The sequence below is a fragment of the Dermacentor variabilis genome, unplaced genomic scaffold, assembly GCF_050947875.1.
Source record: "Dermacentor variabilis isolate Ectoservices unplaced genomic scaffold, ASM5094787v1 scaffold_14, whole genome shotgun sequence".
NCBI lineage: Eukaryota > Metazoa > Arthropoda > Arachnida > Ixodida > Ixodidae > Dermacentor > Dermacentor variabilis.
The window spans coordinates 10,826,880-10,887,827 of NW_027460302.1; the positions used below are offsets into that span (position 1 = coordinate 10,826,880).

The 60,948-nt window shown below is 43.8% G+C and overlaps 3 long non-coding RNA genes across 5 annotated transcripts; all 3 read left to right on the forward strand.

Moving 5' to 3' along the window:
• The first annotated feature begins 1,852 nt into the window (after nt 1–1,852).
• On the forward strand, nt 1,853–19,738 carry LOC142567656 (uncharacterized). 2 transcript variants are annotated; one of them, XR_012825202.1, is made up of 4 exons: nt 1,853–2,081; nt 3,011–3,146; nt 3,635–3,751; nt 19,169–19,738. It is a non-coding gene; the product is annotated as an uncharacterized LOC142567656 (long non-coding RNA). The 2 variants fall into 2 exon arrangements; XR_012825201.1 differs by lacking the exon at nt 19,169–19,738 and adding an exon at nt 15,326–16,471 and having other exon boundaries at nt 1,854–2,081.
• A 10,517-nt stretch (nt 19,739–30,255) lies between these two features.
• Nucleotides 30,256–31,237, forward strand: LOC142567733 (uncharacterized). The gene is made up of 2 exons (XR_012825231.1): nt 30,256–30,344; nt 31,111–31,237. It is a non-coding gene; the product is annotated as an uncharacterized LOC142567733 (long non-coding RNA).
• An 8,559-nt stretch (nt 31,238–39,796) lies between these two features.
• Nucleotides 39,797–58,200, forward strand: LOC142567840 (uncharacterized). Of its 2 annotated transcripts, none has more exons than XR_012825257.1 (4): nt 39,797–40,018; nt 40,949–41,084; nt 41,568–41,684; nt 57,091–58,200. It is a non-coding gene; the product is annotated as an uncharacterized LOC142567840 (long non-coding RNA). The 2 variants fall into 2 exon arrangements; XR_012825256.1 differs by lacking the exon at nt 57,091–58,200 and adding an exon at nt 53,248–54,393.
• Nucleotides 58,201–60,948: the final 2,748 nt, after the last annotated feature.

Consider the following 60,948-nt stretch of genomic DNA (forward strand, 5'->3'; position numbering starts at 1 on the left):
GAACACATATACATCCCCATCAAAGCTGGTGTCGGCACTTTTGATGCAATGATTTTCACTTGTGGACATATTCTCGGATGAACACTTATGGCCATACTACTGCCTTTGCATGACGCATTCCTCGACCAGCCAATAGGCACTGGATAGCACCATGATATTGTCGAAAGCTATCATCAGAGAATGAATCCTTTGTTCAGAGTAGATCTGCCTAAGATTTTATTGCAATATAGGAGTCAGGTACCATCAAGGTTTCATAATAAAATGCTATATGTTTGTTTGTGCACGCAATAAAATAATCTGGCAATGTGATTATAGCACATTGGAAACACTTCAAACAAGGACGAGTTGGCAAAGTTTACTGCAGGCAGTTTGATCAGTGACAAATTATGCATGCACTTTGTCACATCCTAATAATATTGCTTTGCATCAGAGATATCAGTCAGAGATAGTAATGGGCGAACTTGAACCTGCATATTTTCCAAATAGCCAAGTGCGTCAACCACAATACTGTCAAATACAAATCTTCTAAGAGCATCTTAGTGCCTGTTTATGTCAAATTGTAGAAGGTAGGCATGAGACTGGCCATGCATGCCCACATATAAAAATAAAAAGCACAACCACAAAACAGTGTGATAGGTTGGTGAACATATAGCCAAAATAGCAGTCAAAATTTATCGCACTTTGTCACAAGTAAATAAAAAAATATGGTAATAACAATAACAATCCCTAAAAATGTCATGTGATCAATTGTGGTCATGATCACAGTTACTGCTGTGAAAAATTATTTGCACTAAGTGTTTCACAACTTGCTAAGAGAGCTTGACCTAGTAAAAAATCCTCATATGTGCACAGCAGTGGCAAAAAACGAGATGAGCGTCGCAACTTGGTGACCATTATCTGCCTACATACTACACAAAACTGAATTTGAATTTAAAGGAGAAATGACAAAGCAGTTCGTGTGCCAATGATGGTTAAGCGCACTGCAATGCCTTGCCATGTGTTGAAAGCTGACCTCCAAGCAACCAAAATGTAAGTGACCCTACACTGAAGCAGGGCCTTTAAATGACGAACGTGTATCACATCCTGGCGTTCGCGGACGCAGTCACCAAATGAAAAACACCTTTGCAAATCGCAATAACGACGAATGTCACGCGCGCGCACACAGACAGAATGCGAGCAGTTTCCGAAAGCACTCACGAAAGACTGTACGGACGTTCCTACGCATTCGACGCATATCAGAAGCGCGCGCGTGCGCGCACACGCGCACACACACACGCACAAAAGGCGAGCAGTTTCCGAAAGCACTCGCCAAAGACGGTACGGATGTTTTTACAAGAAAGCAAATTCCGCCGGCGTGGCGCCATTTCCCGAAGCACAAACAACACCACTCATTAACAGTACACATCCGTAGAACGGCGCACAACAAGCCTGAACAAAGTGTACACCACTCGACGCCAAATCTGTCGTCGATTACGCCGCTGAGAAACACGAACACCTTCTAACATTCACAAACCAAACCACGATGTGCTGCGAACTTCAAACAGATTTTACGGCCCTGTCCGGTTGATAGGGCTGCTCCACAGGCTCTCCTCGCTGTTGAAAGCAATGTCAGCAAAGTTGTTGAAAAAGGTCGCCTAAAACACGCAAGAACATTGAAATAATACGCCTGTACTACCCACGCTACCCATGCGAACACGGTTACCGGAACCACAGAAGGCGAAGTAAACAAAAGACGTCATTTCCCCTCATTTAGGACCGAGACTTATAGACCTGAACATCGCCCCCGAGGGCTCCGTGGTCGCTGCGCATGCGTTTGCTGAGAGAAGGTGAGAAAGGAGGACAAGTTGACTTTACCGGATTTGACGTCACATTATTGTTTGTTTTTGCTTTTATGAAATAACTACTCTCGAACTCAGACGGCATGGCTTGCGTCTCGTTCGCGCGCGTACGTATGGATGTGGTCCGCTTTTAGTTTTTAGCGAATGCTTAGAAGCTTCAAGTTGCGGACACAGCGGTGGGTCAGGGTTTGATGACATTTGTTGCCCAGCTGCTGGTGCTACCGCGACGTACTTGGAGCAACGGTAAGTGTTGTGCGATTACCCGTTCTCTTGGTGACACGTAAAAAACCGGTTGCGCATTCGAGCTGTGGTCGATGTGATCTCGAAATTCGAAGGAACACGAAACGGTTGTCGCAGGTCCCGCAGTGATCGCAGTATAATTTATTCGTTCGTGCCTTCAACACTGCAGTTCCTACGCGTTGCACCGATGTAAAAAAATGAAAAAAAAAACAGCGACATCTTCCACGCGCCAGAAATGCATGCACTCAACTAGCGTGGATGTCGTCCTATGATGTTTATCGCGTTCTTAAGTCTATTTTTCTCCATCTCTATAGGTTGACTACGCTATGCCCTTCTTATTTACCCATGCAGCGCATTGCTGCATTTAATTACCTTTCTCACTGCTGACCGCGGTATGGGCGTCAGAGGCTTATCATTCGTTGCAGTGAGATAACGAAAGCGTATTTCCTTCACTTAAAGCTTCTTAGTAGCTCCTTTGCGAGCCGTGGAGTTAAATCATACAATGCGTACGTTGTGAGCGAGCTGGTAAACGAAACCACTTTACTGCTGCTGCTACTATCACTTTTCGGGAACTTTCAAAATTAAACATATATATATTAGTATGAATCGGCTCACCAAGCTTTATATGCACGTCCGTTGCTTTCGTTCATAGATCATGTGCGTAGCTTTGCAACCGTGACCGATATTGTAGAAACAGCAAGGAGACAGATGACACAAGTAATGTGTCTGCTTTAATTGTTGTATGTGCTGTTTATAGAATATCAACCAACTCCGCGTAGTCGTGCTGTTTACGGCTAAAACGTGTTTTTTCTTGTTACATGAGGAGCATTTGCTTCTAATTGTGGCAGTAACGTTGTGCATTGTCCTCGGCCCAGATCGCTGACTGTATGCAAGCTTGTCTAATTTGTTTCACTTTGCTGCTGTCTTTACAGCTTCTGCTTATTTCCTCTGCCTGCACCTTATATTTGTTGTGTTTATCGAGACCTGGCCTGTCTCTGCCTTGTTGAAGACAAATGGACACAAGCACTGGTTGCTGTTGGTTTGTTTGGTTTGCTCAGTCTGAGCGTGGTATGTATATCCATTTGCTAAAAGGGTATGCAGCTGCGTCTAATGCAGGTACTGCTCATCTAAAGGTAGATTTAATAAGTAGTGGTTTGAGTGAGAATTAGTTGGTTTGAGTGATGTATGACACCAGAGAGTTATTGTTCTAGAAAGGAGACAAAGCTAGTCCACAAATTTAAGATATGGAGATGCTTAACCATTTAAGTGTTCTAAGTTGCCATGAAGTGTTACACACATTTAAAATTTCAGTTGCAAGAGACATAGTAGAAGAAGAATCCAGAGGATTTGCTGCCAGATGTCTTGAGACAATAAATTGTAGAGAAAGCATTATAGTGTGAGCTGCCAATGATTGTCATCAGCTCTAACCCATTTTTCTATGTAGTCACTGTTGCTTCATTGTCTGTTGCCATCACATGCTTGTTATAAACAAAAAATTGAGCTGCATGATTCTACTGATTTTTCTCGCTCATAAGATACAAATGTTTTGATTTCAGGTGCCTTGGGGCCTCATGGTAGAAAACGAGTGTTTATTAGCGAGTTGTCAGCTTCTAAGATCATGTGCTTTGATATGTTGGTGTTTTAAAGGATACTACACGTCTGCCATCATAACTGTGAGTACTGCTGCCTAGCACTCCCACGGCTATGCTTAGTACATATGTGCAGCTATCCAAGAAATTTGACATTGGGACAACTGCCGTTGAAGCTCACTTGGTAGAGCATTGCAAGCACAAGGCAGAAAACGTGGGTTCAGCTTCGTTGTCTCTTATGCAAAGCATTATCATGAGCTGTCTCCTGGCTTCTTCATACATCCAGTCAGATAGGCTCAATAATAGTAATGTGCCTGATGGTGGGTTGTTAATCTGGGTCCTTAGTGCAGCAGCCCAATTCTTTACCCATTAGGCTAAAGATGCGCATGCATAGCGCGCCAGATTAATCTCATTGGTTCTCTTGTAGCAGCTAATTTTTTCAGATGTTATGTGACACAGAGTTTGGGATTCACCCGTTTCAGCTCAGATGCAATAAAGCAGGTGTTGTGTCTATTTCGGTGAGAAGTGTGTGCAATTGTTTTGGTTTCTCTGTGTTGACGTAGTGTGCTTTGTATTTCATGTGGTGTTAGGCATTACCTCAATTGCAGCTTCAATGCTGTGCCCATAAAAGCAGTTGTAGGTAGGTGCTCAGGAGTAATGGGAAGCTCATTCTTCCTCATTCTCTCTTGCATACAGCAGGTAGCGAGTCCAGTTTAGTGCCATGCACCTGTTTGGTGCATTTCCTTGTTCTTATTCTGCTGATGTGTTGTACATAGGGGGAAAGTCAATCCTCTACATCATGGTTGTCAGTGCTGCTGAATACAGTGCAGTCTCAGTCTCGCTGCCTTGAAATGTCATAAGAGGTGACATCTGGGGGTAAAGTAGCATCTTGCTGTACCTTGTCATCGGGCATAGCCAAGGTTGTGGTTGCGCAACCCAAGGATCCTGGAACTTTCTGTGGGACCAATGGCACCGATGTTGAAAAGTGGGTGGCTATGTACGAACGTGGGAGTGGAATCAACAGATGGGACCCCACGCGTGTGCTAGTTAACCTGTTGTTCTACCTAAGAGGCACGGCAAACACGGCACGCCAAGTGTTTGTAACAAAAATCGCGGATGCAGCATGCACAGATTGCGTCTGAAGGGATTCCGTTTATTTTCCAACAGAGTGCTCTACTTGATTTTGTTGTTAATACTCGCGGGGGACGTTGAACTAAATCCGGGGCCTACTAACGCACCGGAGATGGAACTGCTGCAATGTTTGCGCAGTGGGCAGGAAACTTTAATTTCAAAGTTAAACGGCATCGAAGCCAGGTTCGAAAGGAATGAGAACATGCTGATGGAAGTGAAAAATAATCTCAGCCAAACTCAGAACCAGATAAAGGACATCAGTGTGATTGCTACAGAACAGGCAGCTATAATACGGCATCTCATGCAACAGGTAAAAGATTTGCAGAAGAAAACAAACGACCTAGAGAACAGAAGTCGCCGGAAAAATCTTGTTTTCTATGGGGTTGAAGATAAACCCTCAGAATCATGGGATGAATCCGAAGCTATGGTAAAGAACATTTGTAAAATGAGCCTTGGAATTGAGCTCGGGTCTCTGGAAAGGGCACACCGCTTAGGACGCTATAAAGAAAATAGAAAAAGACCGATTATTGTCAAATTTTCCTTGTACAAAGACCGCCAGGCAGTGCTTCTTAATGCTAAAAAATTTAAGGAATCGCAGTACAGCGTCGGCGAAGATTACTCAACTGAAACAAGAAGTATTAGGAAGAAGTTATGGGAATACGCTAAGGCAAAAAGAGAGGATAAGAACAATAAAGTAAAACTGAATTTTGACAAACTGATTATCAACGGCAGGGCTTTCAGGTGGGATGAAGACAAAGAAGAGGTCGTTCCATTGCGTAGGCAGTGACAGACCAGAAAAAAGCAGAACTACCGATGTCGACGACTCGTTGCTGTCGTCGTGAACTGCCGAAGCGTCGTTAATAAAACAGCCGAACTTTCTGGGTTGATAGAAAGTGTTGACGCTGACATAGTCCTTGGCACCGAATCTTGGTTAAAGCCTTCAATTGCTGATAGTGAGGTGTTTCCAGAAAACTACGTCGTCTATCGCAAAGATAGGCCCACTGCAGGTGGGGGCGTCTTTTTGCTTGTTCATTCATCACTACAGTCTTCAGCAATTGATTATAAGTGCAATGCACTGGAGTCTGTATGGTGCAAGATAGTCCTATCAGATAATTTCACGTTCATTGTTGGTGTGGTTTATCGCTCGCCCAACTCAGATATCAGCACAGTGCAAACATTATATGACATTCTCACAGAGGCGTCAGCTCAGACGATACTTCTTGGGGGGGATTTTAATCTGCCTGGGTTATCTTGGTGCAATGATACGTGTATAAGTTCTGGCGGGCGCCTGAACTTTGCGATGAAAAATATTGTAGACACGTTTGGTCTGACGCAGTACGTCACCGATCCTACTCGCAATGGCGCTGTGTTAGACTTGCTGTTTTGTAACTCGCCGGATTTCATAAGAAATGTGAATGTCATTCCGGGAATTAGCGACCATCTGGCTGTTGTTGCCGTTATCCATAAAGAAAAGAACCGTGCGAAGTTATCCACGACTAGGAGGGTCTACTTTTATGAGAAGGGTGACTACGATGCAATTTCTGAGAAACTTCGTAATTTCTTTTCTGTTTTCGAGTGCTTATCTGAGGAGCGTAATGTGCACGATATGTGGGACAATTTTAAAGATATGTTACTCGAGCTGGTAAGTGTACATATCCCCAATGTTGATTCTTCACGGCTTAAAAAGCGCAAACAGCCATGGGTGACAACACATATACTAAAGCTTATCAAGAAAAGGATGAGGGCATTTAACGCATTCAAGAAAAGCAAATCAGCTGCTCATTTTACAAAACTACATACGATTACCCGCGAATATAATCTAAAAATAGGAAAAGCTAAAGATGACTACTTCAACGAGCTGAGCAACAAAATGAAATCAAACCCTAAAATGTTTTGGAAGCACTTAAAACAGTGTGGATCAGATTCCTTCGGAATACAGGAGTTAAATTATAACGGTAGGATAATTATGGAAGACGAAGATAAAGCTGCCTGCCTAAACAACTTCTTTCATTCGGTATTCTTACCCAACCACACCTGTCATATTCATCAACCTACAACTAATATTTCGCCTATGCTTCCTGTTGAGCTTAGTATTAATGGAATTGAAAAACTATTGAAAGATATTGATGAGAGTAAATCTAGTGGTCCGGATGGTATTTCTCCACGTGTACTCAAACGTTGCGCGGGGCCGATTTCTATGTACCTTTATTTAATTTTTGAAAAATCTTTATCGACAGGTATTTTACCCCATGACTGGAAAATTGCACACGTTGTTCCGATACATAAAGGTGGTTCCAAGAAAGACGTTGGTAACTACAGGCCAATATCACTTACGTCTATCCCGTGTAAAATACTTGAACATATATTATACAAACAAATACTAAATCATCTAAATAAGCATAAGGTACTAATTAACGAGCAGCATGGATTTCGTAGGGGACTATCTTGCACAACACAACTAGTTGAGTTTTATCATGACATAATATCCAGCGTAGATGCAGGAGGACAGGTAGACGGTGTGTTCCTGGATTTTCGGAAAGCCTTCGACACGGTATCACATTCACTCTTATTGTTTAAACTTAATACCCTACACATTGATGCAACTGTTTTTAAATGGATTGAATGTTACCTTTCACAAAGAAGGCAATGTGTAATACTGAATGGAAAATGCTCCAAATATGCAAATGTTACGTCAGGAGTCCCACAGGGCTCCGTTCTGGGTCCGTTATTATTTTTGGTGTACATTAATGATATCTCTGCCGGAATTTCATCTTCTATACGGTTGTTTGCGGATGACTGTGTAGTGTACAAAAAAATTTCCCATCACAATGATACAATTGAACTTCAGAACGACCTAACAATCATTCATGATTGGTGTACTAAATGGAAAATGACTTTGAACATAACAAAGTGTGTACATCTCTCATTTACTAAAAAGAAGAAACCAATTCAGTCACAGTATCATCTGAACAACGTACTATTGAAGCAAGGCAGTACGTATAAGTATTTAGGTGTGCTACTGTCGTCTGAATGTTCGTGGAAACCACAGGTAGAAAGTATCATAGCCAAAGCTGGTAAAGCTTTGAATTTCATTCAGAGAAACCTGCGATGTTCACATGCGAATTTAAAACGTATGGCATATACAACTTGTGTTCGACCACTCTTAGAATATGGCTGTGTTGTGTGGGACCCCCACGAGGTAACCTTCATTGCCGCTCTGGAAAAAATACAAAACCGTGCTGCCAGGTTCGTCTTGGGGCGGTACGGAAGAAAGGAGAGCTGCACTGCAATGAAGGCTGAGCTAGGATGGGAATCGCTTTCTGCCCGCCGCAATAAACTGAGATTAAAATTTCTATATTCAATTTACTACAATAAAACAGGAATTAATAGGGAAATTTACTTACACAAACCTCATTACATTTCAAAACGAACTGATCATAGTTGCAAAATCCTCGAGTACCCTGCCAAGACGAACATGTATGCCAACTCATTTTTTGTTCGAACAATTAAGCAGTGGAATAGGCTGACTGAAAAGCAAGTGCATTGTGTGAACGAAGATGTATTTTATTCCATGTTGTAACCCCCCTGCTGCAACGCCTTCGGGCGCTGCGGGGTAATTGATGAATAAAGAATAAATAAAGAATAAAGAATGTGTGGTATGAAAACCACGAAGAGGAGCTAACCAGCTGGGACCAATGCAAAGAGAAGTTGACAGAGTTGTTTGGCAAACCAGCCGGCCGTAAAATTGACGCAAAACAGGAACAGGCCTCCTGTGCCCAATCCCCCACGGAGTCCTATCTCTTGTACATCCAAGACATGCTGGCACTTTGTCGTAAAGCAAACCCGATCGCGACATGACAGAAGCTGAGAAGGTCGGGCATGTGCTTAAGGGTTGCTGACGACGCCTTTAATCTGCTCATGTGCAAAAGCTGCTCTACAGTTGATGTTATCATTAAAGAGTGCCGACAATTCCAGCACGCCAAAAGCCGATGCGTCTTGCAACCATTCGCCAGACTTCCCACTACTGCTGCAACGCCAACGTGTGAAGATCAACCCACACAGCAGCCTGCGTCGCCATCGGAGGATGTGGTGCGAATCGTTGACGTGAACTGGATGCGATGGCGCCTGCATTTCTGTTCGCCTATCCCTGATGCTACAACATTTTCAGTCCCCTTCTTACAAGCCATCATTCACCAGGAACTTGAAAACATTGGCTTACGTTCTGTCTGTGCTGTTGCCAATCCCAGAGCTAACAAACGCCCTTCTACTATTTTTGTTCCACCCCGACGCTTCTCTCCGTGTTATCGCAACCCGACTGAGTAGAGAACTGCGGACGACCAGCCGATATGTTTCACCTGCTGGCACATTGGTCATGTCGCCAATACTTTCACAACTCGTGGCCCTTAACACTTCGCATGCCAACCAACCTGAGCCGTTTTGATGAAAATGCCCGCAATGTTATGCCCACCGCCGAATCTAACAGCGCCAACTCTTCTAGGAACATGTGGTACAGTCGCTCACCATCGCCGCACGGACACCAGTCTCGTTCACCCGCAAATACGTCGCCCATCTTCGCGTTCGCCACAGCCACGTCGCCTTTCGTCCCCTGTGGCGTTTTGCCGCATCTGTTCGTAAAACTAAGAAATGCAGCCCTCAGAGGTGGTGCTGCATTGCCTAATGCTGCGGCAAATCCCCTGTCTATGCACACAAGGAGAAGTGTAATTGGCATTAAAATAGACAGCATAGCTGTCCAAGCACTCATCGACAGTGGAGGCCACATACCTGTGATGAGTGCTAGCCTGCGTAGTCGTTTAAAGAAGGTCCTCACCCAGCAGCTGCCCGAGTGCTTCATATGGCTGACGGTGGAATGCTCGTTCTTGGAATGTGTACTGCAAGTATAGCTGGCCGCCCTACTTCTGTTCTCTTTACTGTGAGCAACATCTTTCCTCACAACGTTATCCTAGGATTTGACTTTTTATCCACTCATTCTGCTCTCCTCGACTGCACGGCCGGCGTTCTTCAGTTAGAACTGCCTCAACTCGCCGGTGCTCCGAGCACCGCCCCACCACACTTGTGCTCGCTTTGTGATGTGCATCTGTCACCCGAAGCAGTTACTTACGTCACTTTGACCGCCCAGCCACAGGTTCCTGATGGTGAATATGTGATTCGCCCCATCATCGATGTGCTTTGAACTGGTCACGGTTACTAATAATGACATTGTTTTACCTCTTCTGAATTTCAGCCTGTGCCCTCAAGTGATTCCGGCCAGCATGTTCTTGGACAGCGTTTCTAGTGGTTCTGAATTTGATATTGAGAGTCTGAATTCTGAGAGTGGTTTATTAGTGCCAATCGTAGCGCCCAGCTCTAGTTCCTTAACGGACGACTTTGCGAAAATGACTGCACTTAACCTCACCTCTGCACAGGCCAGGGACATACGTCTCCTGCTTGAATCGTACAGTGGAATCTTTGATTTCGGCAACAGGCCTTTAGGATGAACATCTGTTGTTCACTATCATATAAACACTGGAGACACAAATCCTATTTGTCAGCGTCCGTATCCTGCATCGCATGCTGAACGTCGAGCCATCCAATCAGAGGCGGGCAAAACGCTCCGCAAAGGGGTCATCGAGCCATCAGCCAGCCCTACGCCTGTCGTCCGTGTGAAAAAAGAAAGATGGTGCCTGGCACATTTTCGTCGATTATTGCCACTTAAATGAGATCACGCGAAAAGACGTCTACCCACTACCATGCATCGATGACGCCTTGGACCGCTTGCACAGAGCTAAATACTTATCATCCATCGATCTTTGATCCAGCTACTGGCAGATTTCAGTTGATGAAATGGTTGGAGAAGACAGCCTTCATCACACCGGATGGCTTATATCATTTCAAAGTCATGCCCTTTTGCCTATGCAATGCTCGTGCGACATTTTAACTTGTGATGGACTCTCTTCTGCGATGCTACAAATGGACCACCTGTCTTTGTTACCTTGACGAAGCTGTTTTTTCTCCCATGTTGGGCAGCTGCCTTACCCGACTCACTGCCATTATTGCGGTCTTCTGAAAAGCTGGCCTCCAACTCCACGAAGTGTCAATTTGGGCGCCATCAGATTACCGTGTTGGGGCACCTCATTGACGCATCCGGTGTCCAACCAGATTCGGAAAAAGTTTGTGCCATACGCAGTTTCCCTGTGCCACATTCTGCTTCTTCGGCCTGTGTTCTTTTATCGTTTCATCAAAAACCTTGCCAACATTGCTCGGCCTTTGACAGATCAAAAAGAACACGCCATTCTCATGGGGCCCAAAGCAGGCTCATGCGTTTGCCGCTCTCATCAGGTTTCTGACCACCCTTCCCATACTTGCCCACTTTGATCCATCTGCACCGACCAAAGTCCACACTGGCGCAAGCGGCCATGGCATCGGCGTTGTTCTCGATTAACAACAGAATGGTACGGAGTGCGTGGTAGCTTACGCCAGCCGCCTGCTGTCACCTGCCGAGAGAAATTACCCCATCACCGAGTGGGAGTGCTTCGCTTTAGTTTGGGCTGTCGTCAAGTTCCGGCCATATTTGTACGGCCGTACATTTTCGGTCGTTACAGACCACCACGCACTCTGCCGGCTGTCTTCCCTCCGGGACCTGACAGGACGGCTTGGTGGCTGGGCTTCGTGGCTCCATGAATTTTCATTTATTGGCAATTACAAGACTGGATGCCTCCACAAGGACACTAACTGCCTCTCGTCACCCCGTGGATCCACTTGATCCTTCTGTGCATGATCTGGTGACCTGCGTGATGGCTTTCACTGACATGACTGACATGCGCACCGAACAACAACGCGACGAGTCCTCACAGTCCATCATTGCCGGAGTGCAATCACTCTGACAGCACTGACGGCACATGCCGCATGTTCTTGCCGCGCAACGGCATCCTCTACCACCGCAATATGAATGCTGATGGCCCTGAGTTGCTCCTTGGCCGCCCTCGTCATCTGCAATCTGTTGCTTTTGAACAACTTCACGATGCACCGACGGTGGGACACCTTGTAGTTTTGCATACATATGATCATGTACAACGCCGGTTCTTCTGGCCAGGTCTCTACTGCTTTGTGCACTGTTATGTCGCAACTTGCGAATTGTGTCAGTGCCGGAAGAAACCTCCCCTACCACCTGTCGGATGACTCCATCCAGTTGAAGTTCCCTGTGAACCGTTCTCTCGCTTAGGCCTTGACTTACCTGGCACTTTTCCGACGAAGACTAGAGCTAACAAGTCGATTGCCATCGCTACTGATTACATGACACGCTATGCGATACCAAAGGCGTTGCCGACTAGTTGTGCAACAGACGTCGTCGATATTCTCCTCCACGACGTCATTGTCCACCATGGTGCACCTCGACAGTTATTACAGACCGCAGCTGCTCATTCTTGTCTCTAGTTGTCGACGACCTCGTCCGCTCTTGTGCCACTGAGCATAAGCTGTCCACCGCCTACCACCCACAAACAAACGGTCTTATGGAATGTCTCAACCGAACAATCACAGAGATGCTGTCGATGTAGGTCTCCAACGATCACCGTGACTGGGACACCACGCTGGCCTACGTGCCGTTTGTGTATAACTTGTCCCGACGTGACACTGCAGGATATTCACCCTTTTATCTTTTGTATGGTTGCAACCCCACTTTGCTTTTTGACATCATAATCCCTTCTGTGCCACGTGTTGCAACTGACCATGCTCATGAAGTCATCGATCGCGCTCACAGGGCATGTCAAGTCACCCGATCTCGTTTATTAGCACTGCAGCATATACCAAAAGAGTTATGACTGATGCCATCGCGATGTTAAGTTCGCACCAGGTGCTTGGATGCTCCTTTGGTCACCATGTCGTCGGGTTGGCCTCTCCCAGAAGCTTCTGTCTCACTACACAGGGCCTTATGAAGTCCTAAGTCAAGTTAACGACATAAATTATGAGATTTCGCCACTTCAGTTTGATGCATCCTCAAGTCTGACGCCTGTTGACGTCGTGCATGTTTTGCGGCTGAAGCCATACTTCGTTCACGATTCTTTGCCTACCGTGAGCCGAGACGGCGCTTCACCACCTGGGGGTCCTGTTACGGAAGGATGAAAAAAGAGAGGAAGAAGACCGCAGCACGCTCCCTGCTGCATGCTGTTGGTGGTCAGCCATCTTAACTACTCTGCCTCATCTTGTATATTGACACGTGTACTTCTTTATCTTTATTGGGCGACCACTTCTCGCCGCCTAACAAATGTTATCCCACAGCACAGGACGCGCCTGCATGTAAAAGAAGTTTCTGGAATGTTATCGATGGTTCCGTCCACTGTCTTTCACCGCAACTTGTGTTATCTGATTGCATGTGTGCGCGACGCGAATAATGTGGAACATTGTGGAAGGCACGCAGGTCCCAGTGAATGCTCCGGAACATTCGACGACAGATGTATAAAAGCCGACGCGCTTGACCCGCTCATCAGATTTTCGACGACCGCCGATCGTGTTCGCTGCTACCATCCTTCTTTGAGTGTAGCCTCTTTTGAGGGCACAAGTTCGCCCAATAAAACGCTTGTTTCGTCAATCATAGTTTTGCTGCCTTCTCAACCGTCACTACCACGTGACAATATATATTGTAAATACAGTCTTTCTATACTCCCAACATCCCCGTAACAGTATGCTTTGCCTCTGGCATGTTCATGATCTCCGATGGTATATAAAACTGTGATGCAGACTAAGCTTCACAAAGAATTATGTTCCGTATCTTCCTTACAGGCTGCTGTGTTTCAGCTAAATCTGCTTTTCCTGTGTCCAGTGGTCTTGTCGCTCAATTAGTGCTTGCCTATTTCTGTTACACTGCAACCTCTCTTCTCCTCTCTCCTCTTGTCCTCCTGTCCTTTTACACTGCTGCAAACTTTTAGATTTCAATACTCGAATGATTAATACAAAGATTGATGCTACCATATTATATGTGACGGCAATAATTTAGGTGGACCTGAAACTAAATGAAAAAAAAGAAAAACAAGCATGTGTGAGTAGGAATAACTTCCTTGTGACAAAACTGGCTCCATGCTAAACTTTGCCTCAAGGAAATTGGTCTTAAAAGTCTCAAACCCATTTGCGCATACTGCATAAGCCAAGTTTTCCACTTGTCAAAACTGCAGCCGCCACAAAGTGTTAGGAAAGAGGCAAAGAAACCATGCCTTTGCATTCGTACTCTCCTCACAAAGCTTGTGTCATAATATATATGCAATCACTCACCATACACAAACACATTGGTCAACACTGAAATGTTTGGAAGAACCCGAACCAACACTATGTAGCCATTTACCTGCAGTATGCCTCCTGTAACATGAATCCCCACTGTGCTTGGAATCTACATAATCTTTAATTTCTCAGGCATTTGGTGGTAGAGGCCAATGCATTAGACAGAAATCCTGCTACACTGCAGCAATGTTCAGAATGTAGTATGAGGTACTCTGTCTGGCTGGAAGTTGAAGATTGAAATTATATTAGTCGTTAAAATATAGTAGCCAGTATTGAAACTACACATGCACTCAAGGCTGAGCCACATTATGAGAACACGGAAGAGCAGAAACACACTTGAGCTGCATTGTGTAGCTTTACCAACAAGCCCAGCTGTACACTGAAGTAAGGCATGTTTTGGGATAGTCTGTTCGTAGCTTCAGCAAAATTTTAAACTCTGCGAGGAAGACAGGACATGAACAAAAACATAGATGCATGCACAAAGTGTAGACTTCCGACTGGCTTTGTTTGGTGAAGGCAGAGAGTTTATAAGGTTCTTCAAAATGGCAAAACAAAGAACATTCGCAAAGAAATTGTGCACGAGGCAGTGACAAAAAATAGCAAGGCCACCTGTGCATAAGAGCGCAGTAGAGTCCCAATGTGCCCATCTAAGAATTCTATTTCTTTCCTTGATAGAGATCAAGAGGGTGAGCTAACTTAGTTGTCACACCTTTTAGCGATGTGGAATGCCTTGATGACTTCTCTTTCTGTTCTTCAGTTTGCCTTCGAAAGGAATTTATTCTGTTCCTCATAAGGCAGGCAGCTTTTGCTGTCGCAGCTCCTGCACTGCAAGAGGAGATTCTCAAGGAAAGAATTAAAGTCTTAGATGGGCACATTAAGACTCTCCTGCACTCTTAATGCAGACATGGCCTTGATATTTTTTGTCAATACCTCGTGCACAAATTATTTGCAATTGCTCCTTGTTTTGCTATATTGAAGTACCTTATATATTCTTTGCTTTCACAAAATAAAACCAGTTGGAAGCCTGTGCTTTGTGTGTGTCTATGTTTCAGTTCACGTCCTGTCTTCCTCGCGCAGCTTAAAATTTTGCCTAAACAGTTGTATAGCTTGTGTATACGATGAGTAATTAATATTATGATGACTGCAGCAGAGCAATGGTCTAGTGGCATAGTGTCGACATAGTATAGAGATGGTACTAAGTTAAAAATTTGGAAATGCCATAAATTGTGCAATCAACTCTTATCCCTCGGTTTCCTACAGCTGCAGAGCACTTGACCACTGCAGCAGTCAGGCATGCTGTATATTGGGCAGTGCCAGGAATTGCGAGATCGAGACAGGCTGCCACTAGAAGTTCCTTGGGCCAGGTGATAACTCAAATGCATCCAAATATTTCTATATTTCACTATATAAACCTTTGTAGAATGAGGAACTTTTCAAGGGTGAAGTTGTTTAACGGAAAACTATTACTAAATAGTGACCAGTTCCTTTTGTTTTGTAAGCCAGATTGCATGTATTTGACATTGCTTACTGACTCTTAATTATTCTCGCTGTCCAATACAAGCATATGCACTCACATATGTTTTCAAACAAAACTATTGTGTGGAGCCATGTTTGTGGTGGAATAAAATTGGTCCCAATACAGAGCTTTGTGGCACACCAGATCTTACTAGCGATCGCAGAGAAGAAAGTTAATTAGTAGTTACAAATTGGTACCGGTTAGTTAAGAATTTACTAATCCAATTCGTAGTCCTGTCAATTCGAAGTTTACTGTCGTTTGTGTATCGGACCAAGCCGATGTCCCCTGGCCTGGGCGGTCCCTGGCGCTTCACCTAGTGGTGGCCTTTGAAAATAGCAGCGTGGCACGAGTGGTTGCATCAGGATCTAGGCTCATGAAGATAGACAGCAACGTGCACAGGGCAAGGAGTTCGGCGGCCTGGTACTCGTCACATTTGTGGAGAACACTATAGTTTTCGCGAGTCCTAGCCCCTACGTAGGGTACCAGTCTGTGCACTGCATGTTTGTGTGTGTTGTGCAGGATTGCTCGTTGGCAGCACGTGCTCATGCAGCAGCTGACGGGCCTTCGATGTGTTTCGCCCTGGTAGTGCGGTCTTTGTGGTTCTAGAGCTGCACTGGCATTGCCCAAGAACAGGATATATTGGCATGGTGCAGAATTGCAGAGTGGGGGCGCTCCATTCTATTACCACTTCATTCCTTCAGAGTTGTGGTTTATGTGATTCCAGTCCTTTTGTTGGAGTTCTGACAGTTGAACCATTCCCACTCCTTGAGTGGTCGAACTAATCTACTCCAAACCTCCAATTACAGTAAATAAAACGCTTTCTGTATAATTACTTACTACATGCGCCCTGATGCGATAGCGTAGAGGTAGAGCATCTGCCTCACGTGCAAAAGGACTGTGGTTCAAATCCTGGTGCCATGCAATTTTCCACTGGTGGATAAAAAAAATCCACATGTTGATACAGCTGTATAAACAGGCCTGGTGGCCTGACCCCGGTGACCAGAACCGGTAATGCACTCCCTCACCAGAGCAGGATTGCCCATCTTTGTGCAGTACTTGGCCACAACCTTTTATATGAATAGAACAATAGTCCCCAGCAGCTACAAAGCAACTGACCATTGCAGCGGTCAGACCTGTGATGCAGCAGAGCGTGCTAAGGGTCTCTGGATCTGGACAGGCCGCCATTGGAATCTGAACCTGGCAATGTTTACTGCTAGAACGTTTTCTAGTGAGGAGAGTCTAACAGTGCTATTGGAGGAATTAGCGGGCATTAAATGGGATATAATAGAGCTCAGTGAGGTTGGGAGGACAAATGAAGCATATACAGTGCTAAAAAGCGGGTACATGCTGTGCCACCAGGGCTTAGCGGAGAGACGAGGACTAGGAGTCGGATTCCTGTTTAATAAGGATATAGCTGGTAACATACAGGAATTGTATAGCATTAACGAGCGGGTGGCAGGTCTTGCTGTGAAACTTAATAAGAGGTACAAATTGAAGGTCATACAGGTCTACGCCCCTGCATCTAGTCATGATAACCAGGAAGTCGAAAGCTTCTATGAAGACATGGAATTGGCGATAGGTGAAGTCAAAACGAAATACACTATACTGATGGGCGACTTCAATGCCAGGGTAGGCAAGAAGCAGGCTGGAGAAAAGTCAGTGGGGGAATATGGCAAAGGTTCTAGGAATAGTAGGGGAGAGTTATTAGTAGAGTTTGCAGAATGGAATAATTTGTGGACAATGAATACCTTCTTCCGCAAGCGGGATGACTGAAAGTGGACGTGAAGGAGCCCTAATGGCGAGACTAAAAATGAAATAGACCTCATACCCTGTGCTAACCCTGGCATCATACAAGATGTGTACGTGCTCAGCGAGGTGCACTGCAGTGACCATAGGATGGTAAGATCTCGAATTAGCCTAGACTTGAGGAGGAAATGGAAAAAACTGGTACATAAGAAGCCGATCAATGAGTTAGCGGTAAGAGGGAAAATAGAGGAATTTCGGATCAAGCTACAGAAGAGGTATAGGGCTTTAACTCGGGAAGAGAACCTTAGTGTTGAAGCAATGAACGAAAATCTTATGGGCATCATTAAGGAGTGTGCAGTAGAAGTCGGTTGTAACTTCGTAAGACAGGATACCAGTAAGCTATCGCAGGAGACGAAAGATCTAATTTTAATGCCACCCCTTATACATAGCTTTCATTGATTACAAGAAAGTGTTTGATTCAGTCAAAACCTCAGCAGTCATGCAGGCATTATGGAATTGGGGTGTAGACGAGCCATATGTAAAAATACTAAAAGATATCTACAGCGGCTCTACAGCCACCGTAGTCCTCCATAAAGAAAGCAACAAAATCCCAATAAAGAAAGGCGTCAGGCAGGGAGATACAATCTCTCCTATGCTATTCACAGCATGTTTACAGGAGGTATTTAGAGACCTGGATTGGGAAGAATTGGGGATAAGAGTTAATGGAGAATACCTTAGTTACTTGCGATTCGCTGATGATATTGCCTTGCTTAGTAACTCAGGGGACCAATTGCAATGCATGCTCACTGACCTGGAGAGGCAAAGCAGAATGGTAGGTCTGAAAATTAATCTGCAGAAAACGAGTAATTTTTAACAGTCTCGGAAGAGAACAGCAGTTTACAATAGGTAGCGAGGCACTGGAAGTGGTAAGGGAATACATCTACTTAGGGCAGGCAGTGACCGCGAGTCCGGATCATGAGACCGAAATAATCAGAAGGATAAGAATGGGCTGGGGTGCGTTTGGCAGGCATTCTCAGATCATGAACAGCAGGTTGCCATTATCCCTGAAGAGAAAAGTGTATAACTGGTGTGTCTTACCAGTACTCACCTATGGGGCAGAAACCTGGAGGCTTACAAAAAGGGTTCTACTTAAACTGAGGACGACACATCGAGCTATGGAAAGAAGAATGATGGGTGTAACGTTAGGGGATAAGATGAGAGCAGATTGGGGTGAGGGAACAAATGCGAGTTAATGATATCTTACTTGAAATCACGAAAAATGGGCATGGGCAGGGCATGTAATGAGGAGGGAAGATAACCGATGGTCATTAAGGGTTATGGACTGGATTGCAAGAGAGGGGAAGCGTAGCAGGGGCGGAAGAAAGTTAGGTGGGCGGATGAGATTAAGAAGTTTGCAGGGACAGCATGGCCACAATTAGCGCATGACCGGGGTAGTTGCTGTTTATTCAAGCATTTTGCAAATGTGGCTCGCTTTTAAGCACCCCTTCTTATATCTAAAAAAACAGAAATGAACATCCAGTATTCTTTTTTAACTTTCACTAAGCTTATCGTATAGCTCAGTGTTAACATACAGGTTAAAATACAGTATTTACAGGTGAGGTTACAGAAAGCAGTAATAATTGGCAGTAAACACTGCTTGGATGGTGAAAAACATGGGAATCAGGTCATTTTATTTTTGACAATTTTTTTTTGGCATAGGAGGCTAAGCAAATGGTGATGTAGCAACACTGTAAAGACTGAATAAGATGGATGTGTAATGCGTTGATGACTTCTCTTTCTGTTTTTTATTTTGCCTTCGAAAGGAATTTATTCTGTTCCAGATAAAGGAGGCAGCTTTTGCATCTGCAACAGAACATCAGTGGATGTTGTGTGAAGCACTTTTTCCATGCTTTTTCACTACCTGAGCAAGGTAACTTTCTTGGTGCTTCATCACACAATTTATACAATCAACTTCCATTAATTCTACCCTCACGAGACTGACGGGTCGAATTAAGATGCAAGAACCTGCTGAAGCACCGTTGATTCATTTGGCAATATGTGCTTGAGTAACACGCCTCTGAAACGAATGTGCATCAAATTTCTATTTGTCCACAGTATAAAACTAAAGTAGAAATGACTTAACTCCACACCAAAGTAGAAACCTACGCGTACCTCATTTTTTAGAATGGCAGCCGATTTTCTAAAGCCAGCTTCGCTGTAATACATCCATGATATGTGGTAAAGCATATGAATGCTACAACCACGGTTTTAGTTTCGCAATCGATTGCACAGCTAGGCAATTTATTCTCAATGTCCTTCGAAAACAAAAAGTGTTCGTTAGAATCAGGCAAGTACCACAACCGGACATTGTCAGCTACCGTTACTGCTTGAAAATCTTTCTCGGGTGGGTCAAAAATAGGCATTTTAGAGAGATGACATTTGTTTAATGCATTCACTGTCCCCTAAGCTCTACTGAGACATGCGCTGCCACTAAAAGGGGTCATTATTGGGGTCTGGTCAAGTTCGCATTATTCGGCGAATGCCAGTTTTAGGATCGAAATGACGAATGTTTAATCCCATAGAAATGCATGGGCGTTGGCCAGGTTCGAATTAACTGAAAAAATTAAATTAACCGGAGTCAGATTATTGGAAGTTTACTATACACCTTTTTCTGTTCTCCAAGATTTAATATGTAGTTTTCTTCTATCAGTGTGGCAATGGTGCTAAATTTAGCATTTGTTTGAATCATTGTTCCAAGGACGCGCAAGCTACAAAGTAGGGGCACACTTTGAGACTTGAAACATTTCCACATATAAAGGCAGGGCATGTTAACATCTGTACAATTAATATAAGTTGGCTGTATTGTCTGCATAGCATGTGGTTGCTTTTTGGAATCTGGTCTTTTTATAAAACAAAGTTGCATTTGTTTCAAATAAATTGCTGAACCATTGCTTGTGTGTTTTCCTGTGCTCTTTGTGCTGATTGCACTTTCGAAAATGCAGTGAGCAACTGCAGACTGAAATGCACAAGGCTTCACTTTATCATGCCAGGAAGCATTTTGGCTTGACAAAGGAGCCTTAACCCCTTCCATGCACACACTTTTTTTGTATAAACACATCAAATGAAAGACAGTGACCTCTTGTCATGTATTTTAAAGCCTGGCAGTGTTAAAGACAGAGTGAAGTTGTACAAATACAATTTACTGTTAAGTATTGCTGCTAAAACCTCATGCTTGTGTATAGTATATGCATGCAGTGCTGGCTATGCCGTGGTAGAGCCGGGAAACAGCTTTCACCACACTGCTTGCTATAGCATTGCTGTGTTCTGCAACCTGAGGTCAAAACTATAAATCTCTAGAAGTTCAGCAGCACAATTGACAGCTATTTCCGTATGTTCGATGCACTCCTGGCCAGGGACTTTTCGTCCTGTAGGCAAAATAGATGGCTGCCTCGGACGCTGTTTTGGAAAGAGCGCAGCGTACCTCGAAAGCTTGCTCGCAATGCTTCACCAGCAGGTTTTGCCAGCGAGAGTGGGGGGGGGGGGGCACAATAATTTGACTTTACATGGTGCGGCACAATACCTTAAAATGCTGCTGCTTCTGGCTTCTATTTACTATGACATGCTGGTGCACCTCAACATGGAGCAACCCCATTTTACTAAAATTCTGAATTCTACCGACATCGTGTGGTGTGGCTATCTATGATCACTGTATAAAACCGGGGCAAACAGCATGTCTAAAAAGTACAAAAGCTGGTATAACTGTAATGAATGACCTTCAGTCATCCGAAATGTGCAAAATCGCAAGAATTGGTCAAACTCAAACACTGCAGAGTTTAAGTAGTCCTGGCACAATTTTTTTCTTATGCGTGTGTAGCTGTCATTCAGTTAACTACACTACAAAACGTCGAATTCCTTCTATGCGCAACAAATATATCCTTAACGCCAACATTTAAACATGTGCCAAAGGCAGTGTGGCCCCATAATCTGGTGACAACATTGCATGGTAGGTCACAAACAAATGATGCATGCTGCAGTTGTTCATGAGTAAGCCATGCCATTATTAGGTCATTGAAAACTGAGCATGTTAGGACCACTATGCAGCACAACATTGGTCTTTCCTTTCTGTCTTGGTGCACACCGGGGAGTGGGTGCATGTTAAACACCTCAGGCGATTAAAGTTAAGCCGGAGTCCGCAACTATGGCATGCCTCATAATCGTATCGTGGTTGTGACTTATATAACACTAGAATTAAATTAATTTTAATTTAGATGTTTGAGAAGAGTCATAAGAAAATTTATTTAGTGAAGCAAGTTTTAGCACACATTAAGAATCGCTCAAAGCACATGCTGCTTTCAGTGGCATGGTGTGGTCATAAAAGCTGCCATTTGGAACAACCAGATTAATATAAAAAAATTCAGTCCAAAAGTTTAATGTCAGTGCTCCTTTACATGTAAGCATGAGGGACACATCTTTAAAGGCATCATCTAAATCCTGTGTAAGTATTTATTGGTGAATATCAAATGGCCCTACATCTAAGGAAGTTATAGGGTGTTATGATAACAGGAAGCCACAAGATTTTTGTTGTGCACTCTTCCTATAGAGACAATATAGGGCAGCAACAAAATAGTTGGGCTTAGTGAAGAATTCATTCAAGATCCTTGCCAATTTGGCAGGTTCACTATGATTAGAGATGATGAAGGCCAAGCACATTGAAATGCATGCCCAAACCTCATTAGCATTGCATCACTTATTTCAAATAACTTTCATTTTGTCATTTTGCCAGATTAAAAGTTCTCAAAAACCTGCTTGACTGGTTTCAAGAACTTTTCTAGAACAGTTTGGTTCCATACGAATGCAGCATTGTCAGTCTTTAGTGAACTAGACCCATCCTTACTGATATGCAATTAGGTAGATCAAAGCAGATGCTGTCAAAGTGCATGTGCAAGAGTGTTTGGAGTGGGCATTCCTGGGTTATCTTGCCAAGAAGGGAGTTTTGAGCTTAATGCACACAGCAGCTATAGCATATGAAAACCAGCACTTTACTCATTTTTTAGATACCGCAGGGCTTGCGCTAATGCTGGTCATAGTCTACTATAATTTCTACCATATATTGCCCTTGTCATGACAAGTTATTTTTATTGTCCTACAATATATTCCCTCTGTGTACAATCAACATCTCTGCCAAGGACAACAGAAACAGTATGATTGGAAACTGCAGAATTCTCCATCTGCGGAGGCGGCTGGCTGACTGCCGTATTAGATGCTTTGTGAGCTGGCATTGATGTGTAAATCTCAACTCATCTGCAAGCATACAAAATAGGCTTTGGGATACTTTTACCACAAGAAGAGAGACTAGAATGACTGTTGCCTGTGACATATGGCACATACCCATGACGAGGGATCGGCTAGGATTCCCCATGAATACAACATCAAATAGCTTTATATTCCCACTAACTTGATAGTACATAATACTGATATGTAACAAAAATAAACAACAAAGTAACTGAAAAGCGAACAGGTCTACTACGATTGAGCCACAAGGGGAAAGATGGAAACATTTGTGTTAATTGTATGAAAAAAATGTGCCTAAGATGTCATCTTCCCAGCAGTAACAATATGATCATGCACAAACTAGCATTGCTCTTCAGGCACACCCCAGGCTGCTCACACCATTTTCTACAAGATTTGAAGCCCAACAGGCAAAAGGAGTGAATACCTTCAGCATAAAAGAAGAAAGTTATTCTACTCCATATCCTCACATGAAACGCAGCAATATTGTTACAAGCCATTTTCACACATTGAAGGCATCAGCAATGTGATGAAGACAATTGAAGCACTCATGTTCTTATTTCCATTGCAATACAAACCTACACTTGGTCACATGAAGGTGCATATATATGTGCCAAATTCAACCGTGTACTGTTATGAGGCACATGGAACAGACATTCCAAGGAAGTTAAATATTTGTAATGCAGTTACTTAATTTGTCCAGTCAGAAGGGCAATGCGCTAAATACAAAAAGAACTCGCTACAGGCCCACTATGCAATGCTTTTGCCAAACTATCCGAAACTTCAATGTGTGCAAGTCCACAATGACCAGGAAAAGAAGTAAACAAATTTCTTGAAGATGGAATGAAAAAGAAATGTTGCGACAATTGAGAAATGAGTTCTTTGCTTTCTAGTGGCACACGGATAGACAGTCGGTGGGCACAATTTGAACTTGAACTCATGGCAGTGTTGCAGGGGCAAATACCACTCATACTTCCGAGAAGCGTCGGTTACAACGCTGAGTTGGAAGGGAAACTTTACAAATACTTCTTCGGAAGTTCAAGCATCTGACCAGTAAGTAGTTGAGCATGACTAGGGGAAATATGATCAATTTCACAAATAGCACCATTCCAAAAGAACTGGCACACTGCATTGATTTCTCAGGTGACAACTATTTTTCGAAAAGCCTCTGCGCGCGTTAATACAACCTGAGGCAGCTTAAATCTAGGTCACATGGAATCGAAAAATACAGCAGCGGGTGTAACACTTAAATTTGCTATCTCGCGAACATGAGCGAAAACTTCAATTTGAAAAGGTTTGCTCGAAAGGAAAACTCACGGCCGTAACGCTACTGCCCATCGCTAGTTGTGTGAATAAGAAATAAAAAGAAACCATCTGCACGATGAATAGACACTTCGTCGACATTTGAAGCAGATCGTTAGTGGATATCAAGCAATGTGCACTGGATAAGAGCGAAACATGTAACAGATTGACTGACAGAAGTAAGGCTCATAGGATAAGGTTTCTCTATCTACACCGATAATGCAGCACGTATTGTGCAATTAAATCGCCCGTAATGCGCAGCAATTACCGCACTCGATTGAAGTCACCATCGCAGCGACGCGCTATATTTATTTCAGGACCACAAAAAACAAGGTATTCACCTAAGTACAGCGGCGGTTTACCTGTCGGCAAGCCCCTAACTCGCATATGACGAAAGCAAATGTCACGGAGTCAAAGCCCACGATTGCTCAAGTAAAACTGCGCTCGCACGAATATCGCGCACGTTATACGCTTTCGACACGCACAACAGCACGCCAAGCGCGCGCAGAACGTCTTGCAGCCGACACGACGGCAATGGCTAATCTACGTTCGAGAGTAGCTCTTTCAAAAAAGTAAAAACAAGCAACAATGTGACGTCACATCCTGCGAAAACGAGTTGTCCTCCTTTCTCACCTTCTCTCAGCTCACGCATGCGCAGTGATCACGGAGCACTCGGGGGCGATGTTCAGGTGACTTATAGTTACTTTCTCAGTTGCACGACTCTTCCTTTCGAGCAAAGCGCGACTTGTTCCTGGGACTGTGAGGGCGCTGCGGTCGAGCTCTGCACCAAGTGAGCGGTGCTGCTCTGCTGACATGTGCACGTTAGTTGCGGGTGTTTGCGCTTCTTGTGCTGTAGCCGATTTTATTTCCTCACTGCGGGTACCTTGTTACTGTCCTCGTGCACGTGGCTGGCGGTCGAGGCCTTTTGCGTCCGGTCCAAGTTTTGCGCTCACGGAGACGCCAGTACCGGCGAAGTGTGGGTCACCGAGCGTTAACATTGCGTGCGCACTTTGGTTTGTAGGCCCACTTTTTTTTCATCTCATTCCTTTCTTCGGACCTGCACCCCCAGGTATGGTGTCTGTAAAATATTATACTTCAGCTTAAACAACAGAAAGAAATAATGGCTGCTTTATTCAGCGAGCACCATGTAAATGCCGAGTGCCGCGACAAACACCCATAACCGTGCCAGGCTATAGCAGACGACGCTCGGACGCTTGGCGCGGAGATCGATGGCAGCGCTGCGGGGGCGGGAACGGCAGCGGGCTAAATGGTGCGCATAGGCTAGGAGTTGGGGCACTTAAAGAGGATCTATAAACGTTATTGCGGCGGCCGGGGCGGTCGATGTGGTACTGATCGTTTGATCATATTTACGCGGTGCTTAGAGAACATGTGCTCCTTTTTTGTATGAATTAACGATCACTAAGCCCTGGGTCCTGTGCAATGCTATTAGCTTGCTGTATGTTTCTTGCGGTGCGCCGTTGTTGATTATCGTAGTGAGGTCCACACGCGCTTTCTTTGTGCCCGGCTCATGAGAAGCTGTACTCTCGCCGCTCCCGCATCGGCTCACAGTGCACGGAAGAATGTGTTGACAGTTGTACTATCGCGTGCTGTAGTTCACCGTAATTCAACACTACGCTGGACGGACTGTTGGTGCAGTGGATGCGGCGTGAACGGACACGAAGGAGCGCTCGCCTCAGAAGGTAAGTCCGGCGCCTAGCGCATTCTTATGGTTCATGTAGTGTGTCTTGTCATGCGCAGCAGAAGACGATCAGTACAGCTACAAAAACAGTAACAGTGATTCCCTAATGTTCGTTCAATATCGTAGTGCACATTTAGCAAAACGTTTCACGAAAATTTACCCCGAGGTTGATGTTGTTAAGAGCTTCGTGTATTGTTTATTTTCTTTTTGTTATGAAGTATGCTAGCGCCGGGGCATCGCTTGGTCTGAACGGGCACAAAAATTCAAGCAGGGAATGTCACTGCTTCTGTACGTAATTTCTAAGCAAGAAATCGTATAGACAATTCTAGAAGTACGTTGATGTGTTGTGCAAATGTTTTCACATCTAACGTCAACGCGCGACGGCATCCAAATGATCTGACTTGTGAGAAGATTTTAGCTTGCATGCAAACTTTGATGCTTATAGATTGTCGCCAAGGCAACCTGTATTTCTTGTGTTTAGTGTTCTGTTTGTTTTCGTGCCTTTGACGCGTTGAATAACTGCCTGTGATGTAAGAATGAAATATTTAATTTGCCTAAGCGGATGCAACTTCTTGTAGCTGGCTGTACTACGAGAGCTTTCCACAATTTGACGCGGTGTCGTTAAATCACAAGTTTGCAGATTCAGCAGTGATTACAATAAGCTGAACATTTATTGTTTAGGGATGTCACGATTTCTAGAGACGGAGGCATCTCTGCACCACAAAGGGGACTGCGGCACTATGCAGCCTGAGCAGCACGACAAAGCATCTCATCTGCCTGCTTTGACAAGGTACGTACAAAACGGTCACAGCCATTTGTGTGTTTTAGGTTCTGTTCGTGTATTTGGTACCTGCCAACTTTCCCGCTTAGTTTCTGCTTTTCCAAGTGTGCCGTTTGTGTACAGCGTGTCAAGGTAAATAATGGTTAATAATGTATGCATAGAAAAATGTGGGCGCTGAGAGAAAGCTTCAGGAAAGTGCGTGCTGTCTTTCCAACACAGGAACCCGCCGTGGTTGCTCAGTGGCTATGGTGTTGGGCTGCTGAGCACGAGGTCGCGGGATCGAATCCCGGCCACGGCGGCCGCATTTCGATGGGGGCGAAATGCGAGAACACCCGTGTGCTTAGATTTAGGTGCACGTTAAAGAACCCCAGGTGGTCAAAATTTCCGGAGTCCTCCACTACGGCGTGCCTCATAATCAGAAAGTGGTTTTGGCACGTAAAACCCCAAATATTATTATTATTCCAACACAGGATTTCTGTCTAGAATTTTTGCAAAATATGAAGTGCAGAGGCTGGCAGGTTTGGCAAGCAATGTTCAACACTTTTGCTTTAGATTTTAATGTAACCTGTTCATTATCTGTCCCTAGTATAGCATAACGTCAAGCTTGAAGCTGATCTCTGATGTCACGTCAGTTGCAGGATGTAATAACGTGGTATCACAAACTGCTTGTTACGCATGTCAGTCAACATGGTGCAGTGGTCACAGGTGCGAGTATAGCCAAAAGCTGGGCATTCTTTGCCCGTCTGCACATGATGTGGGATAGAGCTTGAACTATGCTATAGTGGCGCCATCTCCCTCACCTTCTCTTCCTCATTATTCTGTTAACTTGCACTAAAATGCACAACTTCTAGAGGCTTAATTATGGTGTTCTCTGCTGAACTTGGCTGATGTGAATTTCTGTAGTCTGAGGTACCCTCAAAGCCATGCTGTACTTTGCATGCATTTTAATATAGTCAGTTTGAAATATGTGATTGGCTGTGGCATTCTCAGAGAAACAAGGCCTCTTGTGAATAATGCATACATGCATTATTCGCATTTTCTAATACTCTTTCAAGAAGCAGCCTGTAGGCTGCTCCCCGAAGAAGTGACCACCTTTGCTTACTCTACGTGGCAGTCTGGTCCAGTTTACTTAACCTGTGCCATCTATGCACGAGGAGGACAGAAGCGAAAAAAAGGGACCTTCGATTAATGTTTTTGCACAGATGGCTTATACATTGCACTTTTCTTATCTTGCAGGCTTTGTTAACTCAAAGCTTTCTATGGGCGAATATCAGCATTTCATTCGGATTTATACCTAATAAGAATTACTTTGTTCATATGTCACTTTTTATATTATACTCTTGCGAGAATAAGCTCACTTGTTTTCATGCAGATGTGGCTGGGCCTGCAGAAAGAGTGTGAGCAGACTACTGTGTTGCTGATCAGTGCTGGTGCTGATCTCTACGTCTGAGTTTTTCCTCACAACGTCCAGGCACCACTGTGCTTTGCTTCTTTGACAAGGTAATATGATATAGACACCTTGCACCTCAGTATCAGTTTTGAGAAATATGCTAGGACACAAGGGTTGGCCTTGGTGATAAATACACTCGTGTTCTCTTTTTAAAGCGTTTTTCTTGCAGTGTTCCTCATGTACATGTTTTCAGAAGATGCTTAAATGCAAACCGCCTTGGAACTTATTTATGCCTTAACGTAGCACTCTTTCACCAAAAGAAAGCCTTATTTAATGCACAATTCATAAGAAAGGTGAGGAAGTGATAGGACATAAGTCTAACAACCATCCAGTTTTACTGCTTGCACAGCACTATGAAGCGAGAGGTGAAAGGGCAAGAACAGATAAATCGAAAATGCATGTGGCTCACACAACTGTGAAAAGGACACATGGCATGGCTACTATGACGCTTGTTTTACAATGATAAATAAGCAGTCTTGCTATCTGATAGTCCACTGGAGGTGGAGCTAACTTGAAGATTCCCTGTCACACATATAAGGAAATCTTAACGAATTTCGCCAGCACTATGGTCCTTATACATTGCCACAGTTGCACAGTTTTCAAACAAAATAATGCGAGTGAGCTTTGCACTACCAAGTGACCACGAAATGACCTGAGCATTCAGTTAACATGGTTGCAAATCCAGTCATTTATACATTGGCCTGTTTTGCCGACGTAGTGTCTACTGCACGACAGTGGTATTTAATATCCATCAACACCCCTGTGCTCTACGTACTCTTTCTTGCATGCTTTTTTTTCACAGGTAGTGGAAGATTACTTGATTCCAGAACAATTTGGTTCTACACATGATAGTGAACTTGCCAGTCTTATATTAAACATGGAATTGGGTAGAAAGATGTGGTATTTCTTATGGTGCCCTGGTGCATTCAGCTTGTGCAGATGCTTCAAGCTTGTATTGACAAAAATTGGGATGAAGCCATAGGAGGAGTGTTGTAAAAGTGTAACGAAAGCCTCCTGATAGATATGCTGAGTTGTGCTGCTGTGGACACTTATTGGTTATCTCTACTGGGTAACGCTGTTAGGGTTATGGATGCTTTGACACTGTAGGGCCTATCAGATGGCTAGCATTACAGAACACATTAAAACGACTAGGGATGCGTGTCGTGCTATGGTATCATAATTGACCCACAAAGTGACCACCTTTGCTTACACTATGTGGTAATCTGGCCGAGTTTACTTAACCCGACTGCCATCTATGCATGAGGAGGAGAAGGGACTAAAAAATGAAGGGACCTTCGATTAACGTTCTTGTACAGATGGCCCATACTTTGCATATTTCTTATCTTGCGGGCTTTGTTACTTATACCTTTCTATGGGCGAATATCAGCATTTCATTCTTATTTATACCTAATAAGTATTGCTTTGTTCACAGTGTCACTTTTTATATTTACCGTATTTACTCACATAATGATCGCACTGATGTAATGATCGCAGCCCTGAATTTTGTCGTCCAAATTCGATTTTTTTTATTTCCTGTGTTGATCACACTCCGAACTTGCTGCAGCGATCTGTCATGTGCCAAGTCTAGCTACTAATGATCGCGCTTACCATCTGTCGGATGCTACGCGAACAACTCTTCAAGACAAACCAAGCAGTCTGCACGCACCAAACATTCTTAAGCAGATGCCCGATTTCATTCCTTTCATCACTTTCCACACTTCCATGACAAAAAAGCTACAACCAAAATTGCCTTTATTATGTGTAGGCTTTGTAATGGTTGTGGTCAAGAACAACAACAAAGGCACCTTTCGATTCTTCTCATCTGCACTCGTCGGCACGCAACAAATCTTGTAACACAGCTAAGATATTCGCCCACCCTTAGCGGAAACGTGCTGTATTAGGATAGTAGTGAAGACAGATGCCGCAGTTTCCGCAGCATGCCGGCCGTGTCTTTCTATGTCACTGGCAGCTAAGCGCGCCCATCTGTTTCTGCCCCCTCATAGTGCACATGGCTACGTTATTGCCACAAACTTACTGATAATGATATCATTCATTCCGGATACGGAAGAAACTGTTTCAATGCATGTAATGTACTCACGAGAAAAAAAAATCGCGTTGGGCGCATTTGGTGTGTTCAGCTTGCTGTGCCGGCCGCCATTTTTGTTTTGGTGTCCCGCACTGCACTCAGTGGCAGCCACCTATTTGTTGACCTGTTGCCATCCCGCAGCAAACGCGGGTAAAAAAGAAATTCTTTTTGCAGGAAATTTAACCGGTGTAATGATCACACATCTGAATTTGCGACCATTATTTTACAAAAAAGTGCAATCATTATGCGGGTAAATCAGTACTCTTGTGACACCAAGCTCACTTGTTTTAATGCAGGTGTGGCTGGACCTGCAGAAAAAGCTGTAAGCAGACTGCAGTGTTGCTGATCAGTGCTGATCTCCACGTCCGAGTTGGTCCCACAACATCCAGGCACCACGGTGCTTTCACAAGGTAATATGATATGGACACCTTGCACCTCAGTATCAGGTTTGAGTTTGACTTTTGATAAATATTTAAGAAGACACAAGGGTTGGCCTTGGTGATAAATACACTCGTGTTCTTTTTTTAAAGTGCTCTTTCTGCAGTGTTCCTCATGTACATCTTTTTAGAGGATGCTTACACTCCTTAAATGCAAACTGCCATGGAGCTTGTTTAGGCCGTAAACTAGAACTCTTTCACAAAAACTATCATTTATTCTCTATAGTAGTATTAAAGGTGCATTAATCTTTCCTATAAACAATTCTGCACTGGCATCTATGCAGTGTTTTCCGTCTGCATATTCCGCAGTGCGGTAGCAAAGAGCTGTGCTATCTGTCTATTCACTTGCATGAGCTTGTTATGCTTGTTCATTTAATGTAAAATACTTCTGGAAAAGTATTAGACCATTTCTGCGGTCTTGTATTGCAATTCTGCAGCCACTATATGGTTTGTAAAACACGAACATTTAACAGAGACAGGAACAAGACAATGCGAGGACAAGCACTTGCTTTCAACTGCTGTGGATAATGTTGAAATATCAATTTACATAGGTAGAAAACTCATAAGCCTCCATGTTCTCTTTTTCCGGTTTCTCTGTGAGATTTTCACGTTTTACACACAATATCATGCAAGAACCAGCCCATTCAGTTATGCAGTGGAGCCACCTATTGTGCATGTCAATTCCAATGGCTTGTTAGAATCCAACAGGGCCGGCTGGTTTGTTTACATTTTTTTGCAGAGGCATACGAGCACTTTGTGTCAAAAACGCCGAGCACTGTGGATACAGAGGCAAGGAGGCTGAAGGACCTGAACAAGCACCTGGCCACCATGCTTCGGGATGCAAAATAAAGATGGTTTGTGTTAATTGTGTGCCCTAAGAAGTGTGCTCTTTGTCTCCGAGCTGGCACATCGGCCAACTCACGTGATAGAAATTAACTCGCTGTAATGTTGGCAGTAGATGTTACTGTGTGGAACTTCACCAAAAATATTGCATGAACAAAAGAACTCATTCAACACAAATGAGAACACTTGTAGAATTCAACTAAACAAGAATAGTGTCATTTTGCATAGCTGAACGAGAACATTTTCATGTTGCATACATAAACGAGAACGATATCGTGGAGCATAGACGTGCGAGAACTATCTCGTCAAACATAGCTATGCGAGAATAATCTCGTTTATAGTACCCATACGAGAACGATCTCGTTCAGTGACTATCTCCTCTCGTACACATGTGACATACGAAATCGTTGAGTCAACGGAGCAATAATAGCGTAGAGAAGTTCTCGTAAAATTCTCATACATATTTTTTCAATAGGGGAGTTAGCGTTGCCAGCGCCACGTCCCGCCGTAAGCGAGTACTATGGCACCCTCCGGTGTGGCTTTGGCGTCCTTCAGACACCAGATAGCGCTCTCCTCTTACTAACAGTCAAAGTGCAAAATTACGAGGAAGCGTGAAACAGGCGGAAAAATGTTACACAGCAACATGGCGACTCGGCAGAAAACGTTCAAGAAAATATGAACGCATGAATAGCCGCCACCGAGCCGCCAGTGCTGTGTTTACTTAATGCCGTTGCATGCCTTTTATGCGCTTAGCGCAACTGGAATTAGATCCTGATTCCTGTAAAAATTAAGCTGCTACGAGCCATAGGAAGGAGATGACTGAGCATTCTGACGGGAAGTGTGTTGCCTTGAAATAAAATTATTTGTTTAAACCATTCAAAAACTTTGAACAAACGACACGGCTGACAAAAAATAAACAGCCGGTCTTAAAGGAATTAATCAAACTGGTATTTAACCCATAACTTTAATACTAAAAAAAAAGAGAAGAAAAATTGCAGCCTCTCACGACATCGGGAGCGGATACCAGGCCCGGGGCATGACCAGCAGGCTTCAGCCGCGCATCGGTGCAGACGACACCGGCGTGTAGCAGAACACAGTAGACTGGGACTGCCACCGCAAGGCATTTGCACTCTGCGGCAGCAGCGGCGTGGCGCTAGTCCTGTGGCTACGTTCCTAACCGGGGAATTCTTTCTGTAAAAACAGGTCCCTACGTCTGCGCATCTCTGCCAGGCGTACAGTTTTTTTTTCCTTCTGCAAGCTGAATTGCATCACTGCCACGTGCCTTGACTGCCTTCGCGGTGCCTGCGGTTGGGCGGGACTATCTACTGGTGCGCCGTACGTACCTGCTGTGAAGTGCATCGCCTGTCCGCGGAGCAGCTGCCACTCGGGAACCAGCATATGAAGCCACGTCGACTGAAGACCGACTGCATTTGCACTCTGCGGCAGCAGCGGCGTGGCGCTAGTCCTGTGGCTACGTTCCTAACCGGGGAATTCTTTCTGTAAACACAGGTCAGTATACACCACAACTTGAGCCTCCTCCGCCGCTACTTGATATTGCCGCCCGCTGCTGCTGCTGCTGCCGCGAGTGTTCTTGTTGCATGTGTACAAATTTTCTGCAATGGCCGATACTGCTCAGTGTGCTTCATGTAGCCTAACCTTTCCCGACGATGCACCTTCCATTTTATGCGTCAGTTGTGGTTGCAGGTATCACTTAGGAAGTTGTTCGGGGGAGGACGAAATAACCATGACTCGAAAAAGGAAAAAAAAGTGGAACTGTGAAGCCTGCAAACCTAAAGCAACGATTGATCCTGACAGCTCAGCAGATGCACGCTCTATCACTGATGTGTTCAATGTGCTAGCTGCCATAAATCATAAGCTGCTAGAAGTAAACGTAATAAAGAAAAATGTAGAGTTGTTACTGGATCTGAAGGCCACTGTGGATGGCATCGAGTCCTTGGTGACACTTGTTTCCGAGAAGTATGATACGCTACTGGATAAGGTGACAGCTCAGGAAAACAAAATTGGCACGTTAGAGAAAAGAGTTGCCGCCATTGAAGCGTCAGGGGACTGTGAAGAAACGAAAAAACTCAGAAATGACCTTAACCAACTTGAGCAGTATGGACGACGACACAATATGGAAATACACGGCATAAGGTTCACCGAGAATGAGGACTTGCTCAGCAAGGTTAACATCCTTGCTAGTGAACTCTGTCTGCAGCCTGTAACTACAAGGGAACTCGATGCTGTTCATAGACTTCCAGCGAAACAAGGAAAGACACAGCCAATACTACTGAGGTTTCAGTCTCTAACTACTAAGGAAGAATGGCTCAGAAAGAGAGCTGTCTTGAGGGAGAAGAAATCAAATGTCGGTTTGCGTGAGAACCTTACAGCTACGAACAAGCGACTATTTTGGCTAATGAAAGCAAAGGCAACTGAAAAGGATTACATGTTTACATGGATAAAGGAAGGAAAGCTGTTCGTCAGGAAACGTCATGGGGAACGCGCAATTAGAATTCAATCAGAAGACGACTTGTCCAAGATAGAATAGAAGCTGACAATGTCAGTAACACTGATATAAAATGGCAGAACTACTTAGCCAAAGAGACAACCAATACTATAGTCAAGCAACGTTCCGAGTAGATGTGGGCAACTATGTTCATAACAAGCAATGCTTCTCAGTTTTTCACATGAATGCTAGAAGCCTCCGGAACAAATTTGACGAAGTTAACATGCTTCTTGACCCTCTGCACTATAGTTTCAATGTCTTGGCTTTTACAGAAACCTGGTACAGTTCTAATGATTTTATTCCCGAACTTGAAGGTTACACCTGTGTGTCTATTTCGCGATGTAAACGAAGAGGTGGTGGCGTTGCAATCTATTTTCGCAATGACTTATTGTACAACGAGTTAACAGAGTACAGTATGGTTAACGATGATTGCGAATCACTTGTGGTTGAGTGTGATGGCCTGCTTCTTGCTGTCCTGTACCGTCCGCCTGCAGGTAGTGTGAATATATTTTTGCAAGTTGTTGAAAGGATCCTGGAGCACAGCTTATTGTTGAAAGTGCCCGTGTTACTCACTGGTGACTTTGATATTGACCTCCTTCATGAGAACTCTATTAAATATGATCTACTTGATGTTATTCACTCTTATGGCTGTCGGAATTTAATCGAAGCACCAACAAGAATTAATGTCGAAACAAGTACACTGTTAGACTTGTGTATAACGAACCATTTAAGTGACGAAATGGTCTCAGGCATAATATCTAGCGGCATCAGTGACCACTTACCAATCTTTTGCATTATACCACGCTCTAACCATCGTAGTGTTTCGCAGAATGGGAAAGAAGCGAGAGCAAGTAGAAAAATAACTGACAATAACATTACGAAGTTCCAGGAGCTTGTAACTAACACCGATTGGAGTGTAATACAGAGAGAAAAAAATGTTGACCAGGCTTACAGTAAGTTTATAGCACTCTTTAAAGAAATTTACGACACTTGTTTCCCACTAGAAATGCGCAAAACGCACCGAAAAATTACAAAGCCTTGGGTCTCCTACGAACTATATAAAGAAATTGAACGCCGCAAAAAGTTATTTGAAACATTCATTAAATCGAAAGATCCACACGTCCTGAAAACCTACAAGCAGCTTCGAAATAAAACAAACTCTAAAATGAAGAAGGCTAAACGCGAGTACTATCAGAATAAGTTCACCGCAGCTGCAAACAATCCCTCACTGCTTTGGAGAACATTTCGAGAATTATTGACGGGCAACAAAACGAACTGTCCTCAGTCAATAGTTATCGACGGGATAACATTATCAGGGGAATGCCTAGCCAACAAGTTTAACTCGCATTTCCAGGTTTCTGCTGCGCAGTGTAGAGATGCTCCTGTGGGCCGATGTGAAGCATACAAAAGATGTTCTGATATGCCCACTATATTCCTGTACCCAACAAGCCCAGCAGAGATAGCAGACGTCATATCTACACTAAAGAATAACTGCGCATGCGGAGCGGACGAAATAAGTACAAAGCCTATAAAGAGTGTAGCGCAAGTAATATGCCACCCGCTTTCGCATATCTGCAACCTTGTTTTATCGACTGGTGAATTTCCCGTGCTCATGAAAATTGCGAGAGTAGTGGCACTGCATAAGGGGGGTGCGTTAGATAATCTCAATAATTTCAGACCCATCTCAGTTCTTCCTATCTTTTCTAAAATCCCTGAACGCATTTTAAATAAAAGAATAGTTGGGCACTTGACAAAAAACAAAGCAATAGTACCAGCACAATTCGGGTTTCAGAAACAAAAGTCTACTGAGCAAGCGCTTTTGCATGCGAAAGACCACTTAATTAAGAACTTTGAAAAACAGACTTACACTATTGGAGTGTTTTTGGATTTCCGAAAGGCTTTTGACTCTATTAATCACGATATTTTGCTTCGAAAGTTACCCTGGTATGGCATAAGAGGTGTAGCATATACTTTAATTAAGAGCTATCTCAGCTCCCGTAAACAGTTTGTTAGCCTAAAAGATTCTAAGTCCCAACTTCTTGATTTAAACTGCGGTGTTCCTCAGGGCTCAATCCTAGGCCCAACTTTGTTTCTTATCTATATCAATGATATTGTTAACATACCAAACACACCGTGCATAACTTTGTATGCAGATGACACCAGCGTTTTCTTCTCTGATCATAACATTCAAGAAGCATTTAACGTAGCCAATAGATGGATGGGGGACCTCAACTGTTGGCTAAATTCAAATAGAATACAACTGAACTGCGAAAAAACAAAGTACGTCATATTTCGACCAAAAGGAAAGCAGCTGATGGGTCACTACGAGTTAAGTTTTGGGGGGCGCATTATAGAAAATACGAAGCGCGTAAAATTTTTAGGCGTATGGTTTAACGAAAACCTGTATTGGTCCATTCATGTGGAGACCCTCAGAGCTGACATTCGTAGAGCGACGGGAATGATTAACATGTTAAAGCATCTTATTCCAACGAATTTAAAGAAACAGCTATATTACACACTAATACACTCTCGTCTACACTATTCTCTTCTGGTCTGGGGAACTACTACCAAAACTAACCTTATGTCACTATATAGGCTGCAAAAAACAGCCGTAAGGGCAGTTTGTAACCTACCTGTTCTTGCCCACACTAAACCGTTTTTTTGATAAGCTTGGCATAGTCCATATAGACCACCTATTTTTGCATAAGCTATCGCTCGAGGCGTTCCGTCTCCGTCAGGCTGATCACATACAGTTTAATCAGACCTTCGCCACCAAAGAAACTCCGTATAATCTCAGACATGACCCAATCTCTATACCGCTTACTCGCACGAACTACGGGAAACAGGCATTACACTTTCAAATATCAACCTTACTTAACAATAATCCCACAATTCTGGAACAATTACAAACCACGAAATCAAGCTTGAGGTTCAAGAAATCTGTTAAAACGTATTTTCTTCGCTGCTTTATTGTATAACTTCCTTATGTACTACAATGTTACTGTTTTGTTTTCCTTTTTAACATGTTCTGATCGAGATTCGAATTGTTAATCGTTTTTTATGTTATCATATTTCGAAAATTGTAACACTTGTTGTGCTGTTGTTTGCTTCAGAGTGTCAACATGCTTTGGGTGCTGCAGCCTTTGTCAGGCAAGAATATTGCCTTTTGCTGCAGCCCCTGAGACAGCTGTATGTCTCAAACAACAAATAAATGAAAAAAAATGAAAAAAATGCCTGGCTTTTGTATACCCGCTAGCTCCGCCCCACGACGCGTGAGTGGACGCAAAATTCTAAGCCCTGATATCTAAAAAAAAGAGAACAGATAAGGGCGAGATTAAGCTGCAATTATTTTATGCATACGTAGCCAGTGCGTGGCGTATTGGAGAAAACGGGCCTGTTTATACGTAGCCAGGAAAAAAATGATCGAGAAATGACATGAAAGAAAAGAAATGATTTTAGGCTACGTGCGAGCGGCATCAGTGCGTCACTGTTTAATTCTTATTACCTCCCCCTATGTTTTTTTTTTTTTTGCTCTAGTAGCAGTGGCAGCAGAAACAATTTTACCCAGTGTTAAGCGCCTTAAGGAAAGAAAAGTTAAACTAAAAAAAAAGAAAACAGAAGGCGCAAGCCATACTTTTCAAGAAAGGACTGTATACAGCATAGCTGTACCGGAATCCGGACCATTAGCGTGACCCTATTGAAAAATTTGTATGAGAAATTGAACGAGATGTATGCATGTCGTACAGATTTGACGAGAAATGAACGATATGAAATGCATATTGAACGAAATCTCGTAGAAAACGAGCGAAATCTGTATGATGTGCTACGCAGACCTTTACGAAGTGCACGAGATTTATGCGATGTGCGATAAGAATATGTAGCGCTTGTATGACATGTGTGCGATGAGTTGCGTAGAGCTGACGAGATTATGCATGACGTGTGTGAGGTGGCATGTGATGTGTACGCACTGTAGTCGTATGAGCAACTTGATCTTTGAGGATGACTATGAATTGGATACAAAGTGTGTGTACTCAAGTTGTAGTGCATACAAAAGCTCATTAATGACAGTGAGATTTATGATGAGTTCTTTGTAGTACATGCAAAAGCGTGATCAATGTGCGGTATGATCACATTGAAGCATTGTGACACATATATACCAGCATAAACTACAGAGCAAATAAGATGTTCAGAGTTCAACTTCTGGAATTTCATGCAACGAACACATATACATCCCCATCAAAGCTGGTGTCGGCACTTTTGATGCAATGATTTTCACTTGTGGACATATTCTCGGATGAACACTTATGGCCATACTACTGCCTTTGCATGACGCATTCCTCGACCAGCCAATAGGCACTGGATAGCACCATGATATTGTCGAAAGCTATCATCAGAGAATGAATCCTTTGTTCAGAGTAGATCTGCCTAAGATTTTATTGCAATATAGGAGTCAGGTACCATCAAGGTTTCATAATAAAATGCTATATGTTTGTTTGTGCACGCAATAAAATAATCTGGCAATGTGATTATAGCACATTGGAAACACTTCAAACAAGGACGAGTTGGCAAAGTTTACTGCAGGCAGTTTGATCAGTGACAAATTATGCATGCACTTTGTCACATCCTAATAATATTGCTTTGCATCAGAGATATCAGTCAGAGATAGTAATGGGCGAACTTGAACCTGCATATTTTCCAAATAGCCAAGTGCGTCAACCACAATACTGTCAAATACAAATCTTCTAAGAGCATCTTAGTGCCTGTTTATGTCAAATTGTAGAAGGTAGGCATGAGACTGGCCATGCATGCCCACATATAAAAATAAAAAGCACAACCACAAAACAGTGTGATAGGTTGGTGAACATATAGCCAAAATAGCAGTCAAAATTTATCGCACTTTGTCACAAGTAAATAAAAAAATATGGTAATAACAATAACAATCCCTAAAAATGTCATGTGATCAATTGTGGTCATGATCACAGTTACTGCTGTGAAAAATTATTTGCACTAAGTGTTTCACAACTTGCTAAGAGAGCTTGACCTAGTAAAAAATCCTCATATGTGCACAGCAGTGGCAAAAAACGAGATGAGCGTCGCAACTTGGTGACCATTATCTGCCTACATACTACACAAAACTGAATTTGAATTTAAAGGAGAAATGACAAAGCAGTTCGTGTGCCAATGATGGTTAAGCGCACTGCAATGCCTTGCCATGTGTTGAAAGCTGACCTCCAAGCAACCAAAATGTAAGTGACCCTACACTGAAGCAGGGCCTTTAAATGACGAACGTGTATCACATCCTGGCGTTCGCGGACGCAGTCACCAAATGAAAAACACCTTTGCAAATCGCAATAACGACGAATGTCACGCGCGCGCACACAGACAGAATGCGAGCAGTTTCCGAAAGCACTCACGAAAGACTGTACGGACGTTCCTACGCATTCGACGCATATCAGAAGCGCGCGCGTGCGCGCACACGCGCACACACACACGCACAAAAGGCGAGCAGTTTCCGAAAGCACTCGCCAAAGACGGTACGGATGTTTTTACAAGAAAGCAAATTCCGCCGGCGTGGCGCCATTTCCCGAAGCACAAACAACACCACTCATTAACAGTACACATCCGTAGAACGGCGCACAACAAGCCTGAACAAAGTGTACACCACTCGACGCCAAATCTGTCGTCGATTACGCCGCTGAGAAACACGAACACCTTCTAACATTCACAAACCAAACCACGATGTGCTGCGAACTTCAAACAGATTTTACGGCCCTGTCCGGTTGATAGGGCTGCTCCACAGGCTCTCCTCGCTGTTGAAAGCAATGTCAGCAAAGTTGTTGAAAAAGGTCGCCTAAAACACGCAAGAACATTGAAATAATACGCCTGTACTACCCACGCTACCCATGCGAACACGGTTACCGGAACCACAGAAGGCGAAGTAAACAAAAGACGTCATTTCCCCTCATTTAGGACCGAGACTTATAGACCTGAACATCGCCCCCGAGGGCTCCGTGGTCGCTGCGCATGCGTTTGCTGAGAGAAGGTGAGAAAGGAGGACAAGTTGACTTTACCGGATTTGACGTCACATTATTGTTTGTTTTTGCTTTTATGAAATAACTACTCTCGAACTCAGACGGCATGGCTTGCGTCTCGTTCGCGCGCGTACGTATGGATGTGGTCCGCTTTTAGTTTTTAGCGAATGCTTAGAAGCTTCAAGTTGCGGACACAGCGGTGGGTCAGGGTTTGATGACATTTGTTGCCCAGCTGCTGGTGCTACCGCGACGTACTTGGAGCAACGGTAAGTGTTGTGCGATTACCCGTTCTCTTGGTGACACGTAAAAAACCGGTTGCGCATTCGAGCTGTGGTCGATGTGATCTCGAAATTCGAAGGAACACGAAACGGTTGTCGCAGGTCCCGCAGTGATCGCAGTATAATTTATTCGTTCGTGCCTTCAACACTGCAGTTCCTACGCGTTGCACCGATGTAAAAAAATGAAAAAAAAAAACAGCGACATCTTCCACGCGCCAGAAATGCATGCACTCAACTAGCGTGGATGTCGTCCTATGATGTTTATCGCGTTCTTAAGTCTATTTTTCTCCATCTCTATAGGATGACTACGCTATGCCCTTCTTATTTACCCATGCAGCGCATTGCTGCATTTAATTACCTTTCTCACTGCTGACCGCGGTATGGGCGTCAGAGGCTTATCATTCGTTGCAGTGAGATAACGAAAGCGTATTTCCTTCACTTAAAGCTTCTTAGTAGCTCCTTTGCGAGCCGTGGAGTTAAATCATACAATGCGTACGTTGTGAGCGAGCTGGTAAACGAAACCACTTTACTGCTGCTGCTACTATCACTTTTCGGGAACTTTCAAAATTAAACATATATATATTAGTATGAATCGGCTCACCAAGCTTTATATGCACGTCCGTTGCTTTCGTTCATAGATCATGTGCGTAGCTTTGCAACCGTGACCGATATTGTAGAAACAGCAAGGAGACAGATGACACAAGTAATGTGTCTGCTTTAATTGTTGTATGTGCTGTTTATAGAATATCAACCAACTCCGCGTAGTCGTGCTGTTTACGGCTAAAACGTGTTTTTTCTTGTTACATGAGGAGCATTTGCTTCTAATTGTGGCAGTAACGTTGTGCATTGTCCTCGGCCCAGATCGCTGACTGTATGCAAGCTTGTCTAATTTGTTTCACTTTGCTGCTGTCTTTACAGCTTCTGCTTATTTCCTCTGCCTGCACCTTATATTTGTTGTGTTTATCGAGACCTGGCCTGTCTCTGCCTTGTTGAAGACAAATGGACACAAGCACTGGTTGCTGTTGGTTTGTTTGGTTTGCTCAGTCTGAGCGTGGTATGTATATCCATTTGCTAAAAGGGTATGCAGCTGCGTCTAATGCAGGTACTGCTCATCTAAAGGTAGATTTAATAAGTAGTGGTTTGAGTGAGAATTAGTTGGTTTGAGTGATGTATGACACCAGAGAGTTATTGTTCTAGAAAGGAGACAAAGCTAGTCCACAAATTTAAGATATGGAGATGCTTAACCATTTAAGTGTTCTAAGTTGCCATGAAGTGTTACACACATTTAAAATTTCAGTTGCAAGTAGTAGAAGAAGAATCCAGAGGATTTGCTGCCAGATGTCTTGAGACAATAAATTGTAGAGAAAGCATTATAGTGTGAGCTGCCAATGATTGTCATCAGCTCTAACCCATTTTTCTATGTAGTCACTGTTGCTTCATTGTCTGTTGCCATCACATGCTTGTTATAAACAAAAAATTGAGCTGCATGATTCTACTGATTTTTCTCGCTCATAAGATACAAATGTTTTGATTTCAGGTGCCTTGGGGCCTCATGGTAGAAAACGAGTGTTTATTAGCGAGTTGTCAGCTTCTAAGATCATGTGCTTTGATATGTTGGTGTTTTAAAGGATACTACACGTCTGCCATCATAACTGTGAGTACTGCTGCCTAGCACTCCCACGGCTATGCTTAGTACATATGTGCAGCTATCCAAGAAATTTGACATTGGGACAACTGCCGTTGAAGCTCACTTGGTAGAGCATTGCAAGCACAAGGCAGAAAACGTGGGTTCAGCTTCGTTGTCTCTTATGCAAAGCATTATCATGAGCTGTCTCCTGGCTTCTTCATACATCCAGTCAGATAGGCTCAATAATAGTAATGTGCCTGATGGTGGGTTGTTAATCTGGGTCCTTAGTGCAGCAGCCCAATTCTTTACCCATTAGGCTAAAGATGCGCATGCATAGCGCGCCAGATTAATCTCATTGGTTCTCTTGTAGCAGCTAATTTTTTCAGATGTTATGTGACACAGAGTTTGGGATTCACCCGTTTCAGCTCAGATGCAATAAAGCAGGTGTTGTGTCTATTTCGGTGAGAAGTGTGTGCAATTGTTTTGGTTTCTCTGTGTTGACGTAGTGTGCTTTGTATTTCATGTGGTGTTAGGCATTACCTCAATTGCAGCTTCAATGCTGTGCCCATAAAAGCAGTTGTAGGTAGGTGCTCAGGAGTAATGGGAAGCTCATTCTTCCTCATTCTCTCTTGCATACAGCAGGTAGCGAGTCCAGTTTAGTGCCATGCACCTGTTTGGTGCATTTCCTTGTTCTTATTCTGCTGATGTGTTGTACATAGGGGGAAAGTCAATCCTCTACATCATGGTTGTCAGTGCTGCTGAATACAGTGCAGTCTCAGTCTCGCTGCCTTGAAATGTCATAAGAGGTGACATCTGGGGGTAAAGTAGCATCTTGCTGTACCTTGTCATCGGGCATAGCCAAGGTTGTGGTTGCGCAACCCAAGGATCCTGGAACTTTCTGTGGGACCAATGGCACCGATGTTGAAAAGTGGGTGGCTATGTACGAACGTGGGAGTGGAATCAACAGATGGGACCCCACGCGTGTGCTAGTTAACCTGTTGTTCTACCTAAGAGGCACGGCAAACACGGCACGCCAAGTGTTTGTAACAAAAATCGCGGATGCAGCATGCACAGATTGCGTCTGAAGGGATTCCGTTTATTTTCCAACAGAGTGCTCTACTTGATTTTGTTGTTAATACTCGCGGGGGACGTTGAACTAAATCCGGGGCCTACTAACGCACCGGAGATGGAACTGCTGCAATGTTTGCGCAGTGGGCAGGAAACTTTAATTTCAAAGTTAAACGGCATCGAAGCCAGGTTCGAAAGGAATGAGAACATGCTGATGGAAGTGAAAAATAATCTCAGCCAAACTCAGAACCAGATAAAGGACATCAGTGTGATTGCTACAGAACAGGCAGCTATAATACGGCATCTCATGCAACAGGTAAAAGATTTGCAGAAGAAAACAAACGACCTAGAGAACAGAAGTCGCCGGAAAAATCTTGTTTTCTATGGGGTTGAAGATAAACCCTCAGAATCATGGGATGAATCCGAAGCTATGGTAAAGAACATTTGTAAAATGAGCCTTGGAATTGAGCTCGGGTCTCTGGAAAGGGCACACCGCTTAGGACGCTATAAAGAAAATAGAAAAAGACCGATTATTGTCAAATTTTCCTTGTACAAAGACCGCCAGGCAGTGCTTCTTAATGCTAAAAAATTTAAGGAATCGCAGTACAGCGTCGGCGAAGATTACTCAACTGAAACAAGAAGTATTAGGAAGAAGTTATGGGAATACGCTAAGGCAAAAAGAGAGGATAAGAACAATAAAGTAAAACTGAATTTTGACAAACTGATTATCAACGGCAGGGCTTTCAGGTGGGATGAAGACAAAGAAGAGGTCGTTCCATTGCGTAGGCAGTGACAGACCAGAAAAAAGCAGAACTACCGATGTCGACGACTCGTTGCTGTCGTCGTGAACTGCCGAAGCGTCGTTAATAAAACAGCCGAACTTTCTGGGTTGATAGAAAGTGTTGACGCTGACATAGTCCTTGGCACCGAATCTTGGTTAAAGCCTTCAATTGCTGATAGTGAGGTGTTTCCAGAAAACTACGTCGTCTATCGCAAAGATAGGCCCACTGCAGGTGGGGGCGTCTTTTTGCTTGTTCATTCATCACTACAGTCTTCAGCAATTGATTATAAGTGCAATGCACTGGAGTCTGTATGGTGCAAGATAGTCCTATCAGATAATTTCACGTTCATTGTTGGTGTGGTTTATCGCTCGCCCAACTCAGATATCAGCACAGTGCAAACATTATATGACATTCTCACAGAGGCGTCAGCTCAGACGATACTTCTTGGGGGGATTTTAATCTGCCTGGGTTATCTTGGTGCAATGATACGTGTATAAGTTCTGGCGGGCGCCTGAACTTTGCGATGAAAAATATTGTAGACACGTTTGGTCTGACGCAGTACGTCACCGATCCTACTCGCAATGGCGCTGTGTTAGACTTGCTGTTTTGTAACTCGCCGGATTTCATAAGAAATGTGAATGTCATTCCGGGAATTAGCGACCATCTGGCTGTTGTTGCCGTTATCCATAAAGAAAAGAACCGTGCGAAGTTATCCACGACTAGGAGGGTCTACTTTTATGAGAAGGGTGACTACGATGCAATTTCTGAGAAACTTCGTAATTTCTTTTCTGTTTTCGAGTGCTTATCTGAGGAGCGTAATGTGCACGATATGTGGGACAATTTTAAAGATATGTTACTCGAGCTGGTAAGTGTACATATCCCCAATGTTGATTCTTCACGGCTTAAAAAGCGCAAACAGCCATGGGTGACAACACATATACTAAAGCTTATCAAGAAAAGGATGAGGGCATTTAACGCATTCAAGAAAAGCAAATCAGCTGCTCATTTTACAAAACTACATACGATTACCCGCGAATATAATCTAAAAATAGGAAAAGCTAAAGATGACTACTTCAACGAGCTGAGCAACAAAATGAAATCAAACCCTAAAATGTTTTGGAAGCACTTAAAACAGTGTGGATCAGATTCCTTCGGAATACAGGAGTTAAATTATAACGGTAGGATAATTATGGAAGACGAAGATAAAGCTGCCTGCCTAAACAACTTCTTTCATTCGGTATTCTTACCCAACCACACCTGTCATATTCATCAACCTACAACTAATATTTCGCCTATGCTTCCTGTTGAGCTTAGTATTAATGGAATTGAAAAACTATTGAAAGATATTGATGAGAGTAAATCTAGTGGTCCGGATGGTATTTCTCCACGTGTACTCAAACGTTGCGCGGGGCCGATTTCTATGTACCTTTATTTAATTTTTGAAAAATCTTTATCGACAGGTATTTTACCCCATGACTGGAAAATTGCACACGTTGTTCCGATACATAAAGGTGGTTCCAAGAAAGACGTTGGTAACTACAGGCCAATATCACTTACGTCTATCCCGTGTAAAATACTTGAACATATATTATACAAACAAATACTAAATCATCTAAATAAGCATAAGGTACTAATTAACGAGCAGCATGGATTTCGTAGGGGACTATCTTGCACAACACAACTAGTTGAGTTTTATCATGACATAATATCCAGCGTAGATGCAGGAGGACAGGTAGACGGTGTGTTCCTGGATTTTCGGAAAGCCTTTGACACGGTATCACATTCACTCTTATTGTTTAAACTTAATACCCTACACATTGATGCAACTGTTTTTAAATGGATTGAATGTTACCTTTCACAAAGAAGGCAATGTGTAATACTGAATGGAAAATGCTCCAAATATGCAAATGTTACGTCAGGAGTCCCACAGGGCTCCGTTCTGGGTCCGTTATTATTTTTGGTGTACATTAATGATATCTCTGCCGGAATTTCATCTTCTATACGGTTGTTTGCGGATGACTGTGTAGTGTACAAAAAAATTTCCCATCACAATGATACAATTGAACTTCAGAACGACCTAACAATCATTCATGATTGGTGTACTAAATGGAAAATGACTTTGAACATAACAAAGTGTGTACATCTCTCATTTACTAAAAAGAAGAAACCAATTCAGTCACAGTATCATCTGAACAACGTACTATTGAAGCAAGGCAGTACGTATAAGTATTTAGGTGTGCTACTGTCGTCTGAATGTTCGTGGAAACCACAGGTAGAAAGTATCATAGCCAAAGCTGGTAAAGCTTTGAATTTCATTCAGAGAAACCTGCGATGTTCACATGCGAATTTAAAACGTATGGCATATACAACTTGTGTTCGACCACTCTTAGAATATGGCTGTGTTGTGTGGGACCCCCACGAGGTAACCTTCATTGCCGCTCTGGAAAAAATACAAAACCGTGCTGCCAGGTTCGTCTTGGGGCGGTACGGAAGAAAGGAGAGCTGCACTGCAATGAAGGCTGAGCTAGGATGGGAATCGCTTTCTGCCCGCCGCAATAAACTGAGATTAAAATTTCTATATTCAATTTACTACAATAAAACAGGAATTAATAGGGAAATTTACTTACACAAACCTCATTACATTTCAAAACGAACTGATCATAGTTGCAAAATCCTCGAGTACCCTGCCAAGACGAACATGTATGCCAACTCATTTTTTGTTCGAACAATTAAGCAGTGGAATAGGCTGACTGAAAAGCAAGTGCATTGTGTGAACGAAGATGTATTTTATTCCATGTTGTAACCCCCCTGCTGCAACGCCTTCGGGCGCTGCGGGGTAATTGATGAATAAAGAATAAATAAAGAATAAAGAATGTGTGGTATGAAAACCACGAAGAGGAGCTAACCAGCTGGGACCAATGCAAAGAGAAGTTGACAGAGTTGTTTGGCAAACCAGCCGGCCGTAAAATTGACGCAAAACAGGAACAGGCCTCCTGTGCCCAATCCCCCACGGAGTCTTATCTCTTGTACATCCAAGACATGCTGGCACTTTGTCGTAAAGCAAACCCGATCGCGACATGACAGAAGCTGAGAAGGTCGGGCATGTGCTTAAGGGTTGCTGACGACGCCTTTAATCTGCTCATGTGCAAAAGCTGCTCTACAGTTGATGTTATCATTAAAGAGTGCCGACAATTCCAGCACGCCAAAAGCCGATGCGTCTTGCAACCATTCGCCAGACTTCCCACTACTGCTGCAACGCCAACGTGTGAAGATCAACCCACACAGCAGCCTGCGTCGCCATCGGAGGATGTGGTGCGAATCGTTGACGTGAACTGGATGCGATGGCGCCTGCGCCTATCCCTGATGCTACAACATTTTCAGTCCCCTTCTTACAAGCCATCATTCACCAGGAACTTGAAAACATTGGCTTACGTTCTGTCTGTGCTGTTGCCAATCCCAGAGCTAACAAACGCCCTTCTACTATTTTTGTTCCACCCCGACGCTTCTCTCCGTGTTATCGCAACCCGACTGAGTAGAGAACTGCGGACGACCAGCCGATATGTTTCACCTGCTGGCACATTGGTCATGTCGCCAATACTTTCACAACTCGTGGCCCTTAACACTTCGCATGCCAACCAACCTGAGCCGTTTTGATGAAAATGCCCGCAATGTTATGCCCACCGCCGAATCTAACAGCGCCAACTCTTCTAGGAACATGTGGTACAGTCGCTCACCATCGCCGCACGGACACCAGTCTCGTTCACCCGCAAATACGTCGCCCATCTTCGCGTTCGCCACAGCCACGTCGCCTTTCGTCCCCTGTGGCGTTTTGCCGCATCTGTTCGTAAAACTAAGAAATGCAGCCCTCAGAGGTGGTGCTGCATTGCCTAATGCTGCAGCAAATCCCCTGTCTATGCACACAAGGAGAAGTGTAATTGGCATTAAAATAGACAGCATAGCTGTCCAAGCACTCATCGACAGTGGAGGCCACATACCTGTGATGAGTGCTAGCCTGCGTAGTCGTTTAAAGAAGGTCCTCACCCAGCAGCTGCCCGAGTGCTTCATATGGCTGACGGTGGAATGCTCGTTCTTGGAATGTGTACTGCAAGTATAGCTGGCCGCCCTACTTCTGTTCTCTTTACTGTGAGCAACATCTTTCCTCACAACGTTATCCTAGGATTTGACTTTTTATCCACTCATTCTGCTCTCCTCGACTGCACGGCCGGCGTTCTTCAGTTAGAACTGCCTCAACTCGCCGGTGCTCCGAGCACCGCCCCACCACACTTGTGCTCGCTTTGTGATGTGCATCTGTCACCCGAAGCAGTTACTTACGTCACTTTGACCGCCCAGCCACAGGTTCCTGATGGTGAATATGTGATTCGCCCCATCATCGATGTGCTTTGAACTGGTCACGGTTACTAATAATGACATTGTTTTACCTCTTCTGAATTTCAGCCTGTGCCCTCAAGTGATTCCGGCCAGCATGTTCTTGGACAGCGTTTCTAGTGGTTCTGAATTTGATATTGAGAGTCTGAATTCTGAGAGTGGTTTATTAGTGCCAATCGTAGCGCCCAGCTCTAGTTCCTTAACGGACGACTTTGCGAAAATGACTGCACTTAACCTCACCTCTGCACAGGCCAGGGACATACGTCTCCTGCTTGAATCGTACAGTGGAATCTTTGATTTCGGCAACAGGCCTTTAGGATGAACATCTGTTGTTCACTATCATATAAACACTGGAGACACAAATCCTATTTGTCAGCGTCCGTATCCTGCATCGCATGCTGAACGTCGAGCCATCCAATCAGAGGCGGGCAAAACGCTCCGCAAAGGGGTCATCGAGCCATCAGCCAGCCCTACGCCTGCCGTCCGTGTGAAAAAAGAAAGATGGTGCCTGGCACATTTTCGTCGATTATTGCCACTTAAATGAGATCACGCGAAAAGACGTCTACCCACTACCATGCATCGATGACGCCTTGGACCGCTTGCACAGAGCTAAATACTTATCATCCATCGATCTTTGATCCAGCTACTGGCAGATTTCAGTTGATGAAATGGTTGGAGAAGACAGCCTTCATCACACCGGATGGCTTATATCATTTCAAAGTCATGCCCTTTTGCCTATGCAATGCTCGTGCGACATTTTAACTTGTGATGGACTCTCTTCTGCGATGCTACAAATGGACCACCTGTCTTTGTTACCTTGACGAAGCTGTTTTTTCTCCCATGTTGGGCAGCTGCCTTACCCGACTCACTGCCATTATTGCGGTCTTCTGAAAAGCTGGCCTCCAACTCCACGAAGTGTCAATTTGGGCGCCATCAGATTACCGTGTTGGGGCACCTCATTGACGCATCCGGTGTCCAACCAGATTCGGAAAAAGTTTGTGCCATACGCAGTTTCCCTGTGCCACATTCTGCTTCTTCGGCCTGTGTTCTTTTATCGTTTCATCAAAAACCTTGCCAACATTGCTCGGCCTTTGACAGATCAAAAAGAACACGCCATTCTCATGGGGCCCAAAGCAGGCTCATGCGTTTGCCGCTCTCATCAGGTTTCTGACCACCCTTCCCATACTTGCCCACTTTGATCCATCTGCACCGACCAAAGTCCACACTGGCGCAAGCGGCCATGGCATCGGCGTTGTTCTCGATTAACAACAGAATGGTACGGAGTGCGTGGTAGCTTACGCCAGCCGCCTGCTGTCACCTGCCGAGAGAAATTACCCCATCACCGAGTGGGAGTGCTTCGCTTTAGTTTGGGCTGTCGTCAAGTTCCGGCCATATTTGTACGGCCGTACATTTTCGGTCGTTACAGACCACCACGCACTCTGCCGGCTGTCTTCCCTCCGGGACCTGACAGGACGGCTTGGTGGCTGGGCTTCGTGGCTCCATGAATTTTCATTTATTGGCAATTACAAGACTGGATGCCTCCACAAGGACACTAACTGCCTCTCGTCACCCCGTGGATCCACTTGATCCTTCTGTGCATGATCTGGTGACCTGCGTGATGGCTTTCACTGACATGACTGACATGCGCACCGAACAACAACGCGACGAGTCCTCACAGTCCATCATTGCCGGAGTGCAATCACTCTGACAGCACTGACGGCACATGCCGCATGTTCTTGCCGCGCAACGGCATCCTCTACCACCGCAATATGAATGCTGATGGCCCTGAGTTGCTCCTTGGCCGTCCTCGTCATCTGCAATCTGTTGCTTTTGAACAACTTCACGATGCACCGACGGTGGGACACCTTGTAGTTTTGCATACATATGATCATGTACAACGCCGGTTCTTCTGGCCAGGTCTCTACTGCTTTGTGCACTGTTATGTCGCAACTTGCGAATTGTGTCAGTGCCGGAAGAAACCTCCCCTACCACCTGTCGGATGACTCCATCCAGTTGAAGTTCCCTGTGAACCGTTCTCTCGCTTAGGCCTTGACTTACCTGGCACTTTTCCGACGAAGACTAGAGCTAACAAGTCGATTGCCATCGCTACTGATTACATGACACGCTATGCGATACCAAAGGCGTTGCCGACTAGTTGTGCAACAGACGTCGTCGATATTCTCCTCCACGACGTCATTGTCCACCATGGTGCACCTCGACAGTTATTACAGACCGCAGCTGCTCATTCTTGTCTCTAGTTGTCGACGACCTCGTCCGCTCTTGTGCCACTGAGCATAAGCTGTCCACCGCCTACCACCCACAAACAAACGGTCTTATGGAATGTCTCAACCGAACAATCACAGAGATGCTGTCGATGTAGGTCTCCAACGATCACCGTGACTGGGACACCACGCTGGCCTACGTGCCGTTTGTGTATAACTTGTCCCGACGTGACACTGCAGGATATTCACCCTTTTATCTTTTGTATGGTTGCAACCCCACTTTGCTTTTTGACATCATAATCCCTTCTGTGCCACGTGTTGCAACTGACCATGCTCATGAAGTCATCGATCGCGCTCACAGGGCATGTCAAGTCACCCGATCTCGTTTATTAGCACTGCAGCATATACCAAAAGAGTTATGACTGATGCCATCGCGATGTTAAGTTCGCACCAGGTGCTTGGATGCTCCTTTGGTCACCATGTCGTCGGGTTGGCCTCTCCCAGAAGCTTCTGTCTCACTACACAGGGCCTTATGAAGTCCTAAGTCAAGTTAACGACATAAATTATGAGATTTCGCCACTTCAGTTTGATGCATCCTCAAGTCTGACGCCTGTTGACGTCGTGCATGTTTTGCGGCTGAAGCCATACTTCGTTCACGATTCTTTGCCTACCGTGAGCCGAGACGGCGCTTCACCACCTGGGGGTCCTGTTACGGAAGGATGAAAAAAGAGAGGAAGAAGACCGCAGCACGCTCCCTGCTGCATGCTGTTGGTGGTCAGCCATCTTAACTACTCTGCCTCATCTTGTATATTGACACGTGTACTTCTTTATCTTTATTGGGCGACCACTTCTCGCCGCCTAACAAATGTTATCCCACAGCACAGGACGCGCCTGCATGTAAAAGAAGTTTCTGGAATGTTATCGATGGTTCCGTCCACTGTCTTTCACCGCAACTTGTGTTATCTGATTGCATGTGTGCGCGACGCGAATAATGTGGAACATTGTGGAAGGCACGCAGGTCCCAGTGAATGCTCCGGAACATTCGACGACAGATGTATAAAAGCCGACGCGCTTGACCCGCTCATCAGATTTTCGACGACCGCCGATCGTGTTCGCTGCTACCATCCTTCTTTGAGTGTAGCCTCTTTTGAGGGCACAAGTTCGCCCAATAAAACGCTTGTTTCGTCAATCATAGTTTTGCTGCCTTCTCAACCGTCACTACCACGTGACAATATATATTGTAAATACAGTCTTTCTATACTCCCAACATCCCCGTAACAGTATGCTTTGCCTCTGGCATGTTCATGATCTCCGATGGTATATAAAACTGTGATGCAGACTAAGCTTCACAAAGAATTATGTTCCGTATCTTCCTTACAGGCTGCTGTGTTTCAGCTAAATCTGCTTTTCCTGTGTCCAGTGGTCTTGTCGCTCAATTAGTGCTTGCCTATTTCTGTTACACTGCAACCTCTCTTCTCCTCTCTCCTCTTGTCCTCCTGTCCTTTTACACTGCTGCAAACTTTTAGATTTCAATACTCGAATGATTAATACAAAGATTGATGCTACCATATTATATGTGACGGCAATAATTTAGGTGGACCTGAAACTAAATGAAAAAAAAGAAAAACAAGCATGTGTGAGTAGGAATAACTTCCTTGTGACAAAACTGGCTCCATGCTAAACTTTGCCTCAAGGAAATTGGTCTTAAAAGTCTCAAACCCATTTGCGCATACTGCATAAGCCAAGTTTTCCACTTGTCAAAACTGCAGCCGCCACAAAGTGTTAGGAAAGAGGCAAAGAAACCATGCCTTTGCATTCGTACTCTCCTCACAAAGCTTGTGTCATAATATATATGCAATCACTCACCATACACAAACACATTGGTCAACACTGAAATGTTTGGAAGAACCCGAACCAACACTATGTAGCCATTTACCTGCAGTATGCCTCCTGTAACATGAATCCCCACTGTGCTTGGAATCTACATAATCTTTAATTTCTCAGGCATTTGGTGGTAGAGGCCAATGCATTAGACAGAAATCCTGCTACACTGCAGCAATGTTCAGAATGTAGTATGAGGTACTCTGTCTGGCTGGAAGTTGAAGATTGAAATTATATTAGTCGTTAAAATATAGTAGCCAGTATTGAAACTACACATGCACTCAAGGCTGAGCCACATTATGAGAACACGGAAGAGCAGAAACACACTTGAGCTGCATTGTGTAGCTTTACCAACAAGCCCAGCTGTACACTGAAGTAAGGCATGTTTTGGGATAGTCTGTTCGTAGCTTCAGCAAAATTTTAAACTCTGCGAGGAAGACAGGACATGAACAAAAACATAGATGCATGCACAAAGTGTAGACTTCCGACTGGCTTTGTTTGGTGAAGGCAGAGAGTTTATAAGGTTCTTCAAAATGGCAAAACAAAGAACATTCGCAAAGAAATTGTGCACGAGGCAGTGACAAAAAATAGCAAGGCCACCTGTGCATAAGAGCGCAGTAGAGTCCCAATGTGCCCATCTAAGAATTCTATTTCTTTCCTTGATAGAGATCAAGAGGGTGAGCTAACTTAGTTGTCACACCTTTTAGCGATGTGGAATGCCTTGATGACTTCTCTTTCTGTTCTTCAGTTTGCCTTCGAAAGGAATTTATTCTGTTCCTCATAAGGCAGGCAGCTTTTGCTGTCGCAGCTCCTGCACTGCAAGAGGAGATTCTCAAGGAAAGAATTAAAGTCTTAGATGGGCACATTAAGACTCTCCTGCACTCTTAATGCAGACATGGCCTTGATATTTTTTGTCAATACCTCGTGCACAAATTATTTGCAATTGCTCCTTGTTTTGCTATATTGAAGTACCTTATATATTCTTTGCTTTCACAAAATAAAACCAGTTGGAAGCCTGTGCTTTGTGTGTGTCTATGTTTCAGTTCACGTCCTGTCTTCCTCGCGCAGCTTAAAATTTTGCCTAAACAGTTGTATAGCTTGTGTATACGATGAGTAATTAATATTATGATGACTGCAGCAGAGCAATGGTCTAGTGGCATAGTGTCGACATAGTATAGAGATGGTACTAAGTTAAAAATTTGGAAATGCCATAAATTGTGCAATCAACTCTTATCCCTCGGTTTCCTACAGCTGCAGAGCACTTGACCACTGCAGCAGTCAGGCATGCTGTATATTGGGCAGTGCCAGGAATTGCGAGATCGAGACAGGCTGCCACTAGAAGTTCCTTGGGCCAGGTGATAACTCAAATGCATCCAAATATTTCTATATTTCACTATATAAACCTTTGTAGAATGAGGAACTTTTCAAGGGTGAAGTTGTTTAACGGAAAACTATTACTAAATAGTGACCAGTTCCTTTTGTTTTGTAAGCCAGATTGCATGTATTTGACATTGCTTACTGACTCTTAATTATTCTCGCTGTCCAATACAAGCATATGCACTCACATATGTTTTCAAACAAAACTATTGTGTGGAGCCATGTTTGTGGTGGAATAAAATTGGTCCCAATACAGAGCTTTGTGGCACACCAGATCTTACTAGCGATCGCAGAGAAGAAAGTTAATTAGTAGTTACAAATTGGTACCGGTTAGTTAAGAATTTACTAATCCAATTCGTAGTCCTGTCAATTCGAAGTTTACTGTCGTTTGTGTATCGGACCAAGCCGATGTCCCCTGGCCTGGGCGGTCCCTGGCGCTTCACCTAGTGGTGGCCTTTGAAAATAGCAGCGTGGCACGAGTGGTTGCATCAGGATCTAGGCTCATGAAGATAGACAGCAACGTGCACAGGGCAAGGAGTTCGGCGGCCTGGTACTCGTCACATTTGTGGAGAACACTATAGTTTTCGCGAGTCCTAGCCCCTACGTAGGGTACCAGTCTGTGCACTGCATGTTTGTGTGTGTTGTGCAGGATTGCTCGTTGGCAGCACGTGCTCATGCAGCAGCTGACGGGCCTTCGATGTGTTTCGCCCTGGTAGTGCGGTCTTTGTGGTTCTAGAGCTGCACTGGCATTGCCCAAGAACAGGATATATTGGCATGGTGCAGAATTGCAGAGTGGGGGCGCTCCATTCTATTACCACTTCATTCCTTCAGAGTTGTGGTTTATGTGATTCCAGTCCTTTTGTTGGAGTTCTGACAGTTGAACCATTCCCACTCCTTGAGTGGTCGAACTAATCTACTCCAAACCTCCAATTACAGTAAATAAAACGCTTTCTGTATAATTACTTACTACATGCGCCCTGATGCGATAGCGTAGAGGTAGAGCATCTGCCTCACGTGCAAAAGGACTGTGGTTCAAATCCTGGTGCCATGCAATTTTCCACTGGTGGATAAAAAAAATCCACATGTTGATACAGCTGTATAAACAGGCCTGGTGGCCTGACCCCGGTGACCAGAACCGGTAATGCACTCCCTCACCAGAGCAGGATTGCCCATCTTTGTGCAGTACTTGGCCACAACCTTTTATATGAATAGAACAATAGTCCCCAGCAGCTACAAAGCAACTGACCATTGCAGCGGTCAGACCTGTGATGCAGCAGAGCGTGCTAAGGGTCTCTGGATCTGGACAGGCCGCCATTGGAATCTGAACCTGGCAATGTTTACTGCTAGAACGTTTTCTAGTGAGGAGAGTCTAACAGTGCTATTGGAGGAATTAGCGGGCATTAAATGGGATATAATAGAGCTCAGTGAGGTTGGGAGGACAAATGAAGCATATACAGTGCTAAAAAGCGGGTACATGCTGTGCCACCAGGGCTTAGCGGAGAGACGAGGACTAGGAGTCGGATTCCTGTTTAATAAGGATATAGCTGGTAACATACAGGAATTGTATAGCATTAACGAGCGGGTGGCAGGTCTTGCTGTGAAACTTAATAAGAGGTACAAATTGAAGGTCATACAGGTCTACGCCCCTGCATCTAGTCATGATAACCAGGAAGTCGAAAGCTTCTATGAAGACATGGAATTGGCGATAGGTGAAGTCAAAACGAAATACACTATACTGATGGGCGACTTCAATGCCAGGGTAGGCAAGAAGCAGGCTGGAGAAAAGTCAGTGGGGGAATATGGCAAAGGTTCTAGGAATAGTAGGGGAGAGTTATTAGTAGAGTTTGCAGAATGGAATAATTTGTGGACAATGAATACCTTCTTCCGCAAGCGGGATGACTGAAAGTGGACGTGAAGGAGCCCTAATGGCGAGACTAAAAATGAAATAGACCTCATACCCTGTGCTAACCCTGGCATCATACAAGATGTGTACGTGCTCAGCGAGGTGCACTGCAGTGACCATAGGATGGTAAGATCTCGAATTAGCCTAGACTTGAGGAGGAAATGGAAAAAACTGGTACATAAGAAGCCGATCAATGAGTTAGCGGTAAGAGGGAAAATAGAGGAATTTCGGATCAAGCTACAGAAGAGGTATAGGGCTTTAACTCGGGAAGAGAACCTTAGTGTTGAAGCAATGAACGAAAATCTTATGGGCATCATTAAGGAGTGTGCAGTAGAAGTCGGTTGTAACTTCGTAAGACAGGATACCAGTAAGCTATCGCAGGAGACGAAAGATCTAATTTTAATGCCACCCCTTATACATAGCTTTCATTGATTACAAGAAAGTGTTTGATTCAGTCAAAACCTCAGCAGTCATGCAGGCATTATGGAATTGGGGTGTAGACGAGCCATATGTAAAAATACTAAAAGATATCTACAGCGGCTCTACAGCCACCGTAGTCCTCCATAAAGAAAGCAACAAAATCCCAATAAAGAAAGGCGTCAGGCAGGGAGATACAATCTCTCCTATGCTATTCACAGCATGTTTACAGGAGGTATTTAGAGACCTGGATTGGGAAGAATTGGGGATAAGAGTTAATGGAGAATACCTTAGTTACTTGCGATTCGCTGATGATATTGCCTTGCTTAGTAACTCAGGGGACCAATTGCAATGCATGCTCACTGACCTGGAGAGGCAAAGCAGAATGGTAGGTCTGAAAATTAATCTGCAGAAAACGAGTAATTTTTAACAGTCTCGGAAGAGAACAGCAGTTTACAATAGGTAGCGAGGCACTGGAAGTGGTAAGGGAATACATCTACTTAGGGCAGGCAGTGACCGCGAGTCCGGATCATGAGACCGAAATAATCAGAAGGATAAGAATGGGCTGGGGTGCGTTTGGCAGGCATTCTCAGATCATGAACAGCAGGTTGCCATTATCCCTGAAGAGAAAAGTGTATAACTGGTGTGTCTTACCAGTACTCACCTATGGGGCAGAAACCTGGAGGCTTACAAAAAGGGTTCTACTTAAACTGAGGACGACACATCGAGCTATGGAAAGAAGAATGATGGGTGTAACGTTAGGGGATAAGATGAGAGCAGATTGGGGTGAGGGAACAAATGCGAGTTAATGATATCTTACTTGAAATCACGAAAAATGGGCATGGGCAGGGCATGTAATGAGGAGGGAAGATAACCGATGGTCATTAAGGGTTATGGACTGGATTGCAAGAGAGGGGAAGCGTAGCAGGGGCGGAAGAAAGTTAGGTGGGCGGATGAGATTAAGAAGTTTGCAGGGACAGCATGGCCACAATTAGCGCATGACCGGGGTAGTTGCTGTTTATTCAAGCATTTTGCAAATGTGGCTCGCTTTTAAGCACCCCTTCTTATATCTAAAAAAACAGAAATGAACATCCAGTATTCTTTTTTAACTTTCACTAAGCTTATCGTATAGCTCAGTGTTAACATACAGGTTAAAATACAGTATTTACAGGTGAGGTTACAGAAAGCAGTAATAATTGGCAGTAAACACTGCTTGGATGGTGAAAAACATGGGAATCAGGTCATTTTATTTTTGACAATTTTTTTTTGGCATAGGAGGCTAAGCAAATGGTGATGTAGCAACACTGTAAAGACTGAATAAGATGGATGTGTAATGCGTTGATGACTTCTCTTTCTGTTTTTTATTTTGCCTTCGAAAGGAATTTATTCTGTTCCAGATAAAGGAGGCAGCTTTTGCATCTGCAACAGAACATCAGTGGATGTTGTGTGAAGCACTTTTTCCATGCTTTTTCACTACCTGAGCAAGGTAACTTTCTTGGTGCTTCATCACACAATTTATACAATCAACTTCCATTAATTCTACCCTCACGAGACTGACGGGTCGAATTAAGATGCAAGAACCTGCTGAAGCACCGTTGATTCATTTGGCAATATGTGCTTGAGTAACACGCCTCTGAAACGAATGTGCATCAAATTTCTATTTGTCCACAGTATAAAACTAAAGTAGAAATGACTTAACTCCACACCAAAGTAGAAACCTACGCGTACCTCATTTTTTAGAATGGCAGCCGATTTTCTAAAGCCAGCTTCGCTGTAATACATCCATGATATGTGGTAAAGCATATGAATGCTACAACCACGGTTTTAGTTTCGCAATCGATTGCACAGCTAGGCAATTTATTCTCAATGTCCTTCGAAAACAAAAAGTGTTCGTTAGAATCAGGCAAGTACCACAACCGGACATTGTCAGCTACCGTTACTGCTTGAAAATCTTTCTCGGGTGGGTCAAAAATAGGCATTTCAGAGAGATGACATTTGTTTAATGCATTCACTGTCCCCTAAGCTCTACTGAGACATGCGCTGCCACTAAAAGGGGTCATTATTGGGGTCTGGTCAAGTTCGCATTATTCGGCGAATGCCAGTTTTAGGATCGAAATGATGAATGTTTAATCCCATAGAAATGCATGGGCGTTGGCCAGGTTCGAATTAACTGAAAAAATTAAATTAACCGGAGTCAGATTATTGGAAGTTTACTATACACCTTTTTCTGTTCTCCAAGATTTAATATGTAGTTTTCTTCTATCAGTGTGGCAATGGTGCTAAATTTAGCATTTGTTTGAATCATTGTTCCAAGGACGCGCAAGCTACAAAGTAGGGGCACACTTTGAGACTTGAAACATTTCCACATATAAAGGCAGGGCATGTTAACATCTGTACAATTAATATAAGTTGGCTGTATTGTCTGCATAGCATGTGGTTGCTTTTTGGAATCTGGTCTTTTTATAAAACAAAGTTGCATTTGTTTCAAATAAATTGCTGAACCATTGCTTGTGTGTTTTCCTGTGCTCTTTGTGCTGATTGCACTTTCGAAAATGCAGTGAGCAACTGCAGACTGAAATGCACAAGGCTTCACTTTATCATGCCAGGAAGCATTTTGGCTTGACAAAGGAGCCTTAACCCCTTCCATGCACACACTTTTTTTGTATAAACACATCAAATGAAAGACAGTGACCTCTTGTCATGTATTTTAAAGCCTGGCAGTGTTAAAGACAGAGTGAAGTTGTACAAATACAATTTACTGTTAAGTATTGCTGCTAAAACCTCATGCTTGTGTATAGTATATGCATGCAGTGCTGGCTATGCCGTGGTAGAGCCGGGAAACAGCTTTCACCACACTGCTTGCTATAGCATTGCTGTGTTCTGCAACCTGAGGTCAAAACTATAAATCTCTAGAAGTTCAGCAGCACAATTGACAGCTATTTCCGTATGTTCGATGCACTCCTGGCCAGGGACTTTTCGTCCTGTAGGCAAAATAGATGGCTGCCTCGGACGCTGTTTTGGAAAGAGCGCAGCGTACCTCGAAAGCTTGCTCGCAATGCTTCACCAGCAGGTTTTGCCAGCGAGAGTGGGGGGGGGGGGGCACAATAATTTGACTTTACATGGTGCGGCACAATACCTTAAAATGCTGCTGCTTCTGGCTTCTATTTACTATGACATGCTGGTGCACCTCAACATGGAGCAACCCCATTTTACTAAAATTCTGAATTCTACCGACATCGTGTGGTGTGGCTATCTATGATCACTGTATAAAACCGGGGCAAACAGCATGTCTAAAAAGTACAAAAGCTGGTATAACTGTAATGAATGACCTTCAGTCATCCGAAATGTGCAAAATCGCAAGAATTGGTCAAACTCAAACACTGCAGAGTTTAAGTAGTCCTGGCACAATTTTTTTCTTATGCGTGTGTAGCTGTCATTCAGTTAACTACACTACAAAACGTCGAATTCCTTCTATGCGCAACAAATATATCCTTAACGCCAACATTTAAACATGTGCCAAAGGCAGTGTGGCCCCATAATCTGGTGACAACATTGCATGGTAGGTCACAAACAAATGATGCATGCTGCAGTTGTTCATGAGTAAGCCATGCCATTATTAGGTCATTGAAAACTGAGCATGTTAGGACCACTATGCAGCACAACATTGGTCTTTCCTTTCTGTCTTGGTGCACACCGGGGAGTGGGTGCATGTTAAACACCTCAGGCGATTAAAGTTAAGCCGGAGTCCGCAACTATGGCATGCCTCATAATCGTATCGTGGTTGTGACTTATATAACACTAGAATTAAATTAATTTTAATTTAGATGTTTGAGAAGAGTCATAAGAAAATTTATTTAGTGAAGCAAGTTTTAGCACACATTAAGAATCGCTCAAAGCACATGCTGCTTTCAGTGGCATGGTGTGGTCATAAAAGCTGCCATTTGGAACAACCAGATTAATATAAAAAAATTCAGTCCAAAAGTTTAATGTCAGTGCTCCTTTACATGTAAGCATGAGGGACACATCTTTAAAGGCATCATCTAAATCCTGTGTAAGTATTTATTGGTGAATATCAAATGGCCCTACATCTAAGGAAGTTATAGGGTGTTATGATAACAGGAAGCCACAAGATTTTTGTTGTGCACTCTTCCTATAGAGACAATATAGGGCAGCAACAAAATAGTTGGGCTTAGTGAAGAATTCATTCAAGATCCTTGCCAATTTGGCAGGTTCACTATGATTAGAGATGATGAAGGCCAAGCACATTGAAATGCATGCCCAAACCTCATTAGCATTGCATCACTTATTTCAAATAACTTTCATTTTGTCATTTTGCCAGATTAAAAGTTCTCAAAAACCTGCTTGACTGGTTTCAAGAACTTTTCTAGAACAGTTTGGTTCCATACGAATGCAGCATTGTCAGTCTTTAGTGAACTAGACCCATCCTTACTGATATGCAATTAGGTAGATCAAAGCAGATGCTGTCAAAGTGCATGTGCAAGAGTGTTTGGAGTGGGCATTCCTGGGTTATCTTGCCAAGAAGGGAGTTTTGAGCTTAATGCACACAGCAGCTATAGCATATGAAAACCAGCACTTTACTCATTTTTTAGATACCGCAGGGCTTGCGCTAATGCTGGTCATAGTCTACTATAATTTCTACCATATATTGCCCTTGTCATGACAAGTTATTTTTATTGTCCTACAATATATTCCCTCTGTGTACAATCAACATCTCTGCCAAGGACAACAGAAACAGTATGATTGGAAACTGCAGAATTCTCCATCTGCGGAGGCGGCTGGCTGACTGCCGTATTAGATGCTTTGTGAGCTGGCATTGATGTGTAAATCTCAACTCATCTGCAAGCATACAAAATAGGCTTTGGGATACTTTTACCACAAGAAGAGAGACTAGAATGACTGTTGCCTGTGACATATGGCACATACCCATGACGAGGGATCGGCTAGGATTCCCCATGAATACAACATCAAATAGCTTTATATTCCCACTAACTTGATAGTACATAATACTGATATGTAACAAAAATAAACAACAAAGTAACTGAAAAGCGAACAGGTCTACTACGATTGAGCCACAAGGGGAAAGATGGAAACATTTGTGTTAATTGTATGAAAAAAATGTGCCTAAGATGTCATCTTCCCAGCAGTAACAATATGATCATGCACAAACTAGCATTGCTCTTCAGGCACACCCCAGGCTGCTCACACCATTTTCTACAAGATTTGAAGCCCAACAG